Here is a 58,495-nt window from a genome sequence, read left to right as displayed (position 1 = left end):
TGCGATGCTGAAATTAGAACAGAACGCTGACAGAGTACCTTCTGCTACTGTTTGAAAGTCCTTTTACTGGAGAATGAAAAACTTGACAAATGAAGAATAGCTCATCAACATCTAAACAGAATATTTGAACATGAGCCTCACTTTAAATGAATGGGGTTTCATGTTTTCTGGTACTTTGTGGGGTTTTGTGCATGTTGTTTTCTGGGGTTTTTTTTCCCCGCCTGTTATATTACAGTAGTCGATATGTTCCTCTAGCACTGTAGTATTAGACAACACTTGTTTTTTCTTCTCAGTACCTGATGAATGTCAGCCCTCTATATTTGTGATTAATATGGGGTAGAGATTGAAACCAAGCAACTTACCTTTGAAGAGTACTCCCTTTGTGTAGGTCTCACTGAACTTCTCTTGGCACAGTGAAGCCAAATTCTTACGGGCTGCGTCAGCCTGGGGGTGTGCATACCACCTTCAGCACAAGCCCCTGCATTCACATTTCAGGCTGGAAGGTTCCGATTGTTTTCCCCAAAACACACAGTTCCTTCAATGGTCCATAATGGGAGCAACGTTGACGTGCAGTTAACAGGTTTTTACCTGAATTAGTCTGACAGTTACTGACAGTGGTTCCTCTGGGAGTCTGTGTGCATGATGACAAAGAACTGAGAACCACCATTATCCTATGGTAAATTTCTTGTATTTATTTAGCTTTCTTATTTTTCTGACATGAGAAGAAGGACTTTGATTCTTGTCAGACTGAAGTTGACTTTCCAGCTCAACTTTTCATATGCTGAAGCTTATGAGTTAGACATTTTGAGGAGATATCCTCTTCACAGTGTTCAATCGTCACACAGGCAGGATCAAGCTGCAAGCTCAAACACCTGTGTCTGGGCTGCAAGACGCGACCAAATTTCCTTCACTAGAAAGTAGGTAACCGTTTCCAGGTATTCATTGTATTTATGCATGAGTGCTTAAAATGTTTGCATTTGTATTTGCAAGTCATCAGAACAAAGGCCTCTGTTACCAACTTAATTAACTAATGATATTACAGATGCCCCACAGTAGAGAAGTGTTATGTCCGTAGGCAGCTAAATGGCACCAAGAGGAGCATTAGATACTGGTAGAGCTGGGATTTCTGGCTACATGCTTTCTCTGCATCAAAGCTGTTCATGGTGCATATGAAGAGAAAATTAGTGTTGGTATACACATTCAATAGGAACTCAAGAGCTTTCAGCTGTCCTGAAACACCTGAGCCTGGGGAGTACTACTGGCTGCTGCTTTGTAAAAGTGTCAGTGTTTAGGAAGGTTTTGGCTTTTTTTGCCCTCTTCTAGCACTTAAGATGTAGTAAGGGAAGAGAGTTGTAACCCCTTGGAAGCTGCAGGAAAGGAGCTAGAACTAACCACAAAAGCTCAGGTGTCCCTGAGGAAGGTGCAAGGAAGCACTTCCTGGAGAAAATAGGTTTACTAAGCCATCTAAATCAATGGGACTTTGGCAATTCTGAAAAGATAATCTGGAGTGATTCTGCACAGATGAGACTTGGAAATGCCTTGAGCTCCTCCTGTCTTGTGTTCCTTTTTAGTTAGTCACACTGCTAAAAGAGACTTTTGACAGGCCCCCAGGAGCAAGGGCCTTTAAATAGCATTTTATATAACGGAGAAGTGAATACAAATAAGGCATTTTGTGTGGGTTGGAGTCTCCACTTGAAAATATCTGTAACTCTTGCAGTTGAGCTCTTGGTGTGGAGGTTTGGGTAACCCAAGAGAAGCAGGAATTTCAAATTAATTGGAAAGACAGAAAACCTGTATGCTGGTTTTGGCTGGGGTACACTTAATTTTCTTCATACCAGCTGGTATTGGTGCTATGTTTTGGGTTTGTGCTGAAAACAGTGATGGTAATGCAGGGATTTATTGCTGAGCAGCGCTTACACAGAGCCCCAGGGCCTTTTCTGCTTCTCAGACTGCCCTGCCAGCGAGCAGGCTGGGGATGCACCAGGAGCTGGAGGGGACACAGCCAGGGCAGCTGACCTCAACTGACCAAAGGGATATTCCATACCATATGGTGTCATGCTCAGCGATAAAGCTGGGGGAAGAAGGAGGAAGGTAGGAGGATGTTTGGAGTGATGGCATTTGTCTTCCCAAGCAACCATTATGCATGATGGAAACCTGCTCTCTCCTTGCTGTGTTCACTTGCAGCAGCTGTACAGCTCAGGTGAAAGCCTGGCAGGACTCCAGCTAGCCTGTGTTACCGAAGAGATTTTCACCACCTTACCTGGTACCACAGCCAGCTCCATTTGGCCCTTGTCTTCTCACAGTATTTATCAGCCAAACATTCTTTTCACACAGCTGGAACTGCTCACGCGAGTCTCATTGGAGATGGAAAACTGATACAAATTTTTCCTGAATGAGGCTTAGCTAATTTGCAGTGTCTCTTGGCATCAGAAAGGCATGCTTCAACCAAAACTACAGCAGTTCTGCTTGTTTTCTTGGCAGTGATACTGAGAAACTGGGTAGTAGAGCAACTCCTTGGCTGACTTTGCATAACTAGACCTTTACGACCTTTCATCAAAGAAAGGTGCGGGCCTATGAGTGTGTTCACAATGTATTTTGTTGGTTTTAAAATCAAAATTTATTTGACTGCATGTTTTCACAGCATGTTTGTGTTGCATGTGAGTAGTAAAGCAGAGGAGGAAAACTTTGGGGTGATGTTTTACATTAGAGTCTGAGTGACTTTGGAGTCTATTTTCGAGGTTCCTGACACTGGGATTTCAGTTCCAGACTTTGTATTTCTGAGAAGTATATCTATGACTGGTGACTCCAAGCCCTGTCTGCAATGCTGGGACATTAAACCCTTGGATCCATCACTATTTTGCTTTTCCTGTCTTTTTAGAGGAAGATAGACTAGTAAACGTGCATAGCACCATGTGCTCAGCTTTGGTGGGAGCTTCTGTCCACGCTCCCCTCTACTGGTCTAAGTTACCAGAGGGTTTTGCAGATTTTCACACAGTTTGAAATTTTGCAGCAAAGTCATGGTGTACTGTGTGATTTCAAGTATCTAAACACTGAAGATTTACCTAATACTGAGAACAGGATACTTGGCAGCTCCAAGGCTGGAGAAAGCTTGGTGGAAGTTAGGGAAATAAGTTTATTTTGGCAGGCTTTTGAGAAGTATAACTTTGGGGCACAATGGAACACTGTAGGTGACAGAGAAGAGTTTCCTTTTGGTAAAAAAATTCTTCACCAGACCACACAGGTACCATGCAGTGTATCTCTAACACTTTTTGCTTTCACATCAGTCACGAGGGCTAGCGTGACCCTACCTTGTCCCTGTACAAATTTTTTGAGCTTTATTGCTTTGGCCTGTATTTTTTTGCCTATATCGTTCCAGACGCCCGGCTCCGTTCGCCCGGCGGGGCCTGGAGCCTGAGGGGCCGCGCTGAGGCGGGTGGGGAGCGAAGGGCAGCTCGGTGGCGGAGCCCCCGGCCCAGGCGCCCTCCGGCAGCGGCGGCAGCAGGTGAGCCCCCGCCGGCCGGGGAGCCGCAGCGCCGCGGGCGGGCGGGCGCCGTGCCGTGCCGCAGCCGTTGCTGGCCAGGTGTGCCGGCGGGCTGAGGCGTTGGCGCCCCGGCTCGCTGTGAAAACCGTTTAGCGCACCCAATTTCGGAAATACTACATTTAACTTAGGAAAAGCGGTTTTATTTTGTGTTGGTGCGTGAGAGGGGGAGGGGATGCCTGAGGGGAGAGAGGGTGAGAGAGAGGGTGCGTGAGGGGAGAGAGGGTGAGAGAGAGGGTGCGTGAGGGGAGAGGGGGTGAGAGAGAGGGTGCGTGAGGGGAGAGGGTGAGAGAGAGGGTGCGTGAGGGGAGAGGGTGAGAGAGAGGGTGCGTGAGGGGAGAGGGTGAGAGAGGGTGCGTGAGGGGAGAGGGGGTGAGAGAGGGTGCGTGAGGGGAGAGGGGGTGAGAGAGGGTGCGTGAGGGGAGAGGGGGTGAGAGAGAGGGTGCGTGAGGGGAGAGGGGGTGAGAGAGAGGGTGCGTGAGGGGAGAGGGTGAGAGAGGGTGCGTGAGGGGAGAGGGTGAGAGAGAGGGTGCGTGAGGGGAGAGGGGGTGAGAGGGTGCGTGAGGGGAGAGGGGGTGAGAGAGAGGGGGTGAGAGAGAGGGTGCGTGAGGGGAGAGAGGGTGAGAGAGAGGGTGCGTGAGGGGAGAGAGGGTGCATTTTTGGGGGTGTGTTTTTTCTTTATTTTAAAAGTAAAAAAAAAAAAAAAAGGCTTGCTTTAAGTTCAGCATTCCTTTCACTTTAATGCAGTCTTACAGAAGGAGCAGTACCAAATAATGAGTGATTTACCAATATTGTGATCAACCTAGGTGAGTAGAAAAAGTACTAGTTTACTTGCGTGTTTGAAGCTGTCTAAATGTGTTGTCTTTGCCATAACATTATAGATGCTTGCTTGAAAAGCAGTCCTGCCCATCACTCAACACGAGCATCTGAAATACAGGAACAGTCACAGCTGATGGGCAGGTGGAAACTGCATGTGATGTGCTTATTTTCAGGTCAGGTTTGCATGTAAATGTGGGCTTTCTGATATACTGGAAATGTTAAGGTCAGCTTAGTGCGTTTAGCTATGAGTCTTTGTTAACTGTGTTCAGTGACTTTACTGATGAGGATAGTAACTACACTAGTTCTTGCATAATTCAGAGATTTGGTGTATGCTGTGTCCTGATAGGAGAGAGCAGAATTGTGTATGGTTGGGAGTAAGTTGTTAAGGAAGTGATTATAGAAGCAATGTCTTTGTTCTGCTTTGCATGTCATGAAAGCTCTCAGCTTCTTTGTGGCAAGAGGAGAAGGAAATGAATGTTTTCATTAGTGGATGTAAACTAGCTGCCAGCACCACAAAGTGCTCCTTGGGTATTGCAGCTTGAACATAAGTATTGCAGAAGAGATGAGGGATGGTAAAGGTCAGACAAGTCTTCTCTGTGCCTCTCTAGATATCAACATGGTATGTTATGAATAAATTAGAGTAGCAGCATCTGTTTGTCATATATGTAAACTGCTAAATAAACTCCTTAAGAAAAAATGCTTCTGCTTCCACTGGATCTGCTTTGAGTATGAAAACACCTTTTTGTCTAGGTGTTGATATCATAAACTAAAAAAAGGAAACAATAACCCACAGGAACATTTGGACAGTTTTAAATATGCCTTTTGGAGCACTTCTAGTATATGGAACTGACTTCTGTGTCCGTAAACACAATGCTACAACAGTGACCTTAGTCTGGGTTAATGAGAAATGACAGAATGAATGAAAATTTCCTTTGTGCTATCAGATCCAACATAACAAGCAGTTTTATTCCCTACCTAGGTTCTGGAATACTGGATCTGAATGGTAAGTGCCTTTAAGAGAACAGTGCATTGGATGTGGTTAACCACTAGAATGAAACAGAGGATTCATTAGTTTCCAAGAGTGGTAGTAAAACCATTCATAGAATATTGACCAGGCACTGTATTTCTGGCTCAGGATTTTCTTTCCCATGGCACTAGTAGGTCTCAGGGTAGCCCATGAAAATCCCTTTCCCTCCAGGCTAGCTTGTGAAAGCCACTGCTTCTAAACCTTCCCTTGTACTTCGCGGTTACTGATGACCATATTAGAGACTGATGAAACATGCCTGGGAGCTTTCTCTAAGTGCTATGATGGGATTGGATAAGACGCTTAACGGATTTCTGATGGATTCTGCTGGACAGAGTTGTTAAAGAATGTGTTGCATAGTGGTTGTTACTTTGTCTTTCCCTATCTCTCTAGGAATAGAATAGGCTGCATAAGCAGTATGTATCTCTTCTCCCACTGTAAAAATACATACAAATTGATAAACATTGATTTCACTGCTTCAGACCAACCCTGACTATATGGACTGACCTGTTCCTTTGCTCTCCCTTTATGGCATCTTATTCAGTTTTGACTCTAAAGCTTTGCAAATTTAGGTGTCCTGGCTTGTTTTCTCCAAAATATTGAGCATGGTCAGACTGACCAAAACATGGGATTTGTAGAGTAGAAAGAAAAGAAAGTATGATTTTTAACAGCTGTTGATCAGGCTACATTTTTCTCTTGCTCGGATTTGGCTTTCTTTTTGTATCAGTGACCTTTCCAAGGCTTTTCAGAGGAAGGGTCCATGAGCAGTGGAACAAATTACTTATTCACCAACAGTATCAGCAGTTACTTTATTCAATAGAAATAGTTATATTATAGTCAGAGAACAGAATTTTACCTTTAGTTTTAAGGTATTGCCATGATAATGAATACAAATATGTCAGTTTCAGCCTCTCTTGTACTTCTGTACTCTACTGCTTTGCCATTAACAGACTTTATGACCAGTAAATTTCAGAAGGCACTTCAAACTTCAGTCTGAGTTTAGCACATTAAATGGAACTCAAATCCTCCCAAGTTGTATTTGAATAAAGAAATTTAATTTTTATATTTGGTAAAATAATTCTGTATTGAAGATCACCATTTTTGTTGTGTAGTAAGGTGGCAGAATGGTTAAACTTTGCAGAGGATTAATTTTCAAATAGTCTATCTTGGAAATGTGGCCTGTTTTTCTTACAGTCACTTTGGTGTTCCCCTACCTAATCAATGAACTTTCAACTCCAAAAGAGCTGGTGTTATGTATGTCCCTTTATACATGCCGTGAATAACATCATGAGCCAATCTGAACTTTGAAATAAACTGCACATCGCTTATGTCTCTTACTTCATATGCTTTGTTAACAAATTCAAAATGTGACAGACCCACTGTGTGAGTAGTTTGCCATTCCTGATATGGATTTCTTCATTGAGCAGCTGATGTCTATGTAGCATATGCATAGCTAGGATAGTGGGAGGATTGACAAGAGGAGTATGACTTATGGTTTTTATTGCTGATCATAGTCATGGAACTCGTTAGAATGAGGATATGCAGAAAAGGTAGGTGAGATTTTCGGGATACTTCTGAAAGCAATAGTGGGACACCATCACCCCACACCCCTAGTGCAGTTACTGCACTAGGGAGAAAAAAAAGGTGATAAAGGCATGTTTCCTGCTCACTTTCAGCTGCAATTAGATTTAAAACATGGACATTTTCTTTCTTTGTCAGTGCTTTGGGTTTTTTATTAAAGGTTTATAGTGGCAGATGAGGACTTGCAAAGTTGAGAATGAGGTATTAACTAAAGGTAAATTAAGAACTAAGATACACTATGAAATAAAGAAACTGAAAGTGCAGTTGCTTTTGTGGTGGAGCCAGTGCAGCAACTCAATGTCACCAAAAAGGGATAGTCCCTACTCCTTCATTCCCTCTTACATCCACCTGGGTATGTGAATCACCTCCCTTTCTCTGAACAAACTTGTTGATTCCCTTGCTGTGCATTAGTAAGCTGGGTGAGGACAGAAGGGTTCAGAAGAAGGGTGGCTGTGATGGCAGGAAACAAAATGGGGAAGAAAGGTAGTAGGCTGGGAGAGAACAGGACATCCACCTTTTGGAGGTAGAGGGCTTTTAGACTGTAAGAAGTATTTTAGCTGTAAAATGCAACATCCCTTGAAGAAAATAGGCATCAGGTTGTCCAGGAAAGAGAGAAGGCAGGTTGTTACACAAGGGAAGAGCAACTGGGAGCCAAGCACAGTAAGGCAGGGAAGGGCAATGCCGGTGCAAGTCCAGTCCTACATTATGAGAGTAAGGCAAGTAGGGCAGCCGTGGTGACGGCAGCCAGGGTCAGCTAAGAGTCTAGATCATCAGACAAGTCTCTGGTGATGAGACAGGTGCAAGGTCAAGCTGCGAAGTCAAGTCAGCAAGACAAGGCTGCAATCAGGTCTGGAAAGAATAACCAGGGTCAGATACAGCTGGGTAATTGCCAGGTAAGTTGCATAGTGATGAGGTGGGTCTGAGGTCAAGAAAGTCAGTGTTTGGGGCAGGATCAATGACTGGGCACAGGCATGGCAGCAATGCTGCTGCGGTGTAGCTCAGGTGGGGGCCAAGGGTAAGAACTTCAGCTTTAAAGCAGCTCCCAAGGGAGAGGGGCAACCCTCATTGAAGCTTTGATCTTCTGTGTGAAGATCCAAGAATAAAAACTGGTTTCTCAGTACCAATATGTAGTTGGTCCTACTACCAATTTGTAATCCTGTTTTTGCCACCAAAATAGGTGGCACAGCTTCAGGAAGACATCAGAAAGCAAAAGCAAACGCTAAAGATATCCTCTAATCCAAAAAGATCTCTGAGGAGAGGTGGGCAAACAGCTGAAAATTTGCCAAAGGAAGTAACAGAATTGTTAATCCTGTGCAGGTTTTCAAGGTTTTTTTCAGTGTGATGACCTTGCCAAATTTAATATTTGTTTATATTTTCCTTTGAAAACTAGGCCGGAAGATAATGTTCTTGCACGCTTAGAGCAATAGCCTGCGCTAGCTCTGAAGCAGTGCCATGATCTCTGTGAAATTCCTGTTCCATTATAAACCTGTGTATGGTGCTTTCCTGCATCTGAATCATGTTACATTGTATTTAAACTTCCAAATTAACTACAAGGAAGAGGTTAATGTCTGGAAGGGGGGGGGGGGGAAGAAGAAACCATAAATTACATTTTAATCAAAAGAACATGCTGAGTGGTGTACATCTTGGTGAAGAACTCCAGTGTAAAGAATTTTATTTTTGTATGAATTCTACTTCCCATGCAATTTACTTTTTTTTGACAGTAGCTTAACTTTGCACTTAAAGGAAAGCTAGAATAAATAAATGTCAGTTTCCATACTATTTTTAACAAATAAACTTCCTGTTCTTTTAGGAACTTAACCTGTCAGTCATATAATTGCTTTCTTGCCCTTTTCTTGTTAATTGCAGGGTAAACATAGCTTTCTGTGTTTTGTTCCTTGGGTTTTATGATGCATGTAGGGAAAGCGCATCTGTGGCTTGCAGTTTGTTGCAGAGGAGCAAGAGGCAGTTTGATGTTCTGTGTGCTTTGACTTTGTTCTATAGCTACCTTTGAAATGGACAGAACTGGATTCAGGCACTTAAGGGGTCCCTTCCCCTTCATGCTTTATGTTGTTCCCAAATTATGCCATTTTTTTACATGATATGCATAAAGCTTTGTTCACAAACATTATAAGCATTTAATTACTTACATAAATTTTTGCTGACATATTTTTTTTACTGTGCCTTATTTATCTTTTAAAAGTTCTGAAACTATTAAAGTCGTTTGTTCTCCTACTGAAACTTGTTTTCTTAAGTTTCATAATTTTAAAATGCTGAATAGAGCTTGGAAATTAAATGTAAAGTGTTAAAACTATGGGAAATGGCTCAAGCTATGACTTTTACCATAAAGTATGTCCATAATTGAAACACTTTAGTTTTTATATAAATAATCACCAATGTGGAATTATTATGCATTCTTTGAAACCAGAAAGTATGGATTCATCTGGTGTTGATTATTATGTTACCACATGTTAATTATGCCTGGCAAATAATTGGTTTTTTCCATTATATGTTTGTGTGGAAGCTAGCTAGTTCTGCTTCATTTCAGCAAACTGGACTGATGCCCAGAGAGCTATTATTAGTAGCTGCATTGTTGTAATTTATACCAAATGGCAGAATTTGTGATAATCAAGATGCAATGTACAACCTGAAAGGGCAGTTTTTGAGGAAACATGTTTATGTTTCTTTTCCTTTATAGTTATGCCATATTCATGACAACTATGTTCTCACAGTTTATGTTGCTGTTACTGGGTATTTCCAACAATTAGAAAAATACCCTTATATTTTGCAACTTCAGTCTTGGAAACTATATGTACTATAAGATGTGGCCATATGAGAAAAGCTATTGCAATAAGTACCTGAGGAAAACACAAATAATGCACTTCAATCTGATTTCTGATTCAGCTACATTTCCTTGAAGTAAATCTGCACAACCAGGAAGGCTGTCTGTCTTCATGAGTAGCTTTGCTGCAGAGTTACCTTGTGATTGTCACTTTTTAAAGCAATAACTGTATTTTACCACCACCTACAGGTATTTAAAGGAAATATGTTTAGACCTGTGACCAACATTTGCAAATGTATTCCATATGTATGGAAAATGAGACTATTTGTGACAGTTGCACAGCTACTGCTACAAATATTTTTGATTTTCAGTCTTGGGTCAAAGCACATTGTTATAACATGCCCTGTTTTATTGAAGAAATATCTAGTATGAAACTGAATTATCAGACAGCATGATGGAAACATTAATGAGATGCAGTTTTCAAAAACAGTGTACGTTTTACCCCTTCTTGAGTAACTAACACTCTGGGAGACAAATAGAAAGTTTTTTGTAGTTTAAAATTCCCTCTATTCATAGATGGATATTCTGTACATTAGGAAGTGTGTTTTTTACAGACTAAAACCATGGAATTGGTGTTCACCCTTAAACTTAAGCAAATGCGGCTAAGAGTGCTAGGTATCTAGTACAGTTTTGATTCTGTCTCTCATTTAAATGGAATGATTCATATGCTTGCATTGGGCAATAGTAGTACAACTACTGGTCTTTTAAATGAGCAAGATATAAGAACTCAGGTTGCCTAGGTCTTCCAGAGAAAGTATCTCAAAAGTAACAAACGCATGAGTTCTTGAATAGAATGCTATTCTAGTATGTCTATGTACTAGTATGCCAATGCCAACAGAACTTCCATATTTTGTGCGGTAGCTGGAATTTACATATAATTTAAACAAGGTATTTTGTTTGGTTTTCTGTTTTTCTTTTCTTTTTTTTTAATCATAAGTCAGACTGTCTCAGATAAGCCATACAAAATGTATACCAAAACCTGAAACCTTAAAATACAATACTAGGTCTAAGGTAAAAACTATTCAATTGGATTAAATTTTATGTTTTTCTGAGAGGGAGAATATCTGACTGGAGGGAAAAGAGGGACAAAACTTTGTGATTTGCTTGAGTGAATATTTAGAAACTAATCTGTGCTGTGTTTTAAATATGGCTACAGAAATTCAACAGCATAGCATATGCTATACAGGCTGGCTCTTCAGAGTCATTGTCACTCTAAGTTGACCATAGCACTGGATTTGAGGGGAAGAGAACTTCTTAGGGGCTCTTCTATGACTGCCTAGGTTTTCCAGACTAGTAATAATACTAGTGGATTTATGTAATCATTCATCCAGTAATCGTTGCTGTACTACCACGGTCCAAATACACCCTAAATATGATGTATGTCAAATATAGTTCAGTAATGTCTCCTGCACATCATTCAGAAAACCTGTATTCCAGCCCAATTAAGATAGCTTCCTGTCCACCCTGTTCATTACAAAAGTAAGTAGTTTCACAGAGTAGGATGGAAAGATACTGTCAATGTGTTTGTGAACATAAGGCCCAAGGGGGTGGGTTTTTTGCTTTAATTTGTAACAGTGCAAGGAAATAATAAATGAAGGGCAAGTAGTTCTGCCTATATGGAGAGAATACTTATTGTGTGGGCTGTAATTTTATTTTTTGTTTTACAAAGCTGAAGCTTCTTGCTGTGTCTGTACAGTTTCTCTGTATAACGGGGTAATAACTGTTCCATGCACAATTTAGTTTATAAAGTGGAGACCCGTGCATTTTGATTTATTCATAAATGCAGAAGGGGTAGCTTTTGACTATACTTTGGGCTTTCTAGCTTGCATTTCTGGATGTGAAATTGTTATTTACCATATTTTTTTTACAGATCTGCACAATAAATATAGGCTGAGCCATCTTCTTTTCATCCTTTAATCTCTTCCATCAGTTCATTGTCTGTTTGACCACACACAGAGAATCAGGCAAATGACTTTTCCTTCTTTCTGGACAGATGTTATCAGCAACACAGGTCACCCTTAACATGAAGGGAAAAAACCACCAAACTAAACTCTGAAAACAAACTCAGAAAAACAACTACTAGTTTCCATATGACACTATCAAAGTGCTTGGAAAATAAGGTCGCTATTTTTATCCTTATAAGGTAATGGCATACATGTATTTATGACTGTTTAAAAAATGTATATGCTCAATCCCAAACTACAAAGCAGAACACAGCAGTGGTTGGGTGAAGGGACAGGAAAGCAATGGGAATATTAATTCCTTTGTAACGTAATCTTGTCTTGTTGCTAAGTGATCGCTGCAAATTGATGCACCTCATCTTTTGGCTTTTTAAAGGCTGTGCTCTTGGCTTTTCAGTTGCTGTTGTGGTCTAGGACTGGAGAGGTTGAAAAGGCAGGTTGTCCTAACCTTTACAGAAGGTATGAGCTGCAGCAGATGAGGCTTAATTGCTCCGAGTCTCTAAAAAATACAGCTAGGTAGATTTGACTTGACTTTGGTTCATGTTGCAAAGCTTATACTTCCCAATACTGTTTCATGCATTTCCTAGCCAAAGTTGGCTGTGGTTTTGGGGTTTTTTTGGTTGGGTTTTTTTTTTTTCCTTTTTTCTTCTTACTAACATGTTATATTATTTCCATGATCCAGGAGCATGCTTCTGCTCCAATTTCCACATGAGCAATAAAATAAAACTTATAGTACTTCACTTCAAAAACATTACAAATTATAGCTGTGGCACCAAATGATTCAATCAAGAATAATTTATTTGATCTTTTGCAGTCTTTCCACATACTCTGTTATTCCTTGCCTGTTTAACATGTCTTGGCAAGATTTTCTTATATAGTCTGTAAAAATTGTTCTAGTTTTGATCAAGAATGGCGCTTCTCAAGCAAGAAAGTGAAAAGATAAATTAATTTCTCTTCTCTTTTTAATATTGCATTTTTAAACTCAATATTACAATGATCATCAAAGGAAATTAAGCTTTTCTGATTTTTAAGTTTGCTACTAAAAAAGCTTAATGTGAAATGGCATTCACCTATGGGAATTGCTTTTTACACAGAAAAAGTCATGAGGCTTCCACACACTAGTAATTTGTTCCTCCTTTCACCCAGAAAAATCCAGTATAACAAACTGTGTGATTTAAATGAGTAAGCCAGGTAAACAAAGACTAGAACTCAAGGTGGTAAGTGATGTAACTCAAGTGAAAAAATGATACTTTATTTCCTGAAGGAATCCAATTTGTATCTAATTTGCTCACTATTTACTATTTATTCTCTATTACTGGAAAAAGTAGTAAGAATACTGAAAGAAATAAGATTTTTAAAAAATATTTATTTTTTTTTAAAATCACTGCTAGGTAGCATGAGCTTTGCTGAAGATGGATTAATGTTCCATCACCTGGGAAAGAAACACAAGTTGTTCCCAGCTTCCTGCAGAGCAGGAACATGGCAAAGGGGAGACAATTGTTTGGTGTTTTCTAGGAGTTATGAACACTGTGTAGGTAATTGTTCTCCATTCTCTGGTAAGCATGTCCACTGCAATAGCTATCACACAGGAACAACAGACTGTTTTTAATCATCTAATGACTTCTCATGAGAACACTTGAAGAGCTTGTTGAGCTTAGAGATGTGTCTTAGATACTGGATAGCAGCTGAAGACAGCCAAAGCTTATGCAGTGTTTCCCGAACAACTTTTGCCCTCCTCTGTATCTCCTAGAGAAGTGTTTTCCTCTCCAAATAAACATCTGGCAGGCTGGAAGCCTGGAAGCCAGTGAGTTAGTGAGGAAGCAGCCACCCCAGGAAGTGTGGATCTTTATCATAGTAGTTGTTGGTGATGCTTTGTTGTCTTTTTTAGCAGTCCAGAAGGGTTTGGAAGTAGGTTTCCTGCTTTTGTGCTTGGATTGCCTTTGTATGTCTGATTCAGACATTAGGAGTCAGCAGGTGATAGAAAAAAACGACATCTGGAGCAAGGATGCTGGGAGCCACTCTTGGAAGAGGGTACCGCACAGCGTGGAGGTGGGGTGGACAGAAGGAAGCAGGTCTGACACTGCAGCAGCAGAGGCTTGAGGGGTGGATACAGGTTTGGCATGTTTGCTGGTAAATGCTTCATTATTAGCTTCTCAGACATCCCAGAACTGGCAGCGGATGGTGCCTTAGTTGCCATCTCCTTTGCTCACTTATACCCTCAAAATACTTTTCTGAAAGCATATTGTGAAAATCCTATTGTTGTTCCTTATGTCATGGTTTGAACACTTCCTGTACCTTCTTTATTTATTCCCCAGTCATACAATATAGGAGGATTCAACCTGTGAGAAACTGGCATATTAAAAAACATAATGGCACAGAAGGTGACCTGGGTTCTGTTCATAGAGGCATTTACAACTAGTGTCTCCTAGTAAAATTCACCATAGAGAAAATAACGTTCACTTCTATTCATTTGTCAAGTCAAAGGAAGCACAGGCATGCTCACAGCTCTCTGAGAAATCAGCAGAAAGTCCAATGAATAGGAAATTCTGCTTGTTTGGCGGTTGTCTGTCCAAAACCTGATTCCATTTAATTTCATTTTGTTTCATGTGAGTGAGAGGTGGAAACAGTTAAAGAATACTGTGATAGTGTATTTCTATTGATAACTTTGCTGCTGACGTAGTACACTTCAAGGGGTTTTGGAAAAGCCCCTGTAAGAAGTAAGACTAACTTTGTAAACTACTGATGCACATGATTAAGTTACTGAATTTTCAAAATTATGAACATGTAGGTTGGCATTTCTCTTACTGTCTAGCTTTGCCTCAGGCTTGTTAAGGCAAAGAGTAGGTGTTTTATTTCTATAACAATTAATCATTTACATTTATTGCTTATATGAACTTACCATGAAAATTATTTTGGAATGTTTTTAGAGATTGTATGTTTATGTTATATGTCCATACATATGCACAGATATGTATATAATTCTGGTACTGGTGTGTATATATATGTATATACGTAGTACCAGAATTGTGTATGGTGTATATATAAAAATAAATTCATAAATAAAACTATTATCAAAGCAGTAGAAACAAAGAACTAAGAAAGAGCACATCTTAAAATTAAAATAGAAACAGATTTTAAAAACAGAAATAAAAAGCCAATAGTAGAATAGTCTCCTGTAAAAGCATGAATTATCCTCAGGCCTGAAAAATTCTAAATACTCAACCTGTAATAAAACTCATTCTGACTTCAACCTCAGCAGGAATACAATCCTTTAATAATGGTGAAGGAATAAAATACATACAAATATACTTGCCTTCTGTTTTCACATAAAATACTAAGCTTTTAGAGCTGCAGCAGTGACATCCAGTGACTAAACTAGTCAGTTCTAGACTCTATTCGCATTTGGAATGAATGCTAAAGGACATGGATTGAAAAGGAAGGCTTAGATTGGGAGGATAAACAGACACTGCTTGAGGATGCAAAACATGATAAATATCTAATCTAGAAAAATTATATAAATGTTTAATTTACCCATATCTGTTTCAGAATTAGACATTAGCTGAGCCAAGTGGGGAATAAATTATTTCAAAACAAGTGCTTTGTCCAGGGAGGCAATTTGTTTAACAAGACTATGCAGCATTTCATATCCTTTTTTTTTATTAGTTACCAACAACAATAGAATTCAGTAGGTAATACTTCTATTATATCTTGATTCAGATATGATCAAACTTTGATCTAAATCAACTTTAAGATGGCAAGTTCTTTCAATTTTTAATAAATTATTGATATAAAGACCAAAAAAGAATTAAGAAACCTTCCTTGTGTTAAGGTGACAAAAATACTTACTGCCATTTTATGTAAGAAGTCCCTTATTCTGCTTGAAGTCAGTGTGAGTTTTAGAATGAAATTGAAACCTCACATAGCTTCTGGCTCTGAAAATGAGTGATATCTGGTAATGACCTGACTCCCTGCTTCCTCAGATATCCAGAAGGTTTTTGGTTAGAACCGAGGCTTGAAATCTTCACATTATTCAAAACTTTACATTATATGTTCTGTAGTACAATTACAATAATCAGAAAGTACAGAAGTAGCTTATTTCTGGGCTTTTCGAAAATGTAGTAATAGGAACTAATTCTTTAGGATTTGAACTTTAAAGCATGGTCCAGGTTGCCTACCTTTTTACTGTTAAGAAATCAATGAATGATGAAACAAGTGTGTGAGTTACGTAAGCTCATAAGCAAAAAGAAATGTACAGAGAAAACTGATTAAAAGAATTGGAAAGGAAACAACTACCCAACTGAAAATAAGGAAAAGTGAAAGTTTGTCACGTCTGTCCTCTGACAAAAGGCAAGTTTGACTAGTGATACAAGGAAAAGAACAAAAATTTAAGCCTTAGTCACATTTGCATTGCACTTTGTAAGATGATTAGTTTCTGTGCTGAGGAAAAGGCCCTTGGGTGCTTTTGCTCTGTGGTGGCAGTGACTGCTATATCTTAGCTCTGACTTTAAGCAAAATGGGACAAGCCAACTATGCTGGTGGTTATGCAAACTTGCTATCTTGCTCCTTATAAGGATTCAGGAATACCTGTGTCTTTTCATCTAATTCAAGCACCAAGTAGAAGTGTAAAGTTATGATTCAGTGTATTGAAGGCAGCAGACCAGAAGGTCTTATTACCACTATGAAAATTTTTAAAGACCTAAGCAGTGGAAAAATGAAGTTATATCACTAGGGGGCAACAAAACATCACAAACATCTATGTTAAATATCAAGCAATGTCACACCCCCACTGAGAGAGGCATTTGTGTTATGACTGGAAGAACAGCTTGTGTAAGCAAATGCTTTTGTATTTTTCCAACTGTGTTATGTAGTAAATCTCACTTCAGGGATGATAGAGTTCCAAGTAATGATACATACGTTATATATGCATACACAAAACTTTTCATATAGCTTTGTGTTGCTTTATCTCTTTTCAGGTACAGTAAAACAATAACAAAATTGGGCATTTGTGTATAATTTTCATATCTGAACACCCTGTATTTAGCACTTAGGTTAAGTACGACATGTTCTGCTAAAGAATATCCACTTTATACAAATAAAGAGGCACAGTATAGGAGAATTTGAAATTCACTGTCTTTCCCTCTTTTTGGTCTTGGCATGACCTCCAACCCAGAATGATGACAGACATTCCAGAAGACAATGATACTGCCCCAGTCCTCTGAAGCTATTAGGTTAGTTATGAACCCTTGTCTTCCATTTTCCTGATGTGTTGCTGGCACTAACAATGCTCCCAGCATAAAACTAGTAGTAGCTTGCCACACTGCAGTGGAAATGTAGGCTGTGGTAGTACTATGGCTGATAAGGGAGAGAGGAGGGTGGAGTATCTGACCTGAAGTCACTGGTGTGAGTCAAGAAAGAGTTTCACCTGTGGGTTTTAAGCATTTTTCAAATCCTAAGAATTTTACCATCAGGATTGTTAGTTAGCCTTAATCTGCAGACCAGGAGCTAAGACAGCTCCAAACTAGGGGTTGTACTGGGATGGCACATTCTCTCCTGTTTTTGCTGTTGGAAAAAGTGGAGCTATTAACAGAAAGCTCCGCAGTGAGAACTACCAGTTAAGAACATGGAGCTAAAGGATTCTTCCTGTGATCAGATGGTAGCCAGTGTGCCTTTTCAAGCAGTGTCTGCTTGTAATGATGCTGACATCTTGTATAAAGCTTTCTCCATTTAGTTATTTATTTATCTATCTATCTATTTATTTATTTATTCCCTGTTATCCTAATTTCTCAGTAGCAATTCTATGCACTGTCAGAAGGCTAAAATCCAATATTCTTAGCTTGAAACTCTGCAGAGCCTTGTCCAAGGCGCTTTTTTTTTTTTTAATGACATCTCTGTTTCAGTTAACTTTAGTTGTGCTCTTACATACATCTGTTTACTGATGAGATAAGTTATAGTGAGGTATAGAGGCCATGAAAAATGGAGTGTAAGTAAATTTTATTATTTTTATTTTTACAGAAATGCAGTATAAACTGTGCTTGTGTCAAATTTATTTATGGAAGTTCTCAGTGATAAGAATGATCTGGAATGCATTCAGTGGCACTGGTCTTCTCTGCTGTACTTCAGACCTTCCAGCTGGGCCTTTTGTGTCCTTCTCTAATCTGTGATGTTCTGGGGTTGTAATCCCTGAGTAAAGCTATTTTGACTGTAGAATAAGAATCATATGAATGCTCCTTGGATTTTCTTTTGACTGTCAAACCCAAGTAATTTCAAAATAAGACAGCATAGAGCATCTTGTAAAGGGTTCTGGAATATTATGCTTGTACTGACCCTGCTGTCTGCCAGTGGAATCTTTGAAAAACAAGCAGAATTTGGTAGCTGGCCTCTGATGTATGTACTGTAAATGGTCTTTTCTCACACTGATTCAATAATGTGTACAGTTCCTACTGTTGCATAACTGGCCAGAGCTTGACTCTGTGGGTTGACCTCACAAGACATGCAAAATGGTGATCTTCCTAATGGTAATCTTTGTATTGGCAATTGATTCACATAGCACATGCTATAAATAAACATGAAGAGAGAATATAATGATAATGGCACATACTCAAAGGTTAGAAAATTCCTAAGTATGGATTCTTGGGTTCTTCAGAACAGCAACAAAGCTTAATAAAAATAACCAGTTCAGTGATCTCTTAAGGAGAAGCTAGGTTGGTGAGTTTCATGATTCGCAAGTTTTACTTTTTGAGAGGTTTCTAAAGTCCCATGGGACCTTAGAAAAGTGTTTTTCAGTGTTTTAGAGCTCACAGATTTAATTTTGCTCATCTTGAGAGCCCCTTCTAAAAAGGAACAAAAAATGTTTTTTAGAGTTGTAGGGACTTTTTCCACTGTGGATCTTTAACTATTGACAACTGTCTTAAGCTATCAGCAGGTTTCAGGGCGAGCCAGAGGTTACTGTGATGGCCTAGGCCAGGTCATAGCTGAATGGAATTCTTTGATCCCACTAAAAGTTCAAAACAGTTTTTTTCCCATCTTCAAATTCTGATTCCAGTTTTAGCTGAAGCCTTTTATGTTATAGTTATAATGCAAAGGAGTCCAGAGGCTCTCCTGACAACAAAATGGACAGTACATGGAAACTGGAGAGACAGTAACAGAATAGAAAGCAAAAATATTAATCTTAATATGAAATACTGTTTCCTTTGAATTTTTCTTTTGAATATGTGTTCTTCATGCATGTGGTGGTATATTTACTCTTATCCTGTTTCATCATTTACTAAAGCTATCTTAATCTAACCTTTAATCCAACTACGGGGTTTCATTCTCTTATATGTTCCCCAAAGTACTTTTCTTTGTATGTGATTCTCAACTTGTTTGACCATAAGAAGACAAATGTGTTTTAAAACTGTAGCATTTTCTTTTTTTTTTTTTTCATCTGTGCCCTGTTCTTCCAGAATTACTTTATTATTTTGCACCCCAAATCTGAGTGACTTGAGTGAGATCTTGCACTTGAAGTTTTGACCAGGTAAGGCACTTGGATTCAGTATATATTTGCATGGACTGGTAAATTCAGACCTTTCAGCATCCGATATGACTAAAAATAAAGCAGCTTATCTGTAAATGACTTGTGGAGTGGAGCCAATTTGAAACCATCTCTTTTTACCCACATAGATGCATCCTAAGAAAAGCAAAATGAAGTATGTATTTTTTTTGAAATCTAGTTGGTTTTATTTCTATTGTAATAGAATCACAGACTGAGATTTCTTTAAATTTTGGTGTCATTTTAGTACTTCTGTTTTGGGCTGTCTTACTTGTGACCCTCAAAGAGATTTATGGATAGCATTGATAGATGCTAAGTCTTAATACACAGGCCCCCAAAATACGTTTATCAGAGGCTTGGTGTCACACAAATGACAGACTAACCATTTCTATTTAACTGACTTCTCCTGACCTGCACTGCTCCTTGCTTTATCTGAGCTATGAGTTGGTAATTAGTAACTGCATGGTAGAACCCCATTCTCAGCATTTAAACTGTCTCTTTACTTTGTGACTGCTTCCAGTCCATTTCAGGGCAGTTAATCCATTTGATTATTGACCCAGTTAATAGTCAGTAGACTCCACTTCACTACTGACTTTGCCCTGAAGTATTGCAAACATTCCTACAGTCAGGAACAACAGACAGGATACCTAAGAAGCTGCCAGGAGTGCTTCAGCTTGTGTCAGAGAGAATTAATCTGTTAACTATGAGAAACTTCTAATCTGTTTCAGCATGGTGACAAGCAGATGAATAAACTCTCCAAAGAAAGTGACTTAACCCACCTGCTTGTCTTTGCCCACAAATAATTGCAATTAGTTACAGCTACTAACCGTGTAAGTTACTGTTCTTCAGCTGTTATTTCTGTCTTTGTTGCTGTTTAATTCATTATCTGGGAAATTCTCATCCCATGTGTCCAGGACTGAGATGCTGGTTGTCTGTCTCTACATCTACAAGCTACAAGGTCTCAGTCTTACAACTAGAGTCCCCATCCCTGTCTTCAGCCATGGTACACTTAATGACACTTAACTTACTTGTAGCACATACTAGTGTGATTTGTAAATAGTTGGTATGTTCTAATAGAAGGCAGAATAGCCTTTGTAGTACAGCTCCAGATACTGTGATGAATGGAGCCTGGATCTAGAGTGAATAGCATGGCTTTATTTAAAAACAAACAGACAAAACCCAACACTAAGCCACAATGTGTATCTCTTGAGTAGGCAATGAATGTGGCATCCTCATGAACCGTATTAAAGCCTGCAAGATACAAGGAACAGAATATCATATAGACTGTGTCTCATTTTTTTAAAAAACACATTTCATTTTAGCTAGTGCTGTTTAGAAAACAGTTGCTCTAACTGCAGGGAGATCAGAAAACTAAACAGGAAGCGTCCCTGACGCTGCTTCAGATGTCTGACTTCTACCCAGAGTGAACCCATGTGCTCTACAAGAAGCAGGAACAGCTAGCCGATTAATCCACAGGCAAGAAGAGCCTGCTCTGGGAAGATCGGGTTGCAGTCCTGCCTTTGAAGCTTTACACCACACCCCTGCAACGTGAATTACTAGGGGAGGATCATATTCAGCACTGATTCAGGAATTCCTTCTTTCTTCAAGAACTGTTGCTAGGAGTTTGGTAAGTACTTTGTAACAGACTTTCAGTTTTACATGAGAGATATCTTTTTTTTCTTTGGCTGTCAGAAAGGAGTTATCTACTGCTATGTTTTCTTTAGAATGGGTAGATGGAGTAGTCAGATGTTTAGATTCAAAGTCCAGCAATGAGTGCTGCAAAAAGGGAGACACTTTTTCTCTGTAAATCTGAAACAGTAGGACAGTGAATATACTTTAATGATTAGGAATAACACCTAATACAACTAATTGGTTGTCAGAATCTCAGACTAAGGTATTTAGAGCTCCAAGACAGTCCCTTGAAAAAAAGCCATCCTAAAGGTGAATATGTTAATTTTGAACAATAGCTGGAGTTTGAAAACAAGCTCTTTTTAAAAAAAAACAATTTCTCCATTACAGTAACTCCAAGGGAGGCTTGATTCAGGCACAGTGGTCTGCCAGGCTATTTCAAATCCTGCTAAAGTATGTAACATTTGAGGCAATTAATATTTTGAGAAATACAGAACATTTTAGGAAAATCAAATTAAGCTAAGGCTACTATAAGTGAATTGTACTCACAATCTATATTGAAATTCTCAAGAAACAAAAACCCCTAGAACAATGAGGAGGGTTGTGAATGAGGCTTACAGCGCTGCCAATGTAACAAACACACCACCCCCACCCACTCTGAAACCCCAGAATATTATTGGTGTTTTGGTAATATTTTACTTGGAAGGATTGACATAAACTTCATTTTTAGTAACTATGTAATGAAAAACAGTGATACAAGCCTGTATTCTTTTAAAAAAGTTTGCTAAAAGGTAAATAACTGTTTTAGAAAACCTAAATACAACTTAAATGAGGAAAAGGAGCATAACAATGGGAAAAGCGGAGTAGGGAGAACAATAACAATTTGGATGGAGGCAGTATGTAGAAGGTCAATGTGACTCAGTACTCTATAAATTAGTCATCAAAGTACTTCATGGAAAACATGTAAAGATATAAACCTTCCTTCCTGAATGTCTTATGGACAGATGCAAAGACAGGAAGTCCAGCTGACAGTATAGATAGGAACGGCAAAGGCATGCTGTAGGAATTGCTAGGCACTTACTTGGGAAAAATTGTCAGCCTTTTCCCTTTGTAATCTTCTGCTCATTATTTAATTCTGTTAGGAGAGAGTTTGTGATTGTCTCTGAAGACAGCAAGTATCCATATCCACAGTAAATTTATTTTTTAAGGTGAATTTGAGAATTGTAATCAAGTTTACTTTGTGTGTAATGCACACAGAGCAATGTTGAGGAGGTTATGATGATTAAAACACATTCTACTGTGGCCTTTTCACCTGTCAGTGTGTCTCACATGAAAGGGTTCATTAAAAAGTAGTTATATGGGCAATAACTTGATAAATCTATTTCTTGAAATTTTTGTAACTTTTATGCTGGAGAATTTCCAGTGTGCTTCAAACTAACGTTCAGTAACCTGTGTGTTTATGCTTATGTTGTGCATTGCATAGTTTGTAATCTGTAGATTTAATGTGTTTCAGCTGTCCGGTGTAGTTATATGACCTTTAAAGTGCATTTAGCCTTTTAGTGGAGTGCCTGCATTTAATAATACTGCTAATGAAACTCATTTGTTACTCATCTATCTAATATTCTAAATGCAGAATAACTGTAAGTTGAAGTTTCATAATTATCTTGACTCAAGCCAGATAGAGCAATTAATGGCATTGAATTTATCTATCCTTAATCTCATCAGAGAGTTAATTTTGAAAGTCAAATGGTAAAAACTTCTAAATTATCGGTATCTGTTTTAGGGTTCAGTGACAAATCTAAAGGACAATCAGGGAGAGAGTACAAAAGGAAGCAGATTTTCTGTCAGAGAGGAAATGTTAAGAGATTGGGGGGAAAAGTGGTCCAAGATATAGTGAGCCTAGGACAAAACAAAGGTGTAAAAGAACAAGCTTCCTACCAGGCTTTCGGAGAATGTGTCCAGAGCCTTTAGTTAATTTGAATTCTCACCTCTGGCTAGACCAAACCCACAGTTAGAGAAGGAGAGTTACTGGATTCCAGACCTAGCTTCCAGGACTGTTTATATGTTTCTCCAATAACCTTTCCAAGTAAAGTGCATGAGCAGGAGCAGATACCAGCACTCAGATTGTCTGTTCTCCAGTACAGGGGTACCAATAGCCTTCATGCTATTCTTCTGACTTTGTGGATTTGAATTACTTTTAAGGCAGAGAACACAGATTGCTCTCTCAGGTATATCAATGGGATTAGGATTGTTTCTGGAAGCATGAATATTAAATCTCCTCTGGGAAAAAGGAGACATTGACACTGTCTTGCACATTCTTGGAAGCTGCCTAGCATCTACATTTACTTCAAAAAGGTGATTCTGGCAGTAACTCTCTTCTGCATTTTAAAATTAGGTAGCAGCTGCTTGAAATGCTTTGTAACTATTGTGGTTTTGTTGGTATGCATTCAGTATGTTCTGAGAATGTCTGCCAGAGGCAGTCAGAGCATGTGTACAGGAACAAGAAAATAAATTTTAAAGTAAAAAACTAGTAAAACAACAGTAAAGCTTAGGAGCCTCAAGAACTTATATCCCACAATTTCAGAGCAAACTGTTCAAAATCTAGTTCCAGTACTTTCTGTTGCTCTTTGTTTGGGCTACATTGCAAACAGTTATATTTTCTCTCCAAAAACTACAAGCTGATGGGAGTCTTCATATCTAAAGCTCCTCTTCACACTGAAACCAGGGAGGACTGTCTTAAAAAAAAGAGACAAATTACCTACTTCTGTGTGTTTCTTTTAGGAAACTCTTTTTACATTGCAGTAGGGACAGAGTACCCCAATGGAAAGAATGAAACAAAACCATATGGAGAATTGTATAATTCCTTTCCTCTCATAGTTATTTCACAGCAAAATAGACTTATTTTTAGTCCTTTTAATTTTCTCTCACAACTCCTTTGTTTGGTTTCCTTAATTATTTCTGGTTGCCGTTAATACAGCTGTTCATTTTCCATCCTTAGTATTGTTTCCGTCTTCCCTGATGTGTGCTGTTCACAACTGAATATACCTCTGAAATTAGCTGGATGATTTGATTTACTGCTTAGTGAAAAACCGAAACTAAGCTTTTGAACATGCTGACCCAGGATATGATCTGGGCGCAAGATAGTTCAACCTTCCTCCAGAAAACTGAATGTTCCAAAAGAACTGGTTTTAAAACAATTATAATGAAAATAGCTATTGCAGCAAGTAAATCAGAAATACAAGTATTATATGAAGGAAATACTTAGTTGGTACAGTTTTTATGAACTTCACAGAAATTAGCATTTTCTGTAAACATTTTCCTCCTTGACTTTTTCCTCTGTATTTGTACAGTCTCTAACATAATGAGGTTCTGCACAACGATTTATGCTTTCATAGGTCAGAGAAAAGGTAGTGCAGAAAGATGAGGCTGAAGTTTTCTGTGCTCTGAGACTCATCTGATGAATGCTCTAGGTCCATGGAAGCTGGCACTGCCACCAGAGTAAGCAGCATGATCTATGGTGGGAGATGAAGGGAATACAGCCCTTTCTTTTCTATGGCTGTGTTATTTTATGTTGGTTTTAAGCAATTGCAGGGTGATAATCTGAAGCAGTCTGAATCTGGGGGTATTCCCACTGATGGCAATTACAGCATTTCTAACCGGCGTGATGATCCAAGGCTCAAACATCTATTGCAGTAAAAATGTATGTGGTGTCTCCAGCTGAAAGATAGACAGGGTGATCTAAACTTGCCTGACAAGGCAAGGCAACTTGTATTTTGACCCTTGGTATGTGTGCAAAATGTGATCAATGTCATGATGACGTTCCAAAGGTTAACAGGTATGCTCAGAATCAGTCACGAGAGACATCAGTGTGGCAGGTAGTTCCCTCCTGTGCTTGCCTGTTGTATTTTCAGCAATTGACAGCTTCACTTTAGTGAAATCAAGTAGTTGTGTTTCTGTAGCATGTACAATGTAAAATTACACATAAATGAGTTGTTAATGAATATACAGCACTGAAATTACTCTCTCCATTAGAAAAGAAGGTTGTGGTAAGTTAGCTGACCTCTAAATACATGATTATTTATCAATAAGCACAGTTGTGATTTGAAAACATGCTCTATACTTTTCCAGTCCAAGTTGCTAGGAAAAAAACAGGCTAAAGGCTTTAGAATGCTGATGTTGGGACTGATACACTGTGTCCCTAAAACCCTAACTAATATCGCTGCTTATCTGTTTTGCTAGTAGCTTTTGTGCTCTGAGAGTACCTATTATTAGGATGCTGAAGGCATTCCCTATTTAGGAGTAGGACTAAATGACCAATATTTTTGTTACAAAGATGTAGTTTCTTTCCAAGTAGTACAGGTTTGAGTGTGCTAGGTTTGGTGGTTTGTTTTTTAAGATTTATGAAATTATGGAAACTAGTGATTTAGTTTAGTCTACATTTAAAAATATTTTGTTAGGAGCAAAAGAGTATTTCCTTTCCCTATTAGGCTGTATATGTGGAGTGGAGATTTACCTCAGATTGTCACGTTGGATAGATGCAGTTGCCATGTTTAAATAAATAACTAGCTTATTTCCTTATTTCTGTTTGATTCGATCTTCTGTGAGGTGAAACCTGAAATTTAAATGATGTTCTCAATATGTCCTTTATGATAAGCTCATAATGTTGGATCCTGTGCCATGTGTTTTCTTTTGGTTTTTTTTTTCCCTGTGACTAGTAGAAGTAGCAACAAAATCATCAGTCATTCATTATAAAGGTATCACTAGTAGTTATATGATTTGATGAAGGTAAATCCAGCGTTCCTGCAAAAAGTACAGCTATTTTAAAAAATTACTCTTAATTTCAAGATGATGTTTCACTTAGACTGTTGCATCAGGTGTACTGCACTGCATGACCAGGGAGCTACAAAAATTACTTGCAGGCCACTATTGCCAAGGCATACTCTCACCATCTCTCTGCATCCCAGAATATATCCAGTTTCCAGCTCTTGCGTGATGGGTATCATGGATGTGAGGCCCTGACTGAGCTAGGTAAGAAGAACTCAATGGTGGCGGAAATTAGGATCTGGAGCTGTGTCACAAGAGAAGTTGAGTGGAGGTAGGATGGCAAAAGTACCTGATCCCAGGTGTGAGCTGACTAGGAGAAGGGAATAAATAGGTCCTGGAGCTAAGCTGGGAAAATGAAAAACAGTTTTAAAGCACAAGTGAAAGAAGTTGATAAAGGAAAGTGAAAAGGCAAGAAAAGTCTATAGTTATGTGAAAAAAGAAAGGTGTTCTTGTGATAGGCTTACTAATTTGGGGGTTTTTTTTGTGTTTCACTTTCAAAACACAGCATGGTGTTTTTTTCAATTAATGTATCAGTTGTGTTTGTAAAGCAGCATTTACAACCTTAATAAAACCAGAACCGATGCAGGAGTTAAAATCTGAAACAGTGACATCAGGTCATAAAACTTTTTAGCATTACAGCTAATGAAGACCTTTGTTTTTCTAAATTTTTACTTTACTGTCCAATTTTCACTTCACTTCCCAGTTTTCACTTGGGAATTTAAGAGACTGGAATAGTGCAGCAGCAAGCCAACATTTATGTTAAATGGTGAGAGGTAAGTAACCAACTAAAACTCTCTTTTATAACAAGAAGGGATGTTGAAGTTCTTGGAGGAATCTGATGGACTCTCTGGTCTCAGGACTGATACAGACTATTAGGGCTGCTACTGTAGGGGACAGGAAGAAGAGAAGTTGGGGGTGGGAGCGGGATTTCGATAGCTCGTGCTTTAAATCAGTGATGTTTGTGTGCTGAGGATCCACAGTGGGCCGCCTTCCTTCTTATGGTGTTACTGTGACCCTGCAAGGTTTTGCTCTGGCAGAAGCCAGTTTAAATGACAGACCAGCACTGACTCTGGGCCTTAAAAAGCTAAGGCATGTAGCATCATTCTTTGTTCAGTTTACATCAGAGCCGAGGTGATAGAAATCATACTTATTTCATTCTTCATACTGACTCTGGAGTAAATGAGAAGGCATGATACTTCAAACAGCTGTAAAATAACACATGTAATGAAATACTTTTTAAGGGAACTCACTGACTTTGCCAGCTGGGAGACAATGCTACAGGTACGTTTCAGTAAATTTGTGTCATACAAGTATCCTAGTAAGTAGTACAAGATATCATAGGGCAAATATAATGTTTCTGAAGTATAGTGAACTGAAAAAGGTCTGCTTTTATATCAGAGGTGCTGTAATCCGTCTAATTAGACCTTTTTATCTTTAATTTTAGGCTGTGTTAAACTCAGCCTCTGAGTGTGCACATCCTATCTCCTGCTGTTCATTCCTCTGTTAACTTATATCCTTTGTCTTTCTTGTGTGCATGTGTGTGCACTTCCATTTCCTGGGCTGTCAGTGTGAATGAGTCACTTGTACAGTGTCACTTGTACAAAGTCACTTTATGCCATTTTCTAAAGCTGTCTGTTTTGGCTACTACCGGAAATGCTGGCTTTTATGTTGCTTTTTCCAGTTAGCTAGTTAGAGATAAATAACATGATAAAGAAATGCTTTCTTCTAAACATTCTGGTAACTATAGAAATTGGTGTTGAAGGGACTGGTAAGTACAAAAAACCCCCAAAACCACCAAACAAAAAAGTTAAATATTTATATATATACACACACACATAAAAGATCTGGCTCCAGAGACTGGGCTGCAAACTGCATGGAGAACACACTGAGTTTTATACATGTCTATCTGTAGCAAAAAAAAAATGATCTTGAGAGGTTTCTTGTATTTCTGTGTTTAGGTGGCAGGATAGAAAAGGCCCAAGTTATAAGAGCAGGTAATAAGGATTTGTTATTGGGAACTTCTTTGATAGCTTGTGGTCTGCCTTGCCTATCTATATTCCAGCTTGAGGGAACCTAATAGCATTATTCACAAATGACAGTATTTAATTAAACCTGTAAATAAATCAGTGCCAATTATTACCCATAGACCTTTGATGTCCTTTGTCAAGTAATTCAGATGTTGTCTGTTATAGATATAAAAATGTGTTGTTCAAAAGGTAGGTAGTTTGGGAGCAGTAGAGTTCCAGTTCATAAGGAAATGTCTTAGGAAGTTATGAAATTTGCATTAATGACACTTTGACGTAAAGAAAAGCCAATATTAATGCTGGACTGATTCCTGGCTGTCCTAAATTAGGACCTTTGTGGAGTAAGGGGCTATATTTCCTCCCAGAGGTTTTCAGAATTTGACCTAAATAAATCAGACTGTTTAACATGACTTATTTAAACTCAAAATATTTCCTATCTTTCCCATGACAGAGTCTCCTTCACAAACGTACACAATTTGATCTCTTACTGAGCCAAACATCATAGATGAAGTATCTTGAATTGTGCTTTCAATATAAATACAGTAAAAATAAACAGAATATATTAAAAAAAAAAAGAAATAAAATCAATGTCAGAAGAGGCTTACAGCTTTAAGTTTTTGTTACTGAGCAGCTGAACATTGAATTGGAAAACTTGGACTTTTCTAGAGGGTTTCGTTTTTTTAATTGAAAAAACAGTGCAAATTTCACTTTGATCGTAGATTTCACTCTTCCTTTAGGAATTATAAGAAATAAACTACAGAAGGATTTAAGCATTTCAGTACTAAAACCTTCACCCCCCTCATCCCACCTCCACCCATACCTGACACAATGTTCTAGGAATGTGTGACCTTAGGGAAAGGTTAGCAAGAAGATAAAGGAGATAGTGTTTGGTCAGTAGAATTTGCAGTAAGGCAGATAGGCAGTTATACAGCCTAAATTTTTCCTCTTAGGAAATTGCCCAAGCATCAAGAAGCCCTACTTTTGACAAGGTACTCTTTTGAGGGAAATGTAGGTGTTCAGTGGAAGAACAGAAATACTGTAGATTTTTGTTCTCTGTACAAATGCACTAATTTATCCTCATAATGTCACAGTGGCAATTACATATGGTAGCTCATGATATACAAAATTCTATTTTCATACGAAAAAGAGAAACTTACTGAAGTTTTCCATTTCCGGCTGATTGTTCCCTATATTTTTATTCTACTTGGGAACAAGGTTTTGGAACTATTTGATGACTGAGTAAAAATGGATTACTACATTTTGCAGTCTAAATCTATACTCTGTAGATTCCTGGAAGATGGAATTGAGGCCTCAGCTTGGGGTCATCCAAAAGCAAATTTAAGTAGAGTTTTCCTGAACTAGTAAAAGTTTTGCTGTCATGTTTGGAAAAACTCGAATATGGAAAAGAAGAACCCAGGAGCAAACTTGGAATTAATCCATGAGCATCTGAGGTTGTGGATAATTTGCAAGTTCCTTTATGAAGGGTCACAACTATACCAATGATTACAAATTAAAACTTCTAAGGAAAACAATGCATATTTCCCCTTTTTGAGACATCTTTGCTTGCTAGTGTTTTCTGATGTACCATAGTAATGATTTATTCTAACTTCATTGACAGAGAAAAGTTTAATCTGTTAAAGATGACTTCTATTAATGTCACCTGCTACTTCAGCATCATGTCTTTAGCCTTTCTGCTATAAAGCTGTATCCTAAGCACAGTGACATGTCATCTACTCCCATAGCCTGTCCTGCCCTCACTGTTTTAGGTGATGCAGACATACTATCTTCACAGGCATGTTAACAAAACCACTAAAGACAAAACAGTGTCTGAAGGCTAGGAACGTCCTAGTCCTTAGATCTTTAATTTCCATTAAATTAATATTAATTAACTTAGCCAAAGCTTAGTATTGTACTTTAAGAAAAGAGGGTATCTATTGGGAATCTATCTGTTGGTAGCTAAAGGAGATACTGAGTCTGTTGTCTAATTAAAACCCTTACGGAACTTGTAGTTAGTTGGAAAATATGTATTTCTAAAAAAGTTAAAACAAAACTTTTCTAGAGGTAATCTCATATGTGCATGCATAACCTCATCTTTGGCAACTTGAATGTGCCGGCTGCCATGGAATAAAAGTTTTCTTTGTGGAATGACTATGGTTGTACTGGTTCTATGCGAAAAATAATAGCTCTGCACTTCAGTGAGGTATTTAATATTAAAGGGATCTACAAGATACAAAATATTTCTTAAAGCATCGAAGCCCATGCTGCAAAAAATCCAGACTCTGGTGAAATGCAACTTACACAGAAGTCTGGGAACTTGGTAACTATAAATTGATGAAATATTTGTTAAAAATAGAAGCCTATGCTTGTGGAAATGAATCTAGGATCTGCAGACAGAGTGAAACTTATTTGGAAGGATTGGACATGCCAGCCAATTATACAATGTGTCAAACTGATCAGGACATTAAGAGTATGAAGTGTTAGATTTTAATCATTTATGTGTTCTGGGAGGTGATTTCGATTGTGGCTTGAAAGTAAAGCAATGCCTCTGATCTGTACTGAAGATGGGATAGGAGACTTGAAATCAGCTGAGCATAACTATAAATCCTGTCTTGTTTTTCGTTGTGCTAACAATATAATTATATTAACATAGCTCACATTATTTCCAAAGCTTCCAGTTTGTATAGCTACCTACATGTGACCATGAGCTACCCTGCTAATGACTTTTGAAGAGCATTCAAAGAATTTGATTAAAGTGTATATTGTCATTTATATGTTATACAGGAAAGATGAAAGGAAGAAAGAAGGGATGTTCCTTACCTTTAACCTTTATCTTGCTCTTCGTCTGTATCACTGGGCATGCAACTCCTGACTTAGATGATGGCGAAGAGGATGTTCTGGGTAAGAGGTTACAAAACGACACAAAACTATCTCAAACAACAAGAACTGCTATGTTAAAATGCACTGTAGATGCAATTCCATAGTTGAGATTTTTCTGGGAAACTTCTGAAACTGGAACTAAGCTACAAGGTTACTAAGCACTGGTTCCTAACTAACAGGGCAATGCTTAGAATTTTGCCTTCTCTAATGGCTTTTGTTTCCCATGATTTTTGGACCTTATAATCCTAACCAAACATTATGTTAGATATCAAGATTATTCCCTTAAAGCTCTTTACGACCTGTGGAAAAGTTCAATGTTTGCAAAAAGAACATGCAGCTGGTAAACTCAGGTTTTATCTCCCCATGCAAATGGAGCAGAAACATGATTAATAACATTGTAGACTCATGTTAACTCTCCTGTGCACAGCTCAAGTCACATTTAATTTACAAAGTTTGGTCTAATGATGATGCAACTACTACCCTAGTTGTTTTTCTGGGCCTTGAAGAAGCTCTTTGTATAGCCCTAAGTGACTTGAGAGTGCTGGATAAGTAAAACCTCATCAGTTAGAGATTTTTGTTAATAAAAATAATGTCAGAAGTGTGACTGTTAGAACTGGGGAGGTTCTCGGATTCTTACCATTGTAAGATCATTGCTTACTTTAACTTCATTGAAATTAAGTGAGGTGGATCAAACTTCTATACTGGATATTGTTGTGAAAGATCTTTTAATTTCCTCCCAGAAAATTCTGAGGCAACAGATGAGGGAAAAGTACACTTTTTGTGCTGTACTAAAATATTATTCTCTCCTCTGAACAATTATTTAAAATTGTGATGTCTGTCTTAAGCTACAGAGAACTACACAGTGGATACTTTTCCCATTTGAAAAGTCTGATTTTGAAGCCTAGCTGGGAATGCAGCTAAGAGAAAACTTTTAGTGATGTTGGCACTCTACTTGATCTGTCTATGTCTTGTCTGATTTTTCATCCAGATTATTTCTTTATATCAGACTTTTGCATCACTGTTCCTTGAGACAAAAATATTAATTGTGCATAATCATGGCTATACTACAAATGAAACTAGTGCTCTAGGACTGTCACAATTAGTCACTACAATTTAAGATGCACACTGTTCCACATTAAGTGTATGCTGAACATAGTTATGTAGTCGAGACTGCTTCATACAGAATAAATTTGTTTCTCTTTAATATTTCAATGAAATTACATACTTCATTTATGTACTTCTCTCTGAAGTATATAAATGCCCTTCTTGTTTGAGGGCAAAGTCATGTTTATCTTCACTCTGCCCTGCAACTATTAGTTTTATAAAAATCCTTAGTCTGCTTGAAGTTCATGAAGACCAAATTGTCTTGCTTGTTAAAATAACACTTCACCACCAGAACAAGGAATCTACTGGATTCATATTTTTCCTCTATTTACTTTGTTTGTAAAAGACAATAAGAAGATAATCCTAAGGAAATTAATCGGCATTATTTTATCTCTGGTTATTTTATAACCAGTTATTTAAGATTGTGCAACCAGTAACTGATTTAGGATGAGGAACAGTTCTGAACTTTTGGGCTTGTATGCCAAAGTAAAAAACAACCAAAAGTGATGCTTAGAAATTAAACTAGGACTCTGTTTTTGTGACAACTGAAGACTTGCTTGGAGTGTTTACAAAAAAATTGTTGTTGCAGTACTCTTTTTCTATAAAACGATTAGGTAGTTGGTAATTAAAATCATATTTGTGGTTTCTTAAGAGTGAAATTCTGATCTCTGTTGAATTACAGTGAATAACAGTAGAAATTCTGTAGGCTGTGATTTCACTAATAGCATTTATTTTCTGAGTTAGATGGTTATAAAATATTGACATACTTCAACTTAGAATTCAATTAGTTTCACATATTAAAGGATAAAATAGGTTGTATGCATCCATTATTTATAATATCATACTTTTTGATCACATTGGGTACAAACGCTTTGTGAATTTGAGGGTTTTTTTGTCTATTAGTATTTAAATTACAGCAATAATTAAGGTTGCAAGTCAAGTCCAGTGGAATAAAAAAGGATTCTCAATTTGTTCTCTTCTGGCAAAACCTGTAATTCTTTCCACCAATAAGTAAGGTTAATAACAAAAATAAAAGATGTAAAATCACTAGTTTGTATATTGTTCAATAATACCATATGTGGTTGGGAGCACTTTAGTTGATGTTCCAAAGCCTGAAGAAAATGACTCACAAGTTCAATATGCTTCTTACTTGACTGTGAAAATTTATCAAGAATAAATGTGACTGCTTAAAGAAAGGGTAGGAAACACATGGGTAGGAAGAGCACTGAACAGCGTGTGGGTGGGAAGCTGTCAAACTGACAAAGACGGAGAGAGAAGAAACAGCTATTCATTAGTGACAAGGTGCTTAGTATTGATATCACTTATCAAAGAGAGACACTTACAAGAAAGCCTGCAAAAATGACAGCATATCTTTATAATTGAGGATAACCACAGAAACTCTTATAAGGTTGAGAATCCATAACCTAAGCTAACAAAACCAGAAAGTATTTTATACAAAAAGTCAGAAATATTACAGTTTTACTTCTTCCCATTTAATTTATATAGTTCTGTTCTGAAAAGCAGCTCTACAATAATACTGTTGTCTTTCATATTTAGTGTGCTGTAGCTATAATACAGAAACTAGTTCACTTTCTAATTAAAAGGATGTATTTTTAACAACCAGCCCTGCAGATTATTCCTAAAAGTCTGAAAGTCATATTATGCTTACAGCCTGGGGAAAAAAGTATTGGTTTTACTTGTATTAGCGTAAGAGGATTAGACACATTATTCACCACTTCTGGTTTTGTAATATTAGACTGCTTACTGGTAAAGCGGTAACAGTGCTGTGCACTGATCATGTAAGGTCCAAGTGCTCAGGGCTACAGCATGACTAACTGGAGGTTATTAGAAGTCTCAATGAAATTTCTGCGTTAGTTAATAGTAGCTCTTCATGTGTTAAATACAGTGCCTTGAGTTGCGGAAGTTGCCATGTAAATGACAGCAAATGTGAGAATGTCTGTGCTGTGTAGAAACAGTCTTGGCTAGTATCCTGTTTCTGACAGCTGCCAAAAGTAGGAAAACAGAAGGAATGGAGGAAGAAAGTAGTGACATAAAATATCTGCACTAAACTCATGCTCATTGTGAGCCATTTCATCAGCATTACTTTGGACTTACCACAAGACTATGGGGTGGAAAGATTGTTAAGACAGAGCAGCGGACAATTAGCGCCTTCTGTTATGAAAACATATGTAGCTGATGTAATGGAGTCATTGTATTAAAAAGTTGAAGAGCGTGAGGAGAGGGAGGAGAGGAGGTTTTGTTTTGCTTTATTTTGGTTTTAGTATGGTGAGTAATAACTTTTGTGTGACAGGGAGCATCAGCTCTAACCATTACTTGATGTATTTCTGTCAAAACAAACTCAGTGTTATTGGTCTAGGGTAGTACAGTCCTGTAATTCTGTAGACTAAATTTCTTTGGACCAGATGCCTAAATTCAATGAGTAATAAATATCCAACTTGGTCAGGTCCAATGTGGAAGATTAAACTCATTTGCTTTTTAAAATGACAAATGCAACATGCTATACATAAGAAGGAGAACTGATGCATTTATAAATATGAGGTAGAAAATAACTGTTGAAGCACCAGTATAACAGGGTTATAGTTACTAGGAAGTAAAAGCAAGTTGCAGAGCATTACAAAAATAATGCAATATTCTAAAAAAAGGCAAGTAATTCTGTGTTGTATTAAGCAAAAAAAAAAAAAAAACGCAAAAAAAAAAAAGGATAATTATTCCACTCTATTTGGCACCAGTAATGCCTCAGGTAAAGGATTCTGTTCAGCTCTGAGCAGCGTACCTTTACAGTAATTCAGATCAATATGAAGAGATCCAAATGAGAGTTGAAAAAGGGTTAGAAAGCAAGGATAATAAAAAGATTGGAAGAAAGGAGTTTATTTAGTATAGAAATAATTAAAAGGAGACTAAAGCTATCAGAAAGAAAGTAGAGCAGAAGTGGCCTACTGAAATGATGCAGTAAGTGCTAGGGGACTACTGCACTACAAAGGCTTCAAGCAGCCTAGGAAGGAGCTGAACCTGCAGACCCCAAAGTAAAGGTTGAGAGTGCAGGAAGCCACTTTCTGTCCTGCATCAGTGTTGAATTGCAAGACACGAACGTTAGATTAGAAAATCAAAACAAATTTGCTATATATATGGTTTTAAATTATTCTGTCTGTGCACTGAAGGAAGTACAAAATAAATAATATGTAATAAAGAATATTTAGGCTGTATATTATAAAAAAGGCTTGTCTTGCAAGAAGGGCAGTGAAATCCTGGAACTGACTGCTTCAGGTTGCTAGGAACTGACTGACTGCTGGGAATTTTACTTCACTGGAGTTTTTTTAAGAACAATTTGGACAGCTGTCAGAAAAGGTCTCAAGGTATTTATCCCATAGAAATATGCCAAAATTTGAATAAGAAACTCCATGAAAGTTTGTTCCAACTTCCTTTCCACATTTCTATTGAAGAATATTCACTGACCTTCCAGACAGATACTGTCTCTAAATGTTATAGCCTGTGTTCTTCACACGGGACCCAAAATGTAGTAGGAACAATTTCTTCTACTGTTCAAGAGCAGAGGAGAAGGTCTTATACTAGAGAATTGATTTTCTCAGGGTATATTCCATGTGCAACATGAGTACAGGCAGATTTGTATGCATGCAGATCTACGGGCCAAACGTGCTTGCCTTCTCGTCTACTGCTCTAACCTGAGAAGGAGAGCTAATTTTATATCAGCTGTGTGGGTTAAGTGTTCCCAGGTGTAAAATAATGGGGAAGAGTTCTTTCACTGTTCCCAGACACAAGAATGATTCAGTTCCCATGAATCCCTTTGAGACTTCTTTTTTCGAGTCACTTGGTTATTGTTCAGAGTTGGAGGGTTTGGCCCCTGGGGGTTTCACAGGGTACAGATTTTAGTCAAAGAATGGTAACTTTCTAACACTCCTAAGAAAATAAATGTCTGATTGCCAAAAAGCGTGACACAGATAGTCTGTTTGCAGCAGATGTCAGTACATTTGACTGGTAACAGTGTCACTGTGACTGCAGAGGAAAGGCCTTAGGAGGTAAGCAAAACAATGTTCTGTGGGTTTGATGGGAAATAATCAAGGAGTTGAGACCAGAAAGTTCCCAAGATAAACTCTACTGAGCCATTTGCTCATCATCCTTGTGTAGTTTTGCAACTACGCTTGCACACTATTTCTGTTTTCATAGCCCACAACATTCATGTGGCATAATGTAGCAAGGAAAAAACAAGCTGACATAACCTTATGTCTGAAATTCCAGTAGTTAGGAAACCTAGTAAGTTTTCAAAAACTCTTGTAGACTGAACTGGGTCACTGACACAGGTCAAGTAGATCTCATTTCTTGTCTGCCAAGAAAATAACATGTTTTATAAACTAGCTGCCAGTGCTCACCCCAACTGCATCTGAGTTGGATCAGTTTCTGTGGAACTCTGAATGTTTAATTTTACCATTTCAGGAGTTCTTCCAAAAGTTACTGAGAACTTTAATGTTTTGAAGGCATTTTTTCCCCTATTACTGTGTGGGGGAATTCCAAAATTTCATTTTGTGATGCAGTATCCTCTCAACTTTTCAAGTTGAGCCTTTTTAAATCCCTTCCAAAGGATTCCCAGATCTGTTGGAGAAATTTAGACCTTTGAGGTCCAACTTGCAATTTCTTCTGACTTCTAAATCCTAATTCTTCAGGGACTCAGAAAGACTCAGATAAGGAAACTGGCAAGAAACAAAATTCAGAAATCTGTTTTAGAGACTGAATATTGAACGAGAATTTTGGAATTAGCCATCCTAATCTGTATTTTAACATCACATTGTCCATTTTTGGAAGACCTAATTGTGTGCCACAATTTTTGTGTTGATGGTAATTGTGTAATAAAGTTTGTTAATTTTTCAAGGATTTAAATGCTATGAGATAAACTATTTTAGTGCTGAAAATTGTTTCTTTCCTGTAGGTTTAATAGTTATAAGTGGCTGAAATGGAATAAAATTGCTAAACTTCCATTGACCTCAGTATTTATGAGGATTATATCAGCTGTGCATTTAATTTAAAAATAATATAATAAGGGCAATTTTATATGTTAAAATTAGGTATCCACTGAGCAGGTAGGTAGTAGCTATACAGATTTTCTTTTTTCCATGTCATAAAGCCTGATTTTTGTGGATTCTTGTAATTAAAAATGGAAACTTAATCTAGTTACTAGTAGGAAGCTGTGTAAACAGATCATGTAAACTCTTCTCATTCATTTTTTTTTAAAAAAATCCTGTTTGCTGGATGACTGCAAAAAGCATGGATAGATACTTTTCATATACATGTTAAGAGACATCATTGCTCTGGTAAGCTCTGGGAGAATGAATGAATAGAAAATTTCAGGTCTGTTCTTTTGGCTGCTATTGCAAGCATACAAGCTCTGTAAGTCTTTCAAAATCCTCTAGGGTGAAATAGTTCCTTGAAAAAGCAAACCAGGAAAATATATTCAACCATATATTGATAAGGGAACAGTATCACAAACTGCATCATCAGTCAGAATTTCCTTATAGATGTTGACAGTATAAAAGTTTGCTAGTGTTGTTCTTCACGGTATATATCTGATAGTTTCTAGAAAACATTCCCTGACCTAGTAATGTATATTGGAATACATAGAAATGACACGGTTTGAAAAGATACAGTTTCTTTTTGCCTTAACTTTCTAGTTGGGTACTTAGCTCTTGAAAGCTCTAATGTAAGAACAGTGACATCAAATAAAATAAGACAATATGATGACCTTATGATTGTACCAGTAAAGTGTAATCTGATAGGGGAATGGTGCCCTCTGCAGGGCTGCCTTACTTAGTTCTTCCTGCACTGTTCACTACGAGATGTTTTCATGAGCTATGATCACTGTTAGAAATGCATGGACCTGAGCACAAAGAACCCTCTTTCTGCTTTTTTTCATGCAGGAATAGTCATTGTGGTTTTAGGAGCTACTAGGATTTTCTCGATGTATTCGTTGTTCAGAATTTCTCAGTAGCTCCTGTGACTAAGCCACTTTTCATAGCTATTTAGAGGTTTATGATGAGGAGTTGAAATTTTTAATGTGAGCTATTTTGATTGAAAATTGAAACCACACATTTGGTTTGATTGAATGGATTTTGTGTTCCAATGCAGATGATGATTTTCTTTTTACGTCTATGGTTATGTGTTCAGAGTGTTACAGACAGATGTTATGCAGTGCCTCTCTAGCAGAAGACACGAGCAATCTCATTTTGAAGTTACACTGTGTAGTGAAGCTAAATAGCTTAATAACAGATATTCTCCTTCTCTATATTACAGGTGCTGCTTTGCCACCACTGAAAGTGGGGCATTCAGTCTGTGCCATGAAAGCAGATGAAGGTCCATGTAAAGCAATCCACATGCGCTATTATTTCAATATTCAAAGCCGTGAGTGTGAAATATTTGAATATGGTGGATGCCACGGGAATGAGAACAACTTTCTAACGCTGGAAGAATGTCAGAGGAAGTGTGTGGTAACAGGCCAGTACCCATTCTCTTATCCTTCTATCAGTTCTTCATTTGCATCTGTTATTTCTCATCAACGAACTGTATGAATTTTGGAAGTAGAAACCCTCTTCAGTGCCTATTAACACAGTAATGTGGTGCCTCTAATTATATTCCCAAATATTACACTAGGCTGTAGTCATCTGAATTATTGTGCATTAATTAAAATAAATTGTGCAAAATAAAAAGTTCAGGATATGGAAAGTGTGAATTTTTTTAGTGGACCTGTGGAATAGAGACACCAGTGCAAGAAAGTTTATTTTCTAGCTAGAGCCCCATTTTAAATGAGTTCTTAAAGGGAAATTGATGTTGAGGCTGGGCTAAGCTGGTGAGCAGTACAGATGTTGTTTATTGCTTTCAGAGTATCTAACATAATTTTTGATCCCAGGTTTCTCCTTCACTTGAGAAGCTGATAGGAGCTGTCCAGAATCTTGGACATTTGCTATGATTCAATGTAATTAGAACTACAGTAGTAAATAATTCTAACTAAAAATGTGAATTATAGCTATTTGTCATAAAAGATCTGTTTTATTGAAACCTCATCAATTAATCGTTAGAGAGCGGAAAAGGAGATGCAAAATATGATACACAGTAGAATATGCAGAAGTGCCTTGTGAATGCTGTTTTTGCTATTAAAAGTGATCCTTGTCATTAACTAAGGCATTCAGGCTTGTGAAAGTAACTAACTCCTGTTCCTCACAGGAGCGTATGAAAGAAGATTCTTAAATTGGAAGTTAATGCCAGTGGAGCTAGAAATTTGAAAAGTTCATATTTTTAGAGACTGAGGGAATTAAAGTCTTATTGAGAATTTCTTCTGGATACCTAATATGGATCTTGCACTCATGGGAATTAGATGGAATGTGTCTGGCTGTGTAAACAGGAAGTGAGAGTGAAGGAGCTACTGAGGGGGGGGGGGGGGGGGGGTAACAGAAATACAAAAAAAATTTCCAGAATAAAAAGCTCATCGGAGGTGTGTGGTAACCCTCAGATAGTATACCAACTATGTGGTTTTTTCCCCAAGTGAATTCTTATGTTGGATGTTCATTTATTTAGACTTTGAGGTAAGACAGAAGGATTAATTCTCAATAGAAAATACTTTTCAGTCACGTATGCCTGACATACACGACACACATGCCCAGAAGCAAAATACGTCATTAAGTGTTACTGAGCTCAAGACAGTGATACTGAGCAATCCTGCAGTAGAGAACAGTTTACAGGTTATTCTGAGAATATGTGACACAATCAGATTGTTAATCTTTCCTGCCTGTTAGATATGTGCCCTGGTAGCACCCTACAACTGTGCAGATCTCTGTAGGTGTCACTTTGTTTGCCCTATTTTCATAATTTATTCCAGCCCTGGGCCTTTCCATAAAACTGGAAACTGCTGGTATGTTATAGGTACTGAGATGCTGGTAATGCTGATGTGCTATAGGTACTGAGTTGCTTTGCAGGATATAAATTTGTACCTTCTAGGATTAGTATAGGTTGCTTTCAAGCACAGCAAGTTTATATATGTTACAAAAAATACTTTGAGAAATTTCAGTTCAGAAAATTGATTCCAGAAGCTCCTTTTTGGATTTTCTGACCCAAACAGACTATATGTATAAGACAACCTCATTTATAGCATTGTGCTTTGTTTGTAATAAATGTAAATGTCTCTATTCCCATCTCCCTTCCCTTCCAGAATTCACATCTATGTAGTATTTAGATCAGGCCTTAAATCTGTTACATTGTCTGTTTCACAACACATCTGTATTTCCTGATAAAAATTACTATGGTTTGTGTCACTAAATTTATTCTAGACATCCAAGTAGGTAACCTCTCTCCCATTCTGCCATTGACAGCTTCCAGCAAGATTCACTAATGAGCCTCAGAGATCAGATGTGCTCCAAGGAAGAAGTGACAAGAGTCAGTCACAGTCTTGCTCTGTTTTCAGGAGTCACATATAAGTAAAAGCAGTGCTAATGATATTAAAATCAGGTATATCTTGAAATGACATCCCATTGAGGAAAAATTATATGGAAATCATAACTCCTTAGTTACTAAAAAACATAATCTAGCATTTCAAGTAAAAAGAAAAAGAAAAAAACATGGCATAGAGAAAAACATCTTCCTGAATAGAAATATCTTGCCCTAAATGCAAGTACACACAAAGTCAGTGAAATTCTGTCCTACTTGAATCTGAAATGGGACTCCAGCCAACTCTTAATGAACTGACCGAGAAGGGAAAGAACATTCATACAAGCAATTCAGTTTCTTTTCATGTTGAAGTCTCAGATACTACTAGAAGTGCAGATTACTAATTTGGTGCTCATATACTGGTATTTGTTTCTCTAAAATTCAGTTAGGATAAAAGCTATTTCCAATATTTTTCTTTTTCCAGACTATACTGTTTTTGTCTTAGATTCTTCACACCTGATTAAAGAGAATACATACAGCAGTAAGATAGAATTAAAGTACTAAGTTTTTAAATAATCATAAGAAACTACTGGATAGGAGCAGATGACAGTTCTTGGCAGAAAATCATACAAAGAAATTCATTACACAGGTAATGGAAGTTCAGGGTTGTGCTTAACCAGTATACAAAACTAACACAAAAATGTTTTGCTCCTTTTCTACCTGTTGTTTTGTTCTTACATTTCTACAAATTGTCTTATCAAAAGTTCTAGCTGTTCATTATGTTTGGGAACTGAACCCTACAATATTTAAGGAGAGCAAATAGCTTTGTGCTGATTATAGCACAGCTTATAAAATCAGTTACAGATTTCAGATTTCTTGTATCAAGGCCTAAGTGATAATTCTGGTATCTCTATATCTGGGTCATTTTCTCCAACCAGAATATGCCACTTTTGGTGTTTGTCAGTATAGAGGGTAGGGTTGTGGTGCCTGAAGCTTAAAAGGCACGAGTTGGTGTTGCTTCCAATTTGGGCCAAAGGTTGCCACCCACCAAACTGGGTGTAGAAGACTTACATTTGTTGTTTGGTAATCATCACTCCTGTAAAGGTTTATGGCTAAAGAAGCTGATGTCCTTCCTCTACTTGACCCAGACTGGGAAGATTTTTGAGTATTAATTAATACTACTTTTTTCTATATGGTTATCTGGAAGATATATCTATCAGAATTGAAAGATGACATTTTTGTGAGTGTTCAAAACATATTAACATAATTTTAAGGAGTTAAAAATTATTCAAATTGTGGCATTAATATTTTGCATAGTAATCATGTTTGTCTGACAAATGGCCTTTCTAGATTTAAAATTCTTCCTTTGTCATATGACTTCCATGAGTCATAAGTTTGTATAATGGATTTAACTAATGATTTTTTCCCCCCTATGGTTAACCAGCTTAAAAGTTACTTTCTATATTTATTAAATTTTCATCCCAGAAGTTGATGACACTTGCTGCTGAATCCAACAGTTAATACATACATATAAGTTTAAAGAATGAATGTTGGGAATGTCATTCTAAGAGAACAACCTTCCTTAAAATACATTTTCTTCACTTCTACAGTGTTTTGTTTAGAAAATTATGATTAATCTTTTTCAAGATGAAAAGTGGAAAGTTATTTTTCTTGATTAGCATTCAGTGTCAGAAAGACCTGGGATCTAGGATGTGAAGCTAGTGTGTCTTATTCTGTCACCAGGTTGGCTTTTGGTGCTTTACATCTGGTATCTGGCTTTGGGTTTCAGCTGGACCCACAGCATTTTTGCCGTGTTTGGAGCAGCGTTGTCTGCAGGACTGCAGCTGCCAGTATCTCTTCCAAAACATGCAACTTCCTGGTAATTTGGAGTGTTTGTCCTAAATTCCAGTTTAAAGGCTAAGACAGAAGGTAAACTGAAAAAAGTGGGGTTGATAGATACAGAATTTGGAATGAAAGGTGTCAAAAAGTCATGATCAGGTGCGATGAGTGAAGATCATCAATTATTTCTTCAATCTAATGCTAGTATTTTGACTAATATTGTTATTTTTACTCTGCCATATATGTTGGAGCAGGTCCAAAATCTGGAACAGATTTCCTGGACCACATTCTGTACTGGCATATAATTGGCATAACTCCAACTGAAAGTTATATAAAATGAGAACTGGCTTAGTGTCTACATCTTGGTACTCAGCCCAAGCACAGTGTTTGGTGTATGCATAATAGTGATCCAAGACTCTAAGTATTGAATCTGCTGTGAGGAACTGGAGCAATAAAGGCTTGTTATTTCTGTATTCTCTGAATGAATAACAGCAGATAGAATGTTTTGGTGGCGCACACAGTATGCTGTTGACCATCAGCCATAAAGGAAACTAAGAAGTTAACCTGCTTTTGCCAGTAAAATTCAGTAAACCCCCATATAATTCATTAAGTTCTTTTTGTTAAATCTGGCTCAGTCTGTGCAGTCTTCTTGTATATGGTTATATTCGTCTTACTTAATGTTTCCAGTATTTATTACTGCAGGAAGACCACAATTTAGTAACTGCAGAAATCAGACTGAAAAGAGAATATAAGTGACAGGAAAACACTTAAAACCAAAGAAAAATCAAATTGCTACTCAGGCATTTATCACTGTGAAGAATGTTAAGGTCAAGACTGCTAAAAATAAGCTAAAGGGAAGTTATGTGACATATATACAAATTCAGAAGAAATAACGTGAATAGTTAAGTGTCTGATTTTCCAATATTAAGCACAATAATAAATGAGCCAACATGAGTGAACTGCCAAGCTGCTTAAATCAGAACAACTTTTAAAAGTTTTGAATGAATAAGCCATCAAAGACAGAATTGGCTAATTCCCAGAACTGACTGAAGTCAGTACAAGATTTCAGGGAGCCCAACTACATACAGGTTGGTCACTCTAAGACTCTCTAAGACAGTGTTTAGATTCAAGATGCCTAGTTCTGACTCAAGTCTCCTAGAAATTAGCTGCATTGTGGATTTTTTTGTGCCCAATATTCACCACTTCAAGGAAGAAAATAAGAGGAGCTTGCCTATATGCTCTGTTGTTTACTGGATGTGAGTAGAATCACAAATGTCATCACTAGCACAAAAGGCCTAATTTTCAAGGCAGGAGATATATGTCCTAGGCTACTTAAGCTTCTAATATGGGACATGACAGCAATTCTAAGGTCTATAATTTATACAACAGATCTACTCAGAAAATACTCAGAATACTCAGAAAAAAACTCAGAAAATGTTTGCTTACATAGAAAAAATTAACTCAGCTGTGGATTTGGGTTTTTGGCTGAAACCAGAAGCAAAAAGACATGGTTGACATGAAAGTAAGATTAGAATATTCTAGGCCTGTATAAACTCACAATAAGTTCTTCCTGTTCTGTGCCAGAAGAGTAGAGATCATTTGCTAAAGTATGATTGCTGATTTTGGCCTGAAGGGAACAGCTGAGTGAAATTAGTGAAATGGCCTGATGTGAGTGGCCATGGTTTAGGTCATGGGTTTAAGTGCTGAAGGCACAGCCTCCTACTAGTAGGAAGCACTGGAAATATGTTCAAACAAATGATATGTCACCCTAAAGTGCATGTCATGAATAATATTTTTTAAGGATGCCAGCTGCATAGTCCCAGAGATGGAAGGAAAATGTATCATGACAGAATTACTACCAGATAGATTTGTTTTGAAAATATAATACAGGCATGTTTCCAGAAGAAAAATAAAAAAGCTGGTAAAATTGTGTTCTATCTGTTCTGTCATATGCAAGAGGTCAATAGGTAACGAAGAGTTTTAGAGAAACTAGCATTTCATAATGCAGTTAAGAAAAGCACAAGTACAAGACACGAACTATGAAGCGATCCCTTTAAGATGACTCAGGTGAAGTTCAGAAGCTGCTATTTTGTATGGCTTGCAAAATAGTTCTGTAATAGAAAATGTATAAGCTATCCTTGGCCACTTTCTTTCTCTCAGCTGCCAAAAAATTTTCAGCCTTTATTACACATTGGCTGAGCTGGTCTCCCCTTGGACTCCTTTGTAGTTTTATGATTAGGCAGTCTTCTAGAAGGGGAAGAAAGTTTGTTTTTAATTGCCAAAAAGGAGTGTGGGGTTGAATTCAGATATCCAGCTTCTCCAGCAAGTACAATAAAACCCAGGCTTCTCCATTAAAAATGACAATAACAACTTCATCATCACTGATCATACACTGAAAGAACTATGCAAACAAGTTTATCATCTATACTACCCTAAAAATAGTTGGATATGCTTGGCCGAGTGGGCTTTAATGTCACAAACAGCATAATGAAAACTATTCAGACACTACATTAGCATAGCAAAGGGAATTGGACAGCATGCGAGAGGTCTTTATTGCTAACTAGATCAGCTCCAAAGCTATTAGCAGTATCAGTAAGTAGCTACAGGAGTTGGGTTAAATTAGTCTGCTAATTACTTTTCTTTTGAAGAGTGAGATTATATAATACAGTATTCTGGTTCCAGTAACATAAAAGGAATTTCTCTGTTTAATATTGTCATAATTTGACTCCAATACTTCCCATATCCTCAAGTTACCAATATAGCAGGTCTTCTCATACAAAAGAAATGACACTTTAGTTCTCCAGAACAAACTTTTGTGCTACTTCTATAATGAAGAAAAGAAAGAAGGGGAAGAGATGCTGTATTCTTCCTCCTCAGTGCTCATTGCTCACTGCTAAGCACCCTGGTATCACAGGTGAGACTTAACATGTCTGCTTTTGCTAAATACTTTTATTTATTTATATTGCAGAATTGCCTCAGAAGATGATGTTAGCAAAAATTAAGAAAGGTAATTATGTTTACCTAATAATCTAAGACTCTTACATGATAAGGGATTTAGCTCCTTTTGTTAAATTCTTTATGTATTGTTCCAAGTTCTCTCCTAAAAAAAAAAAAAAAACAAACAATGTCAGACTAAAGTGAGTTCTTACTCCTAAACTACTACTTCTGTAATTTGTCAAAGACTTTGAAGACAGCTGTGGTCACTGAAGATGGTAGCTGTTATGTCTTCTCCCCAGAATAAATACATCATGACACTTTTTTTCCTCTTTCTTTGGTAAAGGGAAAGGAAGGACTCTGCAGAGATTCAAGCATTGTATTATTAGCCATGGTGTGGGACTCATTGTATGTTTTGAGAATAAACTAAATGCTTTCTTCACTGTTAGCAAAAATAGGAGAAAACTTCTGTTAAAGTAAATGCCTGATACCCAGACTTCCTAAATAGCCAGTGCTTGAGCACTGAGAATCGCTTGTCTGAAACACTGCTGGTCTGCTGAGGTAACCTATGTTCCTAACAAGGATATTTGTTTGATACTTACAATAGAGCTTCTGAAGACTTCACCTTCAGCTTTTGAAGACTTCCACCCTTCCCCTTTGCACATTAGAGACTTAACTGAATTGGGCCCAATGCTGGTAGCCAGAGTTCCCTGAATACAAGCTTGAGTAAATGTCACAACTCAGCAATTCTTTCTCTGCTTACCCTCCTTCATCCCTCCTTCCACTTGCTTCCTCTTGAATTGGTGTGCATTTAACTCCTCGCAGAAATACCCATATTTCCAGGTACATTTTGAAATAGAATAATTAAATTATTTGTCTTTGCAGAATGGTATACAGAATATTTTCATACTGAGATGTTTGTTTTATTTTCCAATTTTCTACTGTCTTTTCCATTTTTAATGCATAAAAAAAGAAAAAAAAATTGTGAATCTATGCTGTGGAAGTTACTAAAGTTGATTTTCTACAGATGTTGCAGACATTTGGCACTACTTCCTTTAAGGTCTGACCCTAGTTCCCTGCTTTTAATGACAAAACAGAACATACCCTGTTAAATACAGCTTGTGGCTGTCATCAACATCATTACATATTTACTATTGCTTCCAGTAATGTAGTCTTGAATACTGAGTCTCTGGAGGAAGACATGGCATTTAGAAGTATAATACTAGTTTGTAGTTATGATTATATTGCCTTCATGACCTCTCCAGAAGTGGCTATAAAAGTTAGCTGTGAGCTCAACTTATTTGGACTTAATTTCCTTTTTCTGCAAGAACCATTTTAATATAAGGATTTTCTAAATGAAGAACAGCTGTTTTTAAGAATCAGTCATAATCCTGTAGTCTACTTTCATACCCTTATTATTACCCACCTTCCTTTCTCAGTTAATATCATAATCTTATTCTGAAATCACAATATTATGCAATGTTTGATGAAAGAGTTGTTTCTGTGTCCTCTATTGTCTGTTGGCTTCTAATAGATGATATATGGGATAGACACCACTGTGGTAGACTCTTGCACGCTACCTGTCTACATAACCTGTCTTATTTCCCTTCTCACCTGAAAGCATATAGTATGCCTTGCCCATACCTTTTATATTTCATGGAATCACAGAATGGTCAGGGTTGGAAGGGACCTCTGGAGATCATCCAGTCTAACCCCCCTGCTAAAGCAAAGTTCACTTAGAGCAGAGGAGGAGACCCCACAGCCTCTCTGGGCAGCCTGTCCCAGCGCTCTGTCACCCTCAGGGTAAAGAAGTTTTTCCCCATATTCAGGTGAAACTTCTTGTGTTGTGGTTTGTGCCCATTGCCCCTTGTCCTGCTGCTGGGCACTGCTGAAAAGGGCCTGGCCCCATCCTCTTGGCACTCACTCTTAAGATATTTGTCTTCTCCAAGCTAAACAGGCCCAGCTCCCTCAGCCTTTCCTCACCAGGGAGATGCCCCACTCCCCTCATCATCTCTGGGCACAGCGCTCCAGATGAGCCTCACCAGGGCAGAGCAGAGGGGGAGATCACCTCCCTCGCCCTGCTGGCCTCGCTCCTCCTCATGCCCCCCAGGGTGCCATCGGCCTTCTTGGCCACAGGGCACACTGCTGGATCATGCACCACTTGCCGGTTGTTGGTCTATGTGAACTTAGATTTGTAAATCTGTGAACATCAATAGGTGCTGCATTTGAATAGTAAGAAACATGAAATACCTGAATGTAGAATACATATACTTATGGGCAAAGAACAAAATTTGTAATAAAAAATCAAAATTAAGCTATCCAGGAGTGCTTAAAAGAGTTAATTTTGTGTACTTCATGCAAGAACATTTTAATGGTTCAATTTTACATGCAATCTCTGAAAATGACATTTTCCTGTTGCTGAAGCTTTACAACAATTGAAATACAAGATATTGACAATTACTTCTTGGAAAACAGTAATCATGAGCTATTGTAATGTTTATATATCATGTGCATCAATTGAATTTAATGATATTGTTGTCCTGGCAATGTTTTTAATAGATACTTAGCTAAAATACATGTAATAGGATTAACTTCTTTGCAACTCCATAATCTACTCCAGAAATGTTAAGGACTTCAAAGTAATTATTCTATAGTAATTTTTATTAAAATGGAAGCACTCTGCACACTGTTCTAGTCTCAATATTCTATTGTTTTACAGGTAAGGAGGGCCTTTATATGTTGCTCTGATCTGATTGTCTTATATGATAGCTATATATACTTTTCTCTGCAAGTTAGCTAAGAATCATATTTCAAAGCATCTACTAGCAAGAATTTGAGAATACCACCACATATATTGCATTATTGTTTCCCTGATTTTCTTTTAAGGAAATAATTCTGAGAAAAAATAGAATATGGTGAGAACTTGATATTTGGGTATTACTGTATGGCTATGTATTTTTCTTCTCTGCCAGAAGCCATGATACCATGCCTTAATATTCAGTCAAATTATGCAGTATTGATTTGTTAAATTTATTCTTGGTTGATATTGTAGTTACTTATTGCAGACTATGAGCTGAAAAATGATAATTAGAATAGTTACTCCGTCTCCCAGTTTCCTGTATCCTTTTATAACAGTAGATAGTTCCAGACAAAATGCATTGTTAGATTTTTTCTGTTTTTTAAAAAGCTATTTCCTTTTTTCTTCTACTTTAACATTGCTTTCTGCATAATTTATGCTAATATTAACTGAAAAGACTACATAAATGACAAGAATGCATACTTAGATTCAAATGATCCAGCTGAGATTTAAGTCTTGTTTTGATTCAGAGTAAAAACTAATTTTCATCTTAGAGCTTCAATGAGGGAGGACACTTAAAAGAATCATTAGTCCTCATTTTCTAAGATATAATTTACTGACTACTTGAAAAGAGGAAAAAAAAAGAAATAAAAATGTCCCTATAATGCTTCAGCATAATATTGCAGTATTATATATAGAACAAAAGCAGTACAATAAAGCAGCAGTTATTTTACAGTTGGTCTTTAGCCTGAAGTTACAGATTTATTTCATAAACTTCCTCCAGTTCTATTTTGTTTTGGAATATGTATTTATCTTTTTTTTAATCTTTCCCCCCACTCCCCGCCCCCGCTCATCATTTACCATTGTTCTTAGAAAAGCCAAATTTCTGCTTTGATGAGAAAGACCCTGGAATCTGCAGAGGCTATTTTTCCAGGTATTTCTATAACAAAGAGACAAAGTTATGTGAAGTATTCAAGTATGGTGGGTGCCTAGGAAACCAGAACAACTTCAAGAATTTGGAAGAATGCCAGACTACCTGCCAAGGCAGCTGTAAGTTGTTGTCCTCATTATTCCTAGTCTTATTGTTGTATAAACAACACTGTGTTTTGAAAAGTATCTCGCATGGAAAAAAAAGCAACCTAGGGTATCCTGAGGTGGCAATAATTTTTATCTGAAATTAATGTTAATTATATATTTATAAAATAAAAATACAAAAATGAAAAATATAAACTAAAAAAGTTTGTACATACTATTAACTTTAATGAGTATTACAGTACCGCCACTTTTTTACTTTTTGCATGACAGTCTAAAATCTGTCAGCTGCTTGGCTTTATAATATCATAAAATGCTAATATGTATTTTTTTAACCCATACCTCTGAATATATTCCTTTCAAACCAAGTCTTGTAATGAAAAGAGGTGCCAATATAGGAAGAATTTGTTTTTACTGTTTCCTTGTTGTGCATTACTAGCTTCCCACCAAAGAATCCTGGGAAACCTGTCCCATACTTCTGAATTATTTGGCTGTGCTGCTTTGGCTACAAACAGCCATTCAGACTGGCCCTAGATCATTCATCCAGTCCCTTGTCCTACTGGTTGCTGTGAATTGTTCTATATGAGAAGACAGTGACCTTTAGAACTCCTCTCCCCTTCACAAAGTACCTAATTTTACTCATAGGGCAAATATGTTTTCCCACCCAGAGCCTCCAGACCCTTTTGTCTTGCTTGTCTCTAGTGGGCTTTTTTCCAGGACTGTTTCTTAATCTGTTATTTTGGCGAGGGGAACTTGAGCTTATTCACATTTAGAATAGGAAAGACCCACTATGGGTCTTTTTAAAAGATTTTTAAAAAAGATATACGTATAGTTCCATGTGCTTTCCCCCTACCTTTGCTGAATCATTTCTTCCTGGCCTCTGATTCCACTTTTACCTTCTGGACTAAAAGTTGTAGAATGCTTTTTTTTTTTCTGACTTTAATCTGAAATAACACCTCCAGGTAAATTTGTATAAATACCCAAAGAGAGAATTAGTGGCCACTGCCATAGTTTAAGTAGGTCAAAGTTTTTACCTTAGTGATATTGAACCATTGATACTAATTTTTTTTGTGTGTTTTTTCGTTATTGTTCTCCTATTGTTTATGCTTCAGTAAATTTATTGCCAATTGTTCCAGCTGAAGAGCATCCTAACACTGTGAACAGTAGTTCCCTAGTGGAAGACACCAACCAATTCCCTGGGATTTTTGGTAAGCATTTGCATTTGCTCTTCATAATTACCCTTTTTTAATGCAGACACTCCTTGGCTCCACTCATTTTCCTGTTTATTTGAAGATATGTATGTTGGTTGAAATACATAAGCACAGTGAAGTCAGTAATGTTAAAACTAGCTTCATAACTATTTTCTTGTTATAAGACATATTTTGAAAAAAGCTTACAATCGCAGAGGCTAGAATAACTAGCAGAATATCTGCTACTAATAAAAAAGAACCTTACAAAACCATGTTTGAATTAAATCTTACATCAGTAAAATTAAAGAAGAAAAAGGAATCCATCCCTAAGCTGCCTCAACACATCAGTTTCCTATGCTTTTGGGACCTAAAGAAATATTGCCTTCTAGTAGTATTAATACTGACATGGAGCTAAGCAAATGGGTACCAATCATAGCTTATTCTCAGAGCTTTCTTGTGTCTAGATAATATGTCACTGTTTCACCCTTTTTTTTTTTTCTTTTAGTAAATTTGTTGCCAACTGCTGCAAATGAGAAGTCCAACTCTATGAACAATAGTTCCCCAAAGGAGGAGCGCAACCAGTTTCCCATTTTTTTTGGTAAGAATTCACTTTTGCAGATCTTAACTCTTCGTCTTTTATATGCACTCTGGATTGCTTTTCCATTTCCACTCATTTTGCAACATATCTAAAACTAGAGAATGGGCTTCTATGTCAGATGTTTTGATAGGCAGAGAAAGTCAAAGCAAAGAAATATTGCTACTTACAGGTCTTCCATATATATCGAAGTGGAAGACTGACCACATCTTGTCCTTTTCTGAAAATGTGCGCTTCCTGAAGGTCTGATAAATACAAAAAGAGCAAAAGCTGTTATGCAGAGTTCTTCTAGTAAAAATTAATATTTTTGTGGGTATCTAATTGGCAACTGATTTAAAGCTCCTTTTTCCCATTAAAAAAGGACCATATTTGGATTTTGGAACATGGCTCGGAACAAGATTTATAATACATTTTTATTTTCACTAAGGACATATTAAACTCAGTTCTTGGTTTGAATATAACAAAGTGACCATGAATTCATTTTGTGTCTGCTTCAAGGTATTTTTGCACTATGTATTATAATGCAAATGAAAATCTGGACCTTTACTGTAGAGGGCTGGGTTTTAACAGTTTCTGCAGCTGGATGCTGTCCACTATAGATTGCTGGTACTTGCTCACACTGTAAAGGGTAATTGAATTTGAGGGATGTTATTTTTATGATCCACAGTTATGCAAGAAGAAACAAGAAACAGTTGGAAAAAGCCTGAGCATTCTTACCAAGTATTTCTGCTGGTTTTCTGCATTTACACTTACTTGTACTTTTGAGGATTGAGTGATGGCTTAGAGATTCATGAAGGTTTCTGTGGTTTATATGATCTGTAAGTTAATGGGCATCTAGGATAACTAACATTCCTGTGCTCTTTGCTTAGAATGGTATGTCTAGTAAAGCTTAAATGTGTGTTGTATGTTATTTTTTTGCCTGCACTGTGATCCACGTGTATTGTTGGGCTGAGGTAAGTTTCTGCGATAGTTGGGTTGTTTGTGTATCACATACAAAGCATCAGTGCACTGTTATTAAAATGTCTGAATATAAAACAGTAAAGCTTTTGGCAACTTATTTTACTGAAAAATATTTGAATGATTTAAGGCCTGATATGAAGTCTAGGGACATCAGAGCATACGTGTTCCCTGAAGGTTTTTACTCACAGTATGAATCCCCAAATCCCCAAAACAACTGATTTATACCAGCAAAGGGATGTGATTCACTGTTTTCTCAGAGGAAATAGAAGGGTTCTTGATTGTGTCAGCAATAGCGAATTCTCTGGTAAAGCACATTTTTGGAGGGAGAGGCGAGGATGAGAAAGAGAAGACTTGAAGATTGGTGGAAGAAAGGTTTGGGGAAAAAGGGTGGGTGGAGTCAGTGTAGCTGGTTGGGTTGGATATGAAACATGACCTTGGAAGGGCCAGTGCATTTCAGGGCAAAGTCTGAAGACTCCGTAGGTTCTTCGCCACTGTATAACCTTTGTGTTGCACTAACCTGCCCTGTGCAGTCACCTGCTGCTATTCTGTTTATCTGCCTGTACCTTTCAGGCTGCTGGGATGGGCTAAAATCCTATGCTTTTGTGCAACCCTACTGCAGGGGGAGGAAAGGGTAGGGCCAAAACTGACAGTTGATTTCTCCACAGAGATGTGGGAAATGTAGCCTCCATTCCTGCTGTTACTAGAAGTAGAGGTGTAAAGTGAAGTTGCAAGGTAGAGCCATTTCTCACAAACATGCACTGTGACTCCCAATGGCCCTCAGTGAGAGACAAGAATCTGGCCTTGCACAATATGAGGTCAGGATGAACTGTTTGGGATGGAGTGGCTGATGTCCATCTTCTCAAGCACAGGCAAAGTAGCTGGTCTACCACTGTGACGTAACAGAAAGATCTATTTTGCTGTTGCAAAGCCTGAAATCCATTTGAGAAGCTCTTGCAGAGCCACTGGCATGAGTTCCAGTTCCCAAGCTCCACTTGAGATGGGTTCCAAGGTCTAATTTCCTTCAAAAGTTTTTGATGGAGTTGGCATGTTTCTGAGAAACACATTTTATTTCATTGTATCGGCATTTTCCAGAGGAAAACTTTACACCTGGAAATGTTTGACTAAATCAGCTTAAAAGCTTTCATTTGTCCTTTGTAAATTCTTTTTTCCTGTGCCTGTTCATGAGCTGACTTATGTAGCATATTTTTGGCAAATAATATACATAGCAAATCCAATTTTATGAGCTTGCTATTGGATTTTAAAACCTATTTCAGTCAGAAATTTTGGATAAACTGAATAGTATGAACACAAGAGTAAAGCCAGAATCTTAATGCTTATTGTTGTCAACGTCAATAACCAGTTGATTTCTGTAGAAGTTGCATCAAAGGCCATAGAATGGACCATGTAATGACATTTATTAATTTTTAGGTTCGTATGATCCTCTTGAAGTTAACATGTAATGAGTTATGGAACATAATGAGTAATGCTGCTTGCACTGTGGAAAAAATATTGCTAAATTGTAATCTAAATTAAGGAAAAAAAAAAAGTTTAAACCAGTACTTCTATCTCAAGTAACCTCTCAGTAAAGTTGATATCTGTAATTCATAGACCTGTAATGACTAGATTGGGGAAAACAATTCTGATAGTAGGACATGTATTGCTTTTTCTTTTTTTTTTTTTTTTACTGTTTTCAGTGTGTACCCCTTCCCTTCTGTGCAGTTTTGTGGCTGTGGGATTTGTTGCTTTCTTTTTCTTTTTTCCTTCATAGAAAAAGTGGGAGATAAAACGTTTTAACAGCTCTTAGAAAAATGAGGTTGTAAAACCAAAACACTTTAGAGAGACACTCAAGAACAGGCATAATATCTAAACTTACTGTAGCATCATATACATAAGTGCAGTGTTAGCAGCTCAGACTGAACAGAAAGAACTTACTTGGATCTAATTCTCGCTGTGACTGGGTTAACATGCTGGCTCAGAGGTTATAGATTGTCCTGCCAATAGAGATGTTGGGCTGGACATGACACAGTACATGTTTTATGTTCACAGTTACTTAAAGTTAACAGGCCTTTTAGTGATCAGTATTGGAAAATTAATTCATAATTTGTATGATCCTCAGCAGACAGGAAATTATGATAAGTAATTTTGTTTTATTTTAATATACTTTTTTGTTGTATAAAAATGACTGCTATATGGCAAAATTAGAGGTTTTCTTCATGGGCTGGTTGTTTCTGTGAGTGTAAAGAATATGCAGATATTTTGAAGATAAACATGAATAGTGTTTGGTATTTGGGGCATTTATCTACCAATGATATACACAAAGAAGAACAAAATTTTTAGCGAGAATACAAGAGGGATTCTGAAGAGCATTCGGACACAACTCTGCCAGTTGCATTATGCATACACAGGTAGTTCTTATTCACCAGTAACCATAGCCCTGGCTCCATGGCTCCCCTAAAGCTTACAGTGGTTGCGAGAACTCTTTCACAAGGGGACTGTGGAGTCTCTCTGGAAAATTCTACATACCAGATAAGTAATTTACATTACAAAGTATATATTTAAATTCTGTTATATAGTTAACAAACCTATGCTGTTTGGCTCTTTTATCACTGGCAAGCCTTTCTGCTTTTTAAGTTCAGAAATTAGCAGGTTAAAATAGGTAAGCGTGTTTTTTTAATGTTGCTGAACATATGTTTTGAAAGCTAATATCATCTCCAGAGTGAGCAATACTGTCACAGTTATAAAAATAAATTAAGTAGTGCTCATTTTATAACCTGAAACTAACTTTATCTTAAAAGAACAACTCATGACTTAGTTTTTGTGTTTCAGGATTCTTTCTGAATAGTATGATGTTGCTAACACAGCTTCAGATATATTACTAATTTCATTTTGCTGTCTTAACTTTGCATAAAACACCATTCTATTTCTTTCACAGCTATTTTTCATACTTTTTCACCATGCCAGTTCAGCTGTTTTACTTGGCAGATAAACCTTTTTTCAGCAGGTGCAATATGTGTAAAACACGTAAAGTGTAGCATGTTCTTTCTGGATGTTTTTTTGCCAGTCTCTTGAATTTCCCAAGTTAATTCATAACTTCTTGATTTCAGCATCTCATGTGTTTCCCAGGTTTGTGACAACATGATGCCTTCAGCTTTGTTGTAACCCAAATTATTCCCTAAAATTTTATTTGTTTTTTATTTCTGAACCACTTCTACCTGGCTTTGTAACTTCAAGAAGGCCATCTTGACTAGCTTCACATTTACATCTCAGCTGTCTCAATTCTGCAGCCTCTTGAAGGAAAATGGCACCTGTTTAGGTCCCTTATTAACTGGCGATGTAATGGCTCCCATTCACTTTCTTGCATCCTCTGCAGCAATTGTATCAGTTTTAATTTTGTGTATGAGTCACTCTAGGGTGTTAGATGATGGAGTTTCTTCAGGCTTGGGAATTCTGGCACGGATTTACTTCTTGAACTTGTTCGAGTGCCCAAGTACTTCGGATACCTCAGGTTCATCTTCCAGTGTTTCAGTTCTCACACTCTCACTTGCAGCGACACCGAAGAAACAAACCATCAGCCTGCTCCTTGGAATGGTAAAAACCTAACAGCAGCACTAAAGCACCAGCATCTCAGTCACTTTGTGCACTTCCTTTTCACATTCAAGCCGTTGTTATCCTGCGAGTTACAAGCTATTTCTTGATAATGGCTCAGTGCTTTCCAATGGAGTGACTTCTATTACTTAGGTCAAGCTTTCTGTATTCATGCAACAAACCCAATATTAAGGTATTGAATCTTACATTGAAAATGCTGGTTACTTTTACCTTCTACTTGATTTTAGAATGTATAACAGTATTTGGGAAAATTCACTTCATTTATGATCATAAATATTTACCATATTTTTAAGGCTGTCAAAGTTTAATTTTTTTTCACTTCACTTTCGCCAAATACTTTACTTGAAGCTTCTCTAATTGAATTTGAACACTATCTCCTATTACAGAAATGGCAATTTTATCACTAAATACATAGGAAACAAATCTTGCTTTCAGGTAAGCCTTTGCTGGCGTTTGGAATTAAAAAAGCAAATAACATTTGCAGTGGTATTTTTGTAATCATAAAGAAAAAGATACTTATGTAAAGTATCCTGGATTTTCAGGAAAGCAGAATTAAATTTGCCAGTAGATTTCATGTGAATTTCAAAGTTCTGTCAGCTTCAAATCGCCTATGTAATATCAACATAACAGAAAACTGGTAAATCGCAGTGTTGTCTCTAACCTTTTTTTTTCTCTTGGTATTTCTAGAGCCACCACCTATCCCTTCTTTGTGTATGACCCCTATGGACAGAGGACTTTGTAGAGCCAAAGAGTTAAGATTTTTCTACCACTACTCAACTGGAAGATGTCGCCCATTTAGTTATAGTGGTTGTGGTGGGAATGAAAATAATTTCACCTCCAGAAAGTCATGTTTGAGGATCTGCAAGAAAGGTATGAGAAGTGATACTACCACAGACTATCATAAGAGGTAAATATTATGCGAGCTGAAATATTCTTGCAACTTTTAGTAGTAAGTACTGGCCTGATAAAATGTAATAGCTGAAAGTCTTAGAAAAGTGAAAATGGAAATCAGAAGAGACAGAGCTAGCGAGAGAAAGATGGACAGTAAAATACAATGTACAAGAACAGAAATAAGACAACTTGGCATTGGTCAGGCATGTGAAGGCTTTAGGTAAGAAAATGTTCTTTTTTTCTTTTTTTTAAGAATATTTCTTGAAAACAAGACTTGTCTCTTATTTCTGATAATCTTGGATGTGTTGGTCATACAGCATATAATCTTACTGTCCTTATTTTACCTTTAGGATTCAATAAAACAAAAGGTGAAAGAAGATTAATAAAAATCAAGAAGAAAAGAAAGAAACAGTCCGTAAAGGCTCTAGGCAAGGAAATCAGCCCTGAAGGAATACAACTTTGATTTTTATGGCAACGTGAAGTAAACCACTATTCACCTGTGAATGAAAACTTTAGTGTACACCATTAAAATATATTTACTGTACTGATTATTTTGAATATATGTTAAGCTGCTTATATTTTTATTATGTATTTCTCATTCATGTTAATAAACATTACTTTTTACTTTGATAAAGGTTCTTAAATTCTAGTTTGATTGTATATAATTGTCATAACTGAAACAGGACAGAACAGATGGTGTGGGCGTATAACTCACAATGATTAAAAAGTAGCCAAGATTCAAATTTAATTTATTACACCATTATTCTTTTTTGAAATCTATTTTTGTACTAAAGAAAGCATAATGCTTGTCAAAGAGTAATCACTTGTCAAGCATGATTATTTCAATCAGATTAAAAGATAGGTCTATTGCTATAAAGAGGAAATAGGCACTAGATTTGTTTTAATAAGATTTATTTTAGGTTATGCAAGCTAAATTTAACTCCACCAAAGCACATATAAGTACACTATTGTGAAATGTGAGATCAGAATTAACCCACCAAAACCCATGAAGAGAGCGTTAAAGTTGTGAATGTAATGTGATATATTTGCAAATATTTAAAAATGTATTTGCTGGGATCATAGATTTTTATCCTTGTTCCTGAACTAGGCTCATGGCTAGCAAGTTTTCCAGAGATACATATCAAAGTTTTACAGAAACCAAAACAAATTCCTTTCATAGAATTAAATACAGTTGCTTTAGAGATAACACTATGCTTACTCTCCAGTTGACTTTGAGGATTATTTTGGCTGTGCTTTCATGGCTTTTTTTAAAGACTGACATGAAACAGTGGTAGTTCCTACCCTTCTTCAAGGCACCTCTCTGGTCTTGGGTAAATCTTTTATAATTACATTTTTTTAGAAGAAAGGAAAGAAAAAAAAAAGATGACATAGTTGGTTTCCTCTTAAGGTTTTTAGAAGCACCTTGCTGCCTATGAAACAGAAGATAGCAGGATATCTTTGAAACTTCCCTGTCTCCTTTGATGTTGTAAGTTGTTTATGTATGATGTTTTCTCTTTATGCTTAAAACTACTGAAGATAGTTAGTTTGTGAGAGGTAGTGTGGAAATAAGTAGCTGAAATAGATGTGAGGGGCTCAAACATTGCAGCAAGGAGCAAGAAACATCAATGAAGGAACTGGACTAAGCTGCCTCTTTGCCTGAGTGCTATTATTTACGTGTGTGTTTTCTGAAAACCTATGTTTTATATGCCTGATGAACTTTGGACTAAGTCCACAAAGAAGCTAAGCTTCACTGCTCAGAATGAAAGCATTTATGCATTCGAAATATCTGAGTGGGAGAGTAAGTAAAAGTCACAGATTTTTGTACAGAAATTCTATCCAAATCTCTTTTCTGGTGCCTAAATCCTTTCATGACTTTTTCAATCTAGATTTTATTAAGTCTGATTTGTAAAGTGCTCACAGAACTGAAATGTACACCAGAAAAGATTTATGTAGAGTCCGGTCAGATAAAGTGATGAGCACCACAGACTTACAATGCAGTATCTGTAAATCGGGCAAGTGCAGTTCTGACAGGAAACCTATAAACTCCATAGACTGCTGAAAACTAGTAAGGTCTGTTCTTTACACAGAATTCATTTGGTGCATTGGTTACCTGCCAGTTTCAGTGCCAGTTTGATATGTTCCCATTCTACTCCATCATTTTTATTGACCTTACTCTCCAGGTATCATTTGTACTCCATGCACTAGGAGTTGAGGCTGTAGGTGCGGGTTGCGCTGCACAGATGCAGAGCAGTAGGCTAAATACAAGTGGAAGTTTGTCATTGCAGACAAGTGGAGAGCAGTGGTTTAAACTGCTCCCTGGCCTTTCCACTTGTGGCATAGCAGCTGCCTTAGCACAGTATTGTCATGGCCTCCAGAAGTCAGCAGTTGCTTTCAGCACGCTAGGTGTGGGAGAGTTAGGACTTGCCGGTGGGCTGAACACTAATGCCAAATTTACCCTGCT

The 58,495-nt window shown here is 37.3% G+C and overlaps 1 protein-coding gene across 6 annotated transcripts; it reads left to right on the top strand.

Annotated features, from left to right (window-relative positions):
• The first annotated feature begins 20,714 nt into the window (after positions 1-20,714).
• Positions 20,715-56,583, top strand: TFPI (tissue factor pathway inhibitor). 6 transcript variants are annotated; one of them, XM_027798723.2, is made up of 11 exons: positions 20,718-20,917; positions 24,315-24,417; positions 26,447-26,516; positions 30,549-30,665; positions 38,067-38,267; positions 44,998-45,036; positions 48,634-48,810; positions 49,905-50,000; positions 50,488-50,580; positions 55,831-56,013; positions 56,385-56,583. In XM_027798723.2, the coding sequence occupies exons 3-11, from the start codon at positions 26,507-26,509 to the stop codon at positions 56,495-56,497; spliced, it is 1,029 nt and encodes a 342-aa protein (XP_027654524.2). In that variant the 5' UTR covers positions 20,718-20,917; positions 24,315-24,417; positions 26,447-26,506; the 3' UTR covers positions 56,498-56,583. The 6 variants fall into 6 exon arrangements, with proteins under 6 accessions (XP_055573644.1, XP_055573643.1, XP_027654524.2 ...); XM_055717668.1 differs by lacking the exon at positions 24,315-24,417 and having other exon boundaries at positions 20,717-20,917; positions 49,929-50,000; XM_027798724.2 differs by lacking the exon at positions 24,315-24,417.
• The last annotated feature ends 1,912 nt before the right edge of the window (positions 56,584-58,495 follow it).

The sequence above is a fragment of the Falco cherrug genome, chromosome 8, assembly GCF_023634085.1.
Source record: "Falco cherrug isolate bFalChe1 chromosome 8, bFalChe1.pri, whole genome shotgun sequence".
NCBI classification, from domain to species: domain Eukaryota; kingdom Metazoa; phylum Chordata; class Aves; order Falconiformes; family Falconidae; genus Falco; species Falco cherrug.
This window is presented reverse-complemented; position numbering and strand designations above follow the sequence as displayed.

Excerpts from the sequence above, each read along its gene's own strand:
- TFPI (XM_027798724.2), top strand. Across the intron at positions 50,581-55,830 it reads CCAGTTTCCCATTTTTTTTG|AGCCACCACCTATCCCTTCT; the intron begins GTAAGAATTCAC and ends TGGTATTTCTAG. Across the intron at positions 56,014-56,384 it reads TTTGAGGATCTGCAAGAAAG|GATTCAATAAAACAAAAGGT; the intron begins GTATGAGAAGTG and ends TTTTACCTTTAG.